A 52,875-nucleotide genomic window follows, 5' to 3' on the forward strand; every position below is an offset into this window, starting at 1 on the left:
TTGTGACCTTCATTTAAGTGGTCCTTGTTTCATGTAAAAGTGTCTCAAAAAATATTCAAGAACTGAATGAAACATAACAAATAGAAAACAAAAATGTAGTAGAGTAGAAGTATAAATTAGCATAAAATAGAAATACTCAAGTTAAGTACAAGTAGCTCAAAACAGTATTTTTACACTTAATACTTGAGTAAATGTACTTAGTTACTTTCCACAGCTGCCTGTGAATGCTAGTATTTAGGCGCATGCCCAGTGATAATACTGTTGTTCTACCCTGAACTGTAGGCAGCAGTCTCACTACAGAAATCATAACTACCATCATGATGCGTGTTTTTAAACACATGGTGTACATTATTCTGCATCATCTGTTCTTGAGTCGTTTTTCAAAGCGCTACACCAAACAGACCAGACCATCATCAAAATGACACTGAAACTGGCCCTTTTATTCAAGCAACAACAGATTCACAGCGCGAGAGACTCAGTGTTACGCCTAAATATGTGACACACGGCTGAGATACAACAGCAGTCCTTTAAGGTTTACACAGATAGATCTAAAAGTCCCAATACATGACCAGCCTGAAGAACGCCAGATCGTTTAGTAGTTTACACAGAGCTTTGTTGTGTACAGACTCCTGTCCCTACAATTAATTTTCATGAACCAAACATAATAAATGAAATATTTCAAACTTTAATCCCACTTCAAAATATGGGTATTTTAGTTGCATTTATGTGGATTAGTGCCAAACATGCCCTGCAGAAATTTGCACACAAAACTCTTGATTGGAAATATAAACATACTGTTGAGCCTGTCTGAGACACAAACTTACAAAGCTTGTTCTTTAAGGTTTGGGCCCAGTTGCGTAAACCACCTTAAGTTTCAAACTTAAGCTTTTCCCTCATGCAAAACACTTCCCTAAGCTCACGGGTCCATTCACTTCCCTCACCATGGTTATCTTCACTCACATCATCATTGTCAGCATTATCATCAGTGTTCACTATGTTTCTCCAAAATGGACAACAAAGAGAATACAAAAAAGAAAAAAAAGAAAGCCAAACTGGAACAGAAGATGAGAAAGTTGTTCTCCTCGAAGAATGTGGAAAAAGCAAGCTCAAACAAGTGATCCAAAGTAAATAACTAATAACAATGATAACTAATAATCCTGAAAAATGTCTCTTAGTCGCTCTTCCTCCTCCTCCTCGGTCACACCATAAATTCAGCCATTGTCTTATGTTCCACAAATTATTTCACTTTGAAGAGGCTGTTATGGGACCCATAAACGTTTCTGAGGGAAGGACGCGGAAGGACCTGGGAATGCAAACACTTAAGAGATCAAAGGGGTTTCCCTTACAACTTCCCAAGGAAATCCTTATAATGATTTTATGCAACTCAGTTTTTTCTAAGGCATCCTTTTGAGGGCAACCTTAGCGGTGGTTTAGTGTTTTTATGCAAACACTAAACCACAATTTCCTGTACAATTTCCAACTTTTTAACGTAATGAATTTATTACATCCACAACATGAAAGTGAAGTTTTCATGAACATAACGTGATATTCAATAGCTGAAAAAGTTTCCTACTCCCCTTTCTGCTTCCTCTGTTTGCAATGCAAGTTTTCCGTTATGCGAATGACACTTCATATGTCCAAATTTGACACAGATTGTGTCTCTTAGAGTGTCCGTAGTTAGTAGCCAGAGGTCAAAATTTAAAACATTTTCATTGGTTGAAACACAAAAAAAAAACCCCAATCTATCACAGGATGTGTGTATGCCAAATATAAATGATAGAAAGCGAGTGATAACGGCAGAAAATGCTGTCAGTGTATAAACTCCAGAGTTGCAAAATGAGGAGTGACAAACATTTTCACGCACTTTTACTAAACAATGACAATTCAAAATACAACAAGCTGTTGTAGGTCCAGGTCTGACACACCATCCCATAGATTCAACACCATTCAACAGAATAACAGCCCCCACGCACTGGTTCAAATGAAAACTCACAACTATGGTAGTGTTAGTTTGGCACAAGATCCAACAAGTGCTGATAAGACTTCTTGTCTATATCCTAAATTCTCCAAAAGTGGGCAACTGAGGAGAGATCCAGGCCATTTCGAGAAAGGTATTCTAAGTGTGTTTTATTACATTCTAGTAATAATTCTCCCTGCTCAAAAGAACAGGGGAAAAGATTTGTATTTATCTATCACACATAAGATGCCATTTAAAGAAATCAGGTGGAAGTATGACATAGATAGGAAATATTTTTTTCTGTATCTTCAATTTAGGAATTTTATTAAGAGTAAGCCAAAATAATGTATTAATTCCCAAATGTAAAAAAAGAAGTTCCCCAGAGAACTCTGATTATGAACTAAAAAAAGGGAAGTCTTAGAAACGGATATAACTATGGAGAAAATCAGACTTATTGAATGGTATCGGCAACGTGAACCAAAGGCTTCCTATTTGAATAGAAGCAAGCCAGCTAGTCTGTGCTAAGTGTCTTGTGGTGGAGAAACATCATATGAAATGTCCCAGCAGCATGGTTACTTACAGCAATGTTTGCATTTCTCTAGTCTCACGGTGGAATGTGACCACGTTAAAATGAACACTACTTAAATAAATACAGCTTAACAAAGTAAACACTGATGGTGGGTTTTTTTTGTTTTTTTTCTCCAAATAAATTAAAACAATAAAACAATAGCATTGGCCAATGCAGAACAGTACGCAGAAAAAAAGTATACCTTGTTGTAAAAATAAATACAAGTTCATTTCGTATCATCCACCATGTAAACACACTATCAGCTGAAATGATGAAGATTTTACATGTATGTTTGGACACATGACCTGAGACGTCTGGTGCCTGGTAACAGAGTGCTGCAGGACTGAGCCCGAAAGCCCGAGAATGAGTTTATTCCATTTTTTTTATACTTCCTGTTCCCTCGCCTGGAGGTCAATGGGTTTTTTGAATGGGTTTTTGGTTCGATGCCTGAAATAAGATCTGTGGTTAACACAAGCTTAAGAGATTTAAAGTTAAATTTCTTTAAAAAAAACAACAACAAGTGGCTAAATGAGACTACAGAGGTCGTCGCGGACATTAAACACGGAAAGTCATCTACTCACTAGTCCGCCTTTACAGCCTCGTTGTGTTTATACTCTATATCTATCTGTCTATATATCTATATCTATCTATATTCTCTTCAAAGTGAAGCTCAGTGGTGGTGATGCTGCTTTTTGCTTCTGGCGATTCCATTTACGCTTCAAAACTCATAAAAGTGGTGTTCATTAGTGAAGATTATCTCGCCGAACAAAACGTGCAAGAATCATAAACTTTTGTTTTGCCAAAGAGTTTATTTTCTGCAATAATCCAAAATCCCCTGGAAGAATCCCATTGGCTTGTTGTCGAGGGAACCAAGGCGATGCTAACTTCAGGGTTTACCTACAAAAACACGTCACCCCTGCAGGACTCTATTCAGTCTTGGTTATAAGCCCCCTGTAGACAGCCTATCAGTGGACTTACTGTATGGTAGTTGACAGTAAATGTTATCTTACAGACCTGTAATTAGTCCCATTTTAGCGAACAGAAAACTATTTTGGTGACAACGACGTCATTAACACTGAGAATAATAATGAACAATGGTTTGACCTGTGGTTTTGGTTCAGAGATGCACACTTGGAATGTTAATAAAACAAATAAAATGTCTGTATGCACAAATAAGTGTGTGTGTGTACTTCAGACACATCATTCTTCAAATCTGTCACTGGCTCTGGCCCGCATGAGGTTCTTATTCACAGGTGACCCAGCGTGATTGTGAGGGATGCTTTTTCGTGCAATGTTATTCATCTTTTCACATGACTGGCTTACTATAGTATACCCTATAAAAGGTCTTCATGGGTCCACTTAGTTCCTAGTAGCCGGAGACAAGTTCCACAGGTCTCAGGTCTGCGTGTCAACTTGTCTTTCTCTAGTCCAGTCTGTTGCAAATCAAAATGTATTTATGCACGCCGGGTTCGGGCAGCTTTTTCCACTGTTCCTCCTGATCAGATCCTACATTTTGGACCCACGAAGACCTGTATTGCCCGGGCCACGATCATATGCATTTCCACGGCCGCCTCAAAGCAGGGGACCGCTGCTTGGGACCATGGCCGAATCACACGACGATCTCATGCTTCTCATGAACAGCTTTCAGCAGGCATACAATTGGAAGGATAATATTGTGAAGCGGTGCAAACTCTACTAACACTAATAAAAAAATCACACTGATAAGATGTGGACATTTCTTTAGTGCTTTTGTGTTGGCAGGTCACTTTTAAATACCCTTTTGTGAGCGTGGGATGAAAGAGGAAGCAGCCATTGAGCTGGTTAAGATGAAGACGTGCAAGAAGCAGGCACATGGTGTAGTTTGGGGCGAACGTCAAATCTACAACATATCACTAAAGTAGACAACCTGCTACTTCCTACTAACCTACCAACCCTGCTGTACGGAAATTTGGCGTTAGTTCACACTGTGACAATATTATACAATGTCTTAACATGCTTTTTGAAGTGATGTGGGAAAAGACAGACATGATCTGACGAGCTCGGTGTAGGAGTCCAGGAAGCACAGCACAGAAGCAATGGCCGCAAGGCTTCATTCTTACCAACACACACCTCCTGCCACAAGCCCTGTGGCCACTTAATAACATTGTTATTCTCCATCATCAGTGTTTGTGGGGTTTGTTGATGACCTTGTCAATCCATCGCAGGAACCTGCTGACACGTGTATAGACCCCAGGGAAAGAGGGGTTACCACAGCCGTGACCCCAGGAGATGACTCCCGTCAGCATCCAACGGCCCCCCTCCCCCTGGCAAACCAGTGGACCCCCACTATCCCCCTGGCAACTGTCCACGCGGCGGCGCTCCGACAGGCTCCCAGCACACAGCATGCGGCTGGTGAAGCGATCGCCGTATCGCTTCTTACACTTCCAGGCTGGGAGAAGGGGGACCCAGGCCTGGAGCAGAGTCCGGGAGTACTCCGAGTCTGACAAACAGGAAGCAGACAGGGGGGAAAAAAAAGAATTCTCATTTGCTCTCATTTACATTCAATTTCATTTTTCCAGTGGAAATACAAATGTTCTCATAATGATCAAGCAATATACATTATTATTAATCAAATATGTGGGGACCATGGGAAGTAGTGCAGTGAGTATCGGCCGTAACCACACATCAGCAGTCAAGGTACAGTAACACATGCCCTTGGACATGTACTCCAGGTATTTGTATACTACTAAAGTACTACTACTTCCTAGCATATTCATATCTACTCCTTATGGTTGATATTACCCCTACACATATGTACATTGCCATGCACTGCTTTTTGCATCTCTGATTGGATGCTGAACTGCATTTCGCTGTTTCAGTACAATGACAATAAAGTCTAAAACTGTTGTTAAAGGGCCAGATCACCAGCATCTATCCCTTACATTGTCACTGGTAAAAAAAAAAAAATACAAAAAATTAATTCCAACAGCTGCAAGGTTATTATTTACATGTTGTATCTTCTTTATTTAACATGTAGAAATAGAACTGTACAAATAAGACGTTGTTAGTAAATGCAGTGACTACATGCAGTGTCTCAAAAGTCCTGTCCCTGACTTTGACACCACAATCTTATGTTTAGGCCAGTGAGTCAAGGTTAGGGAAAGATGGCGGTTTGGTTGAAAATCCAATCCATTTGTTTTGAGTTGCCTAAAACGTATTTGCTGTTAGCTAATTAGTAGTATATAAGTAATAATTTCTCGGTGACAAGGTTGCTAAGAACCTGTTGTATCTCTGGACGGAACGGAAATGAAGCTGTTCATCTGACTCTGGGCTTGACAGCAAACTGGCATACATACCAAAAAGATGTCACGCCACTTTATAATGAAAGACAAACCGATGGAAAATGAAGTTCCCATGTTTCCCTTAGAGGACAATGCTCAACATGCGATGGTCTGAGCAGTGTAGCTACCTGTGATGCCCCAGCCGGTGATCACACAGGCAGCAGGCCTCTTCTCCCACTTGTTACCTGGCTCTGGCAGACACACCGCACCAGTATGAGGGTTGAATGCCACGCAGTTGCCCTCCGTGCCTTTGAGCCGCAGCAGGGCAATGTCGTGCTCCCAGCCCCGAGTGTGGTACTTTCTGTGGATGACGATGCGTTCAGGGGACAAGGTGCGTTCAAAGTCATCCTGCTCCTCAGTGTGGTAGTCACCCAGGCGCAACACGTAGCGGGTGGGGTCTCTGCCAAATCTGGAGGAGCAGAGAAAAAATTGGAAATGATGATCTTAATAAATGCAATCCACATTAGGTCAAGATGTAACAGTCAAAATGAAAAAGTGATAAAAAAAAATAATACAATACAAGAGAGAAGATTGGATTTCTAATTACATTTGAGTGACTCAGTTAAAAAACATGATTTTGACTTTTATACTGGGTCTTGTGTGTTCAAGTTTCAAAATAAAATGTACACAGTAAACAATGCCACGCAAGAAGTTTTATAGTTTACAGGGTGACCTGCAAAGATTTGTGTCCATTATTTGGTACCAATCAAAAACATAAATGTTATTTAAAAATTCTTAATTCTAAATTTGACAGATTTACTCAATAATGCGTAGCTGGAAAAGGACTATGTGACATCATTAAAAGAGACGTTTGAGCTGTACCACGTTTCTAATAACAACAGGTGACCATTAGAGGGAGCTGTCTCCTACCTTTTAAAGCAGTGGGCGGCGGTCACAACCCAGCAGGGGTTGATGAGCGATGCCCCACACAGGGGGTGATTGCCTTTAGACTGAGACCTGAGCCACAGAGACACCTGCCAGGGCCACTCACCCCTGAAATCACATACACACAAGGCAGAGTTAGGCTTTCAGGGGGGCTGCTGCTGGCTGGAAACAGCTTCACTGAGACACACACACACACACACACACACACACACACACACACACAGAGCTATACTGCAATTGTGATCAAAATGGGACAAAAATTGACATATTACATTGCTGAAATTACAGACATGTGCCCAACACCTGTATTGGTGTTCCATAGCTGACGAGTGGCTTAAAGAGACAGTGAATCAAACTCAGCTCTGACATTTGTAAGTGTGTGTGTGTGTGTGAATCTGCGTAAATTCCATTGGAGCCAGAGTGTTGTCTGCGTATGCTAACCTCAGTGACTTATCTCCTCCTATGATCCTGCGTCGACGACGCTGGTTATTGTGTCGCAGCCCACAGGTCTGCATTGCCATGGCACCGTCTCCCACAGGATCCAGGGTGTAATCACAGATGACGCCTGCATCCTCACTGTGGCGACAGTCATGGCCATCTTGACCCACAGCCGGACACTGGCCTAGGGATATCTCGGTGCCAGAGCATCGAACGTTGTCCAGATGGATGGGGCCTCGACCCTCACCAAAGTACGCCATGGATCGAGCTTTAGCCACACCACTGGGAGGACAGCACACAAAGACACACAGAATCATTATTATTTGTTCCTTTTTGCTCTATAAATACATATATTACATGTACGCATACATTATTTTTTTAAATTTCCAGTGCATGTATTTGTCCGCTGTCACTGCTGTTATTGTACAAACCCTCTTAATTCAACAATTCATACCTTCTCGTGTTTTAATTCATATATTTCTTCAAAACAAATTCTGGTGTTGAAACTGTGTGTATGACATTATCTGGCTCTAGTTTTTTTATTCTCCCAGAAACACATTTTATTATTTCAGAGGTCGAAACGAATTGCCCTTACAGGGGATAAATAAAGTTGTATTGAATTGAATTTGAATTGAATCAGCTTATTCATTGTCATTAGTACCTTAAGGTCAAGAAGCACCACATCCATTTCCAATTCTATGCAGATGACTCCTAGATCTATTTCCCTTTTGAATCCAATAGCACAATGCAATCGAGCAAACTACAATCCTACCTTACAGACATTAACTACTGGCTTTCACAAAACTTGAGTTTAACTCAGAAGCTATTAACACCTGGTCCAGAATGCCATAGCACAGCACTTCTCACAAGATCCGAAAAAAGAATACCTTTAACACCCATAACCCCATAATAATTACTTTTACGCCATGTATGGGGTTGGCCAATCTATATCTCCGACCTGCTAACCCTATACAAGCCTGAATGCAGCCTGAGATCCTCCAGTGGCGGTCTGTTAATAGTTCCTTGGTCCGGGCTAAAACCAGAGGAGGCCGGGCCTTTGGAGTCAGAACCCCTTGTCTCTGGAACGACCTGCGAAGGCGATCAGGCAGGCTCTTGCATTCATCTTGAATCTGTATTTATTGTTTTTACGTTTTTATTCTGCGTTTTAGTGCAATTATGTTTTAACCTCATTTGTTACTGGATTATTTTTAACCTTATTTCATTATTTGATTCCACTTGTATCTTCTCTTCCTTTTAACTATTTCGTAGGTAATATTTCCACATGATATTAATGACCCCTGAATATTTGTACATTATTACATTATTGTATAGTGCCACCATCAGGCAAAATGAATTAATACAAAATTTCAATCAATGCCGTAGTTGTCAGGATATTTCAGTCTGATATTTCTGAGCTTTTGTATAGCAGCAAAAATATCAGAGAAGGTGTAATCATACTAACGTGAATCCCAGCAGTCTGCAAACTACAGCTGCATTGACATCATTCCAGCCATCATCACACACGCTTCCCCACTGGCCATTAATGAAGACCTCCACTCTACCCTCCTTCCTGCTCTCTCCTGCAACCAAACGCACCAGAGGGCCTGCAAACAAACATTGCAGGAAAAAAAAAAAGTGCCATTAGTGCGTTGTTGATGATAGTTATTCATGCCCTGAGGTTTTCAGATGCTAGCTAGTTTTGACATATCCTGAGGTATGTTGGCCTTTACAAAGGTAATACACACAAATCTCATAAGAGGGAAAAGTAACCAGCTTCCTTCTTTCCTCCAAGTACACCAATGTGTGTACTTACCAATAGGAGGCAACAGGCCGGGTATCTCATTGGCATCACCTCCCTTCACACAGCGGACACCTACATCCTCACTGTGGGAGCAGTCATGTTGGCCCCACTCAGAGCGGGTGCAGGCCAGTAAACTGGCCTCTGTTCCCAGACACTGTACCTCGTCCAGCAGGATCAGCCCATGGCCTTCTTCAAACACCCCGTCAGGAGCCACCTCTGCTCGGCCGCTGCAGACAAGGCAAAACCACAGAACATCGATCTATCTATGGAGGTTGTCTATGTGGTGGTCGTTTTAATGGTGTACAGAACAACATCACCAAAACTCTGGCAAAACACTTCTGTGCAAATACCCGTGTTTACTAAATCTTTATTTAGGTTGCAGAAATTACTGATCTGGAACAGCAGAACATGCATTTCCCTATAAATTGCAGATTCTGTTTGACTTAATTTGTAATGTGATTTTCTCCAGAATTTGAAGGATGTAAATTGGGTTTTCTATGGACTTAAAGCCTAATGAATACTGGTGGTTCTCAGTGTTGTGGTTTATGGTGGAAAACACACAAAAAAAACCATTTATTACACAGGAATCATATAAGTAAAGTGTATGAGTATCTGATAAAGTGATTACGAGTGAGTTTTGTTCATTAATCAGTAATCAACATTTCTGTCTTATATTCATTTGATCAGAGATATACAACCATGTGCCACTGCAAGTTTTGTGTCAGCATGTTTTCATTCTTACCAACCTCTGAATGAAGGCACCCATCAGTAAATCAGCTGGTAATAAGACGTGCAATCATCAAACCTGTCAGATTTGTTGATTGTGATGCTGGACACATCGGCCTTTAGTAATGTGCTCGTGCTGAGGCAATTCTCCAAACGTCATTGACTTAATGGGCAATTTGGAATTTGCTACTTTCATGCTACCCAGACAATCTCCTTCAATTTAGGTCATTAAATGAGTTTTCTTCAAACACCAGCCATAGGCAAAACTATCAGCTTTGTACGCAGTATAATATATAACAAAATGGTCAATTTGCTATGGACTGCTGTGGATATTCATGGTCATTCATGGGTTGCTTCTCATTTGGCTTAAATGTATCCTTCACTTGAGTCTTATCCCCACGTCTTAGTCCCTCCCATGTAAGATGGCAGGAAAAGATGGAAGTAAAAGATGCGAGGAGAAAGGAATCGAGGAATCGAGGAATCAAATTTTTTTAGAGAGATGACAAGTACTTTCCTCTGAATGGTTGAGTTTGTATTTGCACAGATGGTGTGTAATGCCAAATGGTCTTCACTTATATAACGCTTTTCAACCTTAGGAGCAACTTGGGGTTCAGTGTCTTGCTCAAGGACACTTCAATATGTGTGTGATGTGAATGTGAAATATCTCCTTATATATTTTACAGCAGGTGCTGCCAGTTTAAGGCTAGGAGAATCATTAAGGTTCCCAATCACCCGGAAAACGGCCTTTTCTCCATGGGGAGAAGGTACTTGGTACACCAAGCCAGCACTGAGTGACTCAGGAAGAGCTTCTACCCTCAGGCCACTAGGATCCTAAATGAAGGCACTGCCTACGACCAGTCATTGTACTTTTACGATTACATGTGACAAATAAACTTGATTGATTGATATAATTGATTGATTACATATGACATGACATAATCAATTTCCTGGTCACCCGAGGAGTGAGGAGTGAGGAGTGAGGAGACATGAAATAAGAAAAATGAGAAGCAACCAGGGTCCCCTGCGGATGAACCCTATTGACTGTAGTGATCCTGTGGCCTTTCATTCAACCACAGAGGAAGAACTGTTTTGAATTTAGTTAGCCAGCCCTCACCAATGATCATGGCCTCTGGGTAGTGGCCCAAAGTATGAGATCATTAATTCAAGCCGACAAAATTAGATTCTCTTGCAGGGTTTCTTCGGGTCAGGTGAGGAGCTCAGACATCATGAAGGACCTCAGAAGGAGTAGGTAGGTAGGAGGGAAGCAGGAAGGAGTAGAACCTTTGCGTTGAAAGGAGACAGGACCCATCTCTGATTCCAGGCACATCCCTGTGCAGACCCCAAACATGCTGGAGGGTTTATACTATAGTTTATACTATATCCCAGGGAATGCCTTGGGATCTTCCAGAATAAGTTGAGGACGTGGCTGAGGAGAAGGGCATCTGGACTACTTTGCCTAGCCAGCCGCCATCACGACCGGATCCCAGATACAAGGTAGAAAAATGGATAGATGGATATTGATAAGGCTCTAAGACTAGCCAAATTGTCAGTATGTCGGTCAATCTTTGTGGGGTTTAAAAAAAATACCTTGACCTTGATGAAACAAAATGACTAGGTCATTTTGTTTCATCAGAGAAAATAAGCTGTTTATCCTTTGAAAGAATGATAATCTGCAGACGTGATGGCACATGGTTGTTCCTCCCTACTAGAAACCACAGGGTAGCACTAGCTCCTAAGGCACAGAGGTGTTCCGTAGTGACTCAGATGTAGTGAAGCACTGACCTGAAGCCCAGCTGTCTACACACTACCTGGGCGTTAAGCTTGGTCCAGTTGTCGTCACACACAGTGCCCCATTCTCCCTGGTGGTAAATCTCCAGGCGTCCCTCCCAGTGGCTGTCTGCTCCCACCAGACGAACTGCACCATCTGCAACCACACAGGACAACACTTAGATCACATAGTCAGGGGAGTGGATGACAAATCTCATCTGTTTTAGTGTTGGTGTTAGTGGTCTCTTTTAGCTCACTTAAGATCACAATGATTTGTCTGGGTGTTGTGCATGAACGCGCTAAAAGAGCGACATTCACTGAACGTGCTCATATTTTTGGTGAACTGAAGGTATCCATTCGCAACTCCGGCAACTGGCCAGCATGGCTAGTGAAATTGGAAAATGCAGCTACCACAACTGTAGAAGCAAGTTCATATGAATAACTTTTATGAACAAATCAGTACAGATTCCAGTGGGGAAAAAAATTGTTCTCGCCGGGTCTGCAGAAATAAGTGCGAACGTCAGCCACATTGGCAACAAATCTGAAATGACACATCGAGCTGAAGCGTTCGACTCGTCTTGGGAAATATTTGTGAGTGAATGATGATCATCACAAGAAGGGTAAGACCTTGAACAGCCACAAAGTTCCTCCACCCAAGTCAAACTCACAGCATTTTGTAAAGGACCAGTGGCAGCGGTTACCTTCATTTCCCAAAAACAAGTAGATAGTAATTCATTCATTCATTTGGGAAGTGGGCAGTGGCAAAGATTAGGGGCTGGGGGTGGATGGGTAGGAGGAGGTTCGATTTTTTGTTAAGTTAGTTCAAAATGTGATGTGAATTGAACCCTCAAATAACATTTTTGAGCAAAACACAAGACTCAAAAGTCACTCAGCAGTGCAACCTGAGGAAGTTGATAAAGGCTCAACGTGAATGTTATCTGTTGCACGAAAGCAACAACCTGGAGACAACAATCCTGCTTTTTTTTTGGTTCTGGAAAGGGAAGCACAAAGTTGTTTTCTCCTCTACTTCACCATGTTAAAGAACTTGGAACAGATTGTAGGAAAAGCTGATCTTCACAGTCAACTTTACGATTGTCTTCGCTAGAACAAGCTGCTGGGACTTAAATGAGAAAAAGGGTGCGTAGAAAATTTCTCGGCAAAATGAACTCCTTGTGTGTGTAAATTAAATTATGTACTTTACACTAAACATGCTCGCAAGCTTCAGGAATCTACAGCAAGTCCAATTACCTTTGACTTTGAGATATCACAGTGATATCTGTTATTGGAGGATTCCTGCTTGTATAACCACAGTAAAAATATAGCTAATGATGTCTTTTTTTCTTTGGCACATCATATTGGTTTAACCAAAGAGCAGTTGCTTTCCAGAGTAATCATTACAGTGTTGTTGAGTAAATACGTGTTTCCTGCCTCGGCTCTGACCTGTGTATGGGTTGCAGGACACCCCTGCGTCTTCCATGTGGTCACAGTTGTGTTGCTCCCAGATGTTATGAGGACACTCCTCCAGATAGAGTTCATTGCCTGTACACTGAACCCCATCCAGCAAGATGGGACCAAAACCCTGGCCGAAGTGGGCCCATGTCCAGGCCTTGGCCACGCCCCTGTTGGTCAGGACACAACAAACACCACTTTTTATGTGTAGCACGAGGTCAATTACACCCAAACATTGTCCAAAAATGTTACATATTATTTGGGCATATGTGCACTCAGCATGCAATTGTGCAATACAAAAACATAACAAGTGTGTCTCAATGTATACATGTTAGGATGCCAAATATAGTTGTTTGAATGGAGTGATGAAGACAGCAGGAGAATATGTCTAGAGTTGCACTATTGTTTTGAACCTCTGGTCAAGGATTACATCTACTCCTCACTACCCAACACGATGGACCCACTACAGTTTGCCTACCATCTCAGCAGACCACCCTATCTCACCTGGACAAGAAAGGGAGCTATGTGAGATTGCTGTTCATTGACTACAGTTCAGCATTTGACACCATAGTTCCCTCCAGACTCGTTACACAGCCCACAGACCTGGGATTAAACACCTCGCTGTGCATGTGGATCCTTAACTTCCTGACGGGCAGACCTCAGATGGTGAGGGTGGGCGGACACACCTCTTTCACCCTCATCCTTCACACCTGAGCACCCCCCAGGGCTGCATTTTGAGCCCCCTGCTGTACTCCCTGTACACACACGACTGTGTAGCCACTTTCAACTCCAACACCATCATCAAGTTTGCTGACGACACAGCTGTGGTAGGCCTGATCACAGATAACAATGAAAAGGCCTACCTGAAGGAAGCAGAGGACCTGTCCCTCTTGTCAGGACAACTTGACAACCTACTCCTGACGTCAGCAAGACTAAGGAGCTGATAGTGGACGTCCCCCTTAATATCAACATACCTTGGTGTCCACATCACAGAGGGCCTTACCTGGGTGTGGCATACTGACTCGGTGCCGAGAAAGGCAAGACAGTGACTGTTTCACCTCAGATGCACCTCAAAATTACGGTTATCCCCTAAAATACTGAGGAATTTCTACGCCTGCACCATCGAGAACTGCCTGGTATGTAAACAGCACCGAACAGGACTGCAAGGCCCTGCAAAGAGTGGTTTGTTAAATGTACATTAGGTAGTTGTTGGTAGCACTGAAATCAATCAGCCTACTCTCCATTGTCATTCATCACTCCACATCCATGTATGCCCATTACTCTTTTGTTGTTGGTGTTATCAGCCGCGTTAAGGTCACCAATTATGAGGAGCAAGTCATGCTGGGGGACCTGGGAAACAGCAGATTGCAGTTGCTAATACCAGTCATCTTTCACTTCGGGGGCAGCTTCATTAGTTGGTGCTTGGCACTGCAGGATGGTGAGGTGCGTGCTCTTATTGGTCGAGGACTAAATAGGTTCCCATTCAATTATGGTGTCAACTTTCTGTTTGGATATTATCAAGGCAACCCCTGTAGGTGGAATCAAGTCCAGAGTAGATGGTAATGGATCTATCGTTATTAGCAATATGTCCAGAGCCAGTCCATCTGCACTCGCTGACCCCCAGGATGTCAGGATGGTACCTTTTCATCTCCTTGAGGATGTGAGCTGCTTTGGGTGACCCCCACATGGATCAGACATTCAATGTGCCAATTTTGATGTTACATTTTGGCCCGAGCAGACAGTTTCTCACACCCATGGCTTCTGAAAGGTTTTCACCAAGGGCGATCATTCTGCCTCCAGGGAAGCTTGACTCTGCTCCAGGCTTTTCAGTAGGTGTAGGTAAACCTTTCATCACAAAGATTTTTTTAACCCTTTTTTACATGGTTGGTGTGTTGGACAAACATCTAACCAAAGAAGGTAGTTTTGGGTTACTTTTTTTAAGGCCACTATCCATCTGCCTGTCCACCAAGGTTGAACCTACCACAAGTTTAGCTCTCCAGATGGCATAGCTTTCAGGGTCACTGTGACATGCAAAAACCTTCCTATCATAATAAGGAAGATACCCACAAGTATCTCTATTGTCTATCTCTACTCTATTGTTTTACTTGTGACATTTTGAAGGGAGGACCTTTACTTATAAGGAGTGCATCTACGTTGTGGTATTTCTAGTAAAGGAAAGGATCGACATTCTTCTTCTACCACTGAGATAGAGATAGTTAAGCTTATGTAACGTGTTGCAACATAGAGAAATTTCAGTGTTAGGTTCATCATTATCAATGATGCGTATCAAATATTAATTTATTCTTTCAACTGTAAACTGCTCTCAGAGTAGTTTTGTCATAATACATTGACACTGATACATGAAGTTAATGATTGTCTCTCGTGTCTGTAGGCATGTCTACATGCCTTGGTACCACGGCTGGGAATTTGATCTTGACACTTTTTGTGTAGCAGTAGCACGGCAAATTGTTCTTACCCCAGGCCCAACTGTCGGCACACCACCTCAGCATCAGTGTCATCCCACTGGTCATCGCAAATGGTTCCCCACCTGCCGTCACGGTACACCTCAACGCGGCCCTCAAAGTCCTCCAGGCCTCCCACCAACCTCAAAGGGATGCCAGTGCCTGAGAAACAAAAGGGAAAGCCATAACTGAGCCATTGATACAGATGTTACCAAAATATGGCGTTGTTTTTCGGAAAGATTTCAGACCCAAGTCTCTGCAGTGTTGGGCATGTGATCTTACCCCAGTGTATATGTTTGTGTACTGGGCTGCAGCAAAAGTTTTTGAATGTGCAACATAAATGTGAATCACTGGGCGCAAACAACTGTGGCCAAAGAAACCCAGTCACTTTTGGGCAGTTGTTGTTTACTTCTGGCTATAATCTGTTACTAAGTTATGAAGGAGTGCTGATATGTGTGGCGATTGAGGTCTTTAAACTATTCTGAAATAAACAACCAATGCTGACTAGACAAACTCCTAGCACTATGTATTGCCAGCAGTGTAATTATGTATCAGGTGACATGTATCCAGCATTATATGTGGATATAATGCACCCACAATACATTTGTTATTATCTATGAGTGAAGTATTTGTTTATATAATCTCAGGTGACACCCTGGTCTCACCTTCAGGTTCAGCACAAACCACCCCTGCTTCGTTGCCGTGGTAGCAGTCGCTGGTGACAAACTTTCTGCTCCGGCACTCCAATAGTGACTTCTCATTACCACGGCAACCCAGACGCTCATAGTGGAAGACGGAACCTGGGCCGAAGTAGGAGTGCTGCAGTGCTGTGCCAATCTCACTGCATGGGCAGCAGAGAGACAATGGAAATGTCAATGGAATACTTTCATGTATTTAAATTAAGCTAGTCATGCTAAGCTAAAGCACATCTGTCAGAGTAAGTGAGAAGCGTTCAGAATCCTTACTGCAGTGGGGAAAATCTGGGGTCAGAGATTTATGATACAGTGATTCAACTGATGGGAGGGGGATGCCAATAATCTTGGATGATTTATTGACCGTGCACTGCAGTTTTTGTGACATGTGTGACGGTCCATGCTGCTGTACCAAACTGTTATGGATGAGGTGAGTATGCTCTCAACAATGGCTGTGTAAAACTGAAGGAGGAGGCTTACTTTGAATTTCCATTTGAGTGTGTTGCTAAAGTGAGTGCCAAGAAATTTGAATGAGTCAGTGATGGTTATGGATTCTCCTCAGACGAGGGGGCTGCGCCTGAAGTCTATAATGAGCTCTCTCTCTGTTTTAGATGTGTTTTAGCTGGGGTCAGAGGGGGAGATGAAAGCCTGTTCATCTTAACCCTCTGTAGCCGCCATAGCCCCAACATGTAGTTACATTTCTGAGGAGGTGCAGGTAGCCTACGGCATGGCTACAGCTGCTTCATGTGTTGGCTCTTTAGCTACGTCATAACCCCCTCACTAAATAGCACTGACCAGTCATAAAGACTTTAGGTTCTATTCTGATTTTGGAATACAGTGTATACAAGGTATCGAAACAGATAAACAATATGGGACCTTTTAGACCAGGGGTGCCCAATACGTCGATCGCGATCTACCGGTTGATCGCAAAGGTAGTGTGGGTAGATCGCATGGCATTAAAAAAATAGACGTCAGCATATCATCCATCCTCACTATGAAATTTGTCACTTGATTGACATACAGGGCAGCCAGTCTGACATCTGATCTTTTCTGACACATGGGTCACCACGCATGCGCGTACAAGCGCGCCAAGTGCGGCAAAACTCTAGCAAGCTACCGAGTTTATTAAGTCCAAATACCGTTCCACCTTGACTGATGATCATTTGGAAGTGTGCTACTGTCCGGACTATGCATCCCTGGCTGATTCCATTCAGTGCAAGTCATTGTCAGTAAGGTAATGACAAAAAATGTACAGAGTTATATTGTGCAATATGGGTTCATGCAGTTATGCAAGGTACACCAACATATATTGTACATATAATAAATACTCAATATAATTATAAATAAATATATGTTTTGCATTTTTATAGTAGGTAGATCATTTTGACTTGGTCATTTTATAAGTAGCTCGCATGCTGAAAAAGTGTGTGCACCCCTGTTTTAGGCGATCTGTGCCCCTCTTCCTGATGAAAACAGATGCTATAGGAGGTGTTTTCTATGAATGCCCATGACTTCTACTATCAGTGCCTAAAGGAATCCTAAAGCACCTGGGCCCTTTCTTCCTAATTTGAGCCCTCTGCAACAAAGCAGTCTACCAAAAAAGCAGTGGTGGACAAAGTATTTGGATCATTTACCTACATAAAAGTAGCACAAAAAAAAAAAATTATACCCATCAAAAAAAAGTCATACTTACACTACCGGTCAAAAGTTTTAGAACACCCCAATTTTTCCAGTTTTTTTTATTGAAAATCATGCAGTTTAATGTCTCATTGTACTCTGAAATGAAAGCATAGAACAAATAAACAATTGAAATTAAAAAAGAAATAATGGAATCAATTTATAAACCAAAATGTATTCTAAACTTTTGACTCATCAAAGTAGCCACCTTTGAACACACTCGTGGCATTCTTTCTACAATGGAAATCAAATATTCTTCAGAAAGTTCTTCCCAACTCTGTTGCAGAAGTTCCCATAAATGTGTGCACTTGTAGGTTGCTTTGCTTTCACTCTTCTGTCCAGTTCATCCCAAACCAGCTCGATGGGGTTTAAGTCTGGAGACTGTGCTGGCCACTCCATGTTTTCAAGCTTACCATCTTGTTCTTTTTTCCTAAGATAGTTCTGGCATAGCTTGGACTTATGTTTTGGATCATTATCTTGCTGTAAGATGAACCCCTGACCAACTAGGCGCATACCAGAGTGTACTGCATGGCGCTGTACAAGTCACTGACCCTGGATCCAGCAAAACAGCCCCAGACCATCATGCTTCCTCCTCCATGTTTGACAGTTGATGTCACACACTGAGGAACCATCCTTTCGCCTACTCGACGGCGTACAAAAATCCTGCGTGATGAACCGAAGATTTCAAATTTTGATTCATCAGTCCATAACACCTTCTTCAAGTCTTCAGTAGTCCATTGGCGGTGTTTCATGGCCCAGGCAAGCCTCTTTTTCTCATTCTGACGTCTTAGCAATGGCTTTCTTGCTGCAACTCGACCTGTCAAACCTGCAACTCGAAGTCTTCTCTTCACAGTTGAAACTGAGACTTGCTTACTACAACCACTATTAAGCTGTGCTTGAAGCTGTTGTCCTGTGAGCCGCCAATCACGCAAGCTGTTGACTCTCAGAAACTTGTCATCTGATTCTGTTGTGGCTTTGGGTCTGCCAGATCTCTTCCCGTCAGAGTTTCCCCCAGTTTCTGAGTGCCTTTTGATGGTGAAGGAAACTGTCCTCACTGACACCTTGACTTTCTTCGCAATTTCTCTGTAGGAAAGACCTACATTTTTAAGTGTTATGATGGTCTGTCTCTCTTCCATTGTTAATTGCCCTTTCCTTGCCATTTTTATAGCAACACACTATTTTCTGCAGTACAATACTGTTCAAATAATGCTCACGAGGGTATGGTACCACAGTGTGTTCCAACACTACTTTTATACAGACAGAGGGGGTTGTAAGTAATCAAGAAAAGTTGGGACACCTGTAGGAATTGGTAGCACCAACTTTCGAGGCTTGATCAACCTCCATTGCTGCAAAACAGCTTTAAGTTGTTAACCCATTTCTTGTTCCCTGAAAAAGGCCTTTTTGTATAATTCTGAAATGTACATTATTTTTCAGTTTTGGGTAACCTTACCTTTTTTTTTTAACCTCTGGCAGTTCACCACTTACCTTTGTACCATTTCAAGCTATTCATTGGACTTGAACTGCTTGAATTTCAATAAAAAACTGGAAAAATTGGGGTGTTCTAAAACTTTTGACCGGTAGTGTAAGTAAAAATACGTAAGTATTAGCATCAAAATATAATAAGTATCTAAAGTTAAAGTATCTACTCATTATGCAGAGTAGTGAGCGGAATATATATATATCATAATTCTAGGCAGAGGCAGTGATTCAAACTAAAATTGCAACAAAATCTAAAAAAGTCCGATTAGGTTGTAGCTCTGTCAGCACTCATTGCTATTCACAGCCATGATTTCGATAAGACTGCCCTCACCCCAGTCCGAGTTGTCTGCATATGACACTGGCATCACGGTCGGTCCAGTGTGTGTCACATACTGCCCCCCATTGTCCATTCAGGTAGACCTCCAGACGCCCGCTGTTGCTTGATGACCCCCCCACCAATCTGGCTGCACCTGCAAATGACACAGGAAGAATTCCCACAGGTAAACCTTTTGCTATACATGGAAAAAAAAAAATACTGATACTGTTTACTTTTACTTTTTTCTTATGATACACATTGACTGGAATGGCAGCGGATTGTATCTGGCAGCTGTGGCATAACCAGAACACAATGTAGCCATGCCAAGAGGAAACTGGGCTATAGCTCACAAACTCTTTACTGTGTTTCAATACCACCACGGACTCTTCGCCCTGCACATCCCAAGCCCCACCTCCGCATCAGAGACAACACACCCGGCACCTGTGATAAATATTCGGCCAGCATGTCACGGAAACGGGCCCTACCACCAGACAGACCAGACAGATGTTAAATAATAGACACAATTTCCCTGGAACCCCCTGAAATACCAGAGGCCCTGAAAACCTGAAACCCTCAAAAACAGCCTTGTGTGAATTTAATTGACAATTTGTCTGGGCATCCGCGCCATTGAAGCACAATATCAAGTGACATGATAAGAGCCTTAGGGTGGGTCTTGCTGTATTACAAGATCCATCTTCAGGCCCTGTCTTGAAGATGTTCCCTTTGTTGAAATCAAATTGAAAGTTCTTAATTATTTGCTTATATGCTTCATATTCCTAATTTAAGGTGGGGCCAAGTAGTATTCCAACATTGACAAACTGGAACAGGGGGTAAATAGCTTATATGTTGTATATTAATAGGGGCCATCCAGCTGTCCATCCATTTGTCCATATATCCATCCACCCATCCATCCATCCATCCATCCATCCTCAGATACCTGGTGCCCTCCCTCAGCTCACCCTGATTGCAGTCGCAGTAGGCCCAGCTGATGGCACCGGAGCTCTGCCTGAAGAAGCACCAGGGGTTGGCCTCTCGGTCTGGGTTACGGCAGAAGCTATGTTCCCCCAAGCCTCGGCCCGGGTACTGCCGCATATAGTCTGGGAAGTCTGTCCACTTCAGGCAGGGGGAGCCTGAGTCTGTGTGGGACACTGAGCCATTATAGTAGCCCAGTTCTGTAAAGCCTTCTGAACAGGAGACCGGAGCTGTAGACACAGATCATCACTCAGTCAGTCACACAGTCTTTATTCACTAAATAACGTAACAATGAGCTTTAAGGTATAAGAATTATTACAAACCCAGAAAGGACCAAATGTAGTAAGATGCATGTTTCCTTGTTATTGATTTAGTCAAGTCTTCAATTTTCCAAATTTTTCTCAATGAAGAATTTTACACAAAGAACAGTGGGGCACAATGTTGGCAATATATATATATATATATATATATAGTCATGTAGATGCACATGCAGATAACAGCTCCGTATTAACTGTAGGGGCAATGTGCCATGTGCACACAGTAACTAGGGCTCATTATTTTCTTCTTCTTTTTTTTATCAAAACACAATCTGGAAGTTTATTTACAACACAAATTAATTTCAAACAAGTCTGTATAATATAAAAAAATCTGAGCGAAAACTGGATTTTAAATTGTAGCACATCACAGGCCTGCTGATGGGCCAATCATTACAACCTCAAGCAGTGAAGCCAATCATTGTTCAAATCCAAAGAACTTCTACCGGCGATCCCAAGCGGTCCAAAGATCCAAATATGTCTGGCTGAATTTTGGGGGAAAACATATGCAGCAAGCATGTAGAATATTTCCTTTTGATGGCCATGAAAAACATGAGGTCATGGTTTGAATAGTTCCCCTTAAACATTATATATCTTCAGTGATAAGCTGGAACAGAATATTTATTTGAGTTTGAGTTGAATAATATGATTGTAACACTTCTTGAAGGTAGACGAAAGGGGAAAACCTGTGGGTTACGGGGTTAAACCGCACTGCTATGTGTAAAAAAATGTTTTTTTGTATGTTCTTCTCATTTCATGTTCTTGATAGTGTAAAGGATGTCCTTAATTTAGCAATTTGCACTGAAATGTAATTCAAAATTCCACCCAAATCATACATCGTACTGTACTTTAGTACAATTCTGAGGTACTTGTATTTTACTTGAGTATTTCCATTTTGTGCTACTACATTCATCTGACACTGAAGCAAAAACCTGGATGTGGGAGTTTGGGGAGGCTATGGGGAAGGACTTGCGGTTGGCCTCAAGAAAGTTCTGGCAAGACAACTCAGGACGGGAAAGCAAGGCTTGGCTCAGTCTGTGTTCAGCAGGGGAGAAGAACTGCTGACCCTGACTGGGGACATTGTCGAGCGGTGGAAAGAGCACTTTGAGGAACTCCTGAACCGGAAGAAGCCTCACTCATATACCTGGCAGAGGTCACCGAGGTAGTCAAGAAGGTCCTCCGTGGCAAGGCGCCAGGTGTGGATGAGATTCGCCCTGAGATGCTGAAGGCTCAGGACATCATTGGGCTGTCTTGGCTGACATGTCTCTTAAGTGTTGTGTGGAGGTTGGGGACAGTGCCTGTGGAGTGGCAGACTGGGGTGGTGGTTCCCCTCCCATGGTTCTCTGGGAGGCTGCATTCCCGGCTGGGTCCCCTCGCACCCCGGGCCTTAAAACGTTCTCCTTCCAGTGGTCCAAAGCTCCTGAACAAGTGGTGTAAACATCAGCACTCCCCCCAGCGCTCCGAGCTCCGAGTCCAGGCAGTCAGCTAGCAATAGGACCACTAGTTGAACGGCTAACTGAGCTACTGGCAGCTACAGTTAGCAGCAGTTAGCGGTTACTCGGGTAATAAGCTGCCCCCTATTTGTTTGGAGTATGAATTCAACACATGGTGTTTTGTTTGGGGTTTAGTCAGAGAAGGGTTTCGTCACATTTCTTTTCCCAGTGTAGATTTGTGCTGTGCCTAGTTGGTTGAGTTTTGTTTAATTAAATTTGTTGATTTGGCATCACCTGTGGGTCCTGGAAAGAAGTGGACTGGTAGAGAGCAGGTAGTTAGTTTGCCGCCTCACCTGAGCTGATGAGCTGGCAAGCTTACAAAGCCGACCTCCATAGTCTGCTGGTTTGGTTGTTTCTTTTCTTTAAGCATGCAACACCTCCATACACTATTTTCCACTCACCGTGACACTCGCATACATGTTACACAAAACATATTATGAATAGGATTTCACTTAAGTAAAGGATACAAGTGCCGCTCTGCGGCACTGAAATGGTCAGAGGTGGTCTTCAAAATCTCCCTCACCAACAACATAGGGTTGATCATTGACAGTCCCCTGAATTAGCGAAGAGCTTACATGATCCTGTGCGATACACAAAATGCTCAGCTGTTCAAGTGATCACTGCTTTTTAACACTGTTTCTCCATTGGGATACATTAGGAATGCACATTAGCTGACTGCCAGTTTTCGCACTAGACGCAGCTTCAGAACTCTTCATCAGGTTACGGGATCCTGCGGTGATTGGTAAAAACAAGATCTACGAAGCTGGCGCACATGTCAAACATGAGCCATTCATCTGGTGGGCAGATGGTGGTTTAACAAGACAATGCTGCGGCTGAATGCAGGGAAGACACTTAAGAGCAACCAGAAGCACTGAAAAACTGTAAAACAGATCTATAAAACTACTTCCTGAGGAGACGCTATGTGACTGGTTCACACACACACACATACAGACACACACACACAACTGCAAGAACAACCCTGATTTACTCTGAATCCTACAGTCGGTTACTCAACATTGACACATGTAGATTCTTGCCAACACAGCTGCCAAGCATAGAATACTAAAACAGCCAACTCATCCATTTTCCAGTGGGAGTATGTGACAGGTATGAAGTCAGTGGGGCTTTGTTCCCATTAGTGGCGAAGCCTCATTGCCATAGGGCATGAAGCATGAAAATCAGGTAATCTACAAGGACTCCGTTGCTTTAACTGACTGTGAGCTACAGGCACAGGATGGATACACAGGCTGCTGCTGGCAGTGGAGGTAGAACAGCAAACCACACTGGTTTACTGGATCCAGACATGCCGTGACTGGAGGGTAGAGAGCAGGGAGCTGAGGGAGGCAGGGAGGGCTGGAGAGAACAACGGACGAGAATGCAAACTAGATCAGGCTGTAGGGTAAAGGATATTAGTAATCATGGCTTGACTGGTGGGAGGCTTGCCAAGGACATGAACAGTTTGTCCTGTATCGCCTAAAACCTCTCGACCTGTGGCTATTACATTCCCTAAAATGATTGAACCTCACCTTGGACTTTTTGAAGTCTAAGTTTTTTCACAGCATTCAAACACTGTGGGTGTTATTATTGGACACTACTGATGATCCATATCCATATGCTGCGCGAAGAGCATTTCAAGACCTGACACCGACTCTGGATTGGAATGAGATCTGGAGTCCGACTGAGCCACTCCTGGGCATCAACGCTGTAAAGTGGGCTTCTTGTGTTGCTAATAAAAACCAGGTCCATGTTAGGGGATGGAGTCTTTCTGCTGTTGTGCTTGGACTTCACTTATATAACACTTTTCAGCCTTCACAGCTTTACAGATGAGGCTCATTCACCCACCCGCACACTGCTGGTGAACGAGCTGCCATGAAAGGTGAGCAACTTGGGGTTCAGTGTCTTGCTCAAGGACACTTTGACATGTGGACGGGGAGCTCTAACCCCCAACCCGCTCTACCCTGCTGTACCACCCGTGCAACAGTGCTAACCACTGCCTACCATGCCGCCCACACAGTGTTTAGTGTGATGGCCAAACAGCTCAGATTTGAGTTTTGGACCATCACATCATCTCCCACTTCTGACAAACACGAGCCCAGATGTCATGCACCATTTGCCATTACAACAGCTGGACTATTGACAGATGTAACCAAGAAGCAAGACTCATAATTAGACTAATGGAGGACACCAACTGGAATATGACAGTGAGTAACAACAGGTAGGGATGAGATGTACAGCCCTTACATGTCTCGCTGATCTAAACACTGGGGTGTTTCTGCCAAGAAATGACTTCACACTAGTTATGAGGCCACACATTTCAGTAAGGTCCATGTAGCTGTGCACACACACCCCCCCACAAAAAAAAAACCAGACACACACATTAGTAAAGATTGTAAGATGACCCTTACCTTTACTCTGCACAATATTCAAGTACCCACCTTCATTGACCTGTGGAGGAAAAATACAACGTCACGGAACGAATATTGAGTTTGAAGTCATGATTCACCGGTAGAATGCAGAGGAGTTATCAAGCAACAAACACATGGCACTTATTATGCTGCCAGGCTATCACACACACACACACACACACACACACACAGGTTTTCATGCCACAGAGCCAACTTTCATCTCAGCCACTGAAGGCCCTGGAGGCCACACGACGAGAACGGACTATGCCAGCTTTTCCTAAGCTATAGTCATAGTTTGGGTTAGCAGTGCGTTGGGAGTTTGTCGCCACTGTATGATGACCACATGACCTCATAGACACTGCTGTGATTAGATTAAGGCAAGTATACGGTGTCCAAGGTGCCATGAAATGAATCTGTAGCCTTTAGTATCATGGAAATGTAGGCAAATTAAACCTGACAGTTTTCCTTAAACATACATTTAGGATTGAATTAACACCTGGAAGCTGTCCAGTAAAACCACAGTCTGATCTGGTGGCCACTGCTGCTTTTCCCCAACCCGATTGATCCTGCCAGTCGACGACCTTCCCGCCATAAACTCGCTCCTCTAGTCTTCTCTAAGCTGCCGCTGCCCCAGATTGGTAGTATGAACATGTTAAGTGCAGTAACAGTAAATAATTCTCCCTCCAGTGATTTTATTGTGGCCTTTCACATGCTGATATAGACAGATTGTTAGTCGGGACATCTGGAGCATAAGCAAACCAGAGCTTTTTTTTTGGTGGTGAACAGGTATTGTTTTTGCAGTTTCTTTCACATCATTTTATTGGGATGTGATCAGGGTTTGTGGGGTTTATGGGGGTTGTAAAATCAGGTAAAGTCCTTCTGAAAGACTTGGACAAGCCTCACCTGAAAGAGCTGTTCCAACTGAGGCCGTTTCAACGTTCACACTTATCTGCGGCGATGTGATACGAATAAAAAACGAGTGCAGACTTTGACCTGCTGATAATAGAAAGCAAACAGGCCAATCGCCAATCAAAGAATGAATGAGTAGACAGACTGTACTGTATTTGGCTTCTTTTTTTTTTTTTTGTTATGTTATGTTTTCTCTGTACATTGGCTCTGATCTGAAACAGCGACCGCGAGCTCGAAGTACTGATGATCTCAGCTTGGAATTGTTGGATGTGAGGCTGTTTAAATGCATACTGGGCGAACAGTACAGGAACTGCAGCGCTTCCAACGCTGTGGGACCATGTCTAAAAAGGGTACATGTTCACCCAGCACAGATGTGAACAACCTCAGACACCTTAAAGCATACTTGCAGACTAACCCTAACCCTTGAACACACCTGTAGTTTTCTTAACATACATGTCCTGCTGATGAGCTGCAGGTCATTTACATTCTCTTACTGATTACATTTTTCTTCAGGACTAGAAGAAGCCAGACCACCTGATGCAACGGCAGCTCAGTCAAATATCCATATCAAAAATAAAAATCTGTGAGCAAGTGAGCAAGGAGATGTGGAGAGAAGGGTAAGTGTGTCGCCTTCCCTGCTTACAGCTTTCTTTTTTTTACCCCCCCCCCCCCACGCTGAAAGCTGTTAGCACCCACCTCTGCTTTTCCACAAGGGATTAATCAACTTTACACTTCCTTTGTCCAGGTTGTTATATTCTATCCATTGGTCTTGGAGACAAAACAACTCATGAGACGCCGTGTCATGGTGAGGATCTGATCTATGAGGTCGTGTACACACGGTCATATTTGACATGTCTTACATCCTTCCTTGGAATGACCTAGAAATGAGCTGATATGTCAGTATGAATTCAGTGTAATTCATTCCAAGTAATAGCACAACCTGGAGCCTAAGACCTAACCTAGTCTCACAGTGAGCAGGTCAGCTGAAATGTCTACATGCACAGGCTAAAAAAAAAAATATATATATATATATATTTTTTTTTAATCTAATGTTCAATATACTGTGATGAAGGTGCACTGCTGGCTCGTTGCTGTTCTTCCAATGACTAACCCTAACTCGAAGTGGCTCAGATGATTGTCTCCTGCGTCCCTATCATTAGAAAGTTATTTTCAGGAAGCTTCCTAGAATAAACAAGCGACGAATCGTAAACGGCAGCTTGATGCATGGCTTGGGAGTGTTTTGTCAGCGGTCTGCCTACCTCTGCAGAGACAGCCAGGACCAGTAACAGGCAGCAGGGCAAGAACCCGGGCACGACTTTCCTCCGGTCCATCCTGCCGAAGGAACCATCTCCTCCACACCTTCACCAACTCAGGCCGACCTTCTGGTAATCTGTCCTCTCCCGAGCGATCAGGGACTGGCAGGGGGTGGGGGGACACTCAGACACCCGGCTGTGGTCCTCTGGACTCGGCTCCAGACATCCAACCCGCTCCGGAGCTAAAAATGACGCGCTGTTGGCGAGGAAACTCACTCACTCTCTCTCTCTCTCTCACACACACACACACACACACACACTCTCTCTCTCTCTCTCACACACACACACACACACACACACACACACACAAAGTGCGCCGCGGAGAGGCGTCGCTCCTACGTTTCAAGGCTGTTTCCCATTTAAATCAAAAGGTACTCACTTAGCCGACATGTCAGTGACTGACACTCGAGCCTGTGTAAATAAAGAACACGCTTCACTTTATGACAGTCCTCAGAGAGTCTCCGTCTATCCCGAGGCGTTAGATATGTAGGTGATACGACGCGGCCGGCCGAGTACAGGAAAGCCCTGAGGTCCTTGAAGACCACACGAGGAGCGGCAGAGCAGAGCTGGGGAAGTTTTGACTGAGGGGAAAAAAACAAAACAATGTCACAGCCCTTTTTGTGACATTATGTGAGATTATGCTCACTGGAACACATATTTCTGTCTCTTTTATCAAGACAGTGAACGTTACATTGCAAGCCTGATTACATCCAATACACTATTCAATTCAATTAAAAAAATATGCATTATGGAGACAGTGGCAAGGGGGAAAAACTTCCTTCAAGAGGCAGAGACCTCGTGCAGAACCAGACAAGTACAGTATCTTTTTTTTTCTGTTTGTCTAAAGGTTTTAGGATTTGGGTAAACCCTTTTCATGTATGCAACAACAAGGCCTTTCACTCTGGCACCATGGCACCAGCCTCAGGCAAAATACGGCATGGTTTTGTTCCACTAGCGGTTAGGATCTGAAAATAAGTTGTCTTGCAAATGAAATGACATTTTCTTTTTTTTACCACTAACTTTGAGCTGTGAATGTGAATGTGTGAGTGAATGGGTGAATGAGACCTGAACTGTGAAGCGCTTTCAAAATAGGAGTTTGACATCAAACACCGATGACAGCTTCACTCAAACTTCAGCCCTTTCGACTTGGTGTCCTCTCCAAGCCTAAAAGCTCTAAATGACGTCGTCCCGCAATACATTCTACCTTCATGGCAATGTTCCGTTTGTGGTGAAACTGTGTGACACATTGTATGCTTTCTGGAGAATGTAGTTTGTGGTGCCGTCGGACTGTCCTGCATTGTGCACACTGGATACAGTTTGTTTGGAGTGAAGAATAAATCAAGAAGAGCAAACAACCAGTACTTAAAAATACGGCAACTTAAATTACTTAAGAGTACGTAGTTACGTCTCACTGCTGCTAAAGGACATGCTGACCTTTAAATACCTGATGGGTATCTCATCAAGTCATAATTTGATACCCTAATACTTTGTCTGGAGAGGTTACGTACTGATAGTGACAATGCGACACCTGGGAAACAACATCCTGTCACTTTAACACCGACCAGCAAACTCAACAGATCAGACGGAGATAAGCAGGGCAGGGCCACGATTTCTCTCCAAATGAAAGGCTGGATTTCACGGGGCGACTTTCGAGGCACTGATTGTTTTCCTGGCATCCTCTCACAAACACGCATGTGATTACAAAGGCCGATCGTGATCGTATCATCAAAACTCTTCAATGTGGCTCTCGGGGCAGAGGCCTCTGATGCCCCCTCTACTCAGGAGACGGATGCCAAAGATAGTGCCGTTTTCACAGATGCCACTGAATGACCCTGTAATAGCTGAGGATTTTCCGTGACTAAATTCCAACAAGGCATCAACAGGGGGCCCAACGAAAACAAAAAGCCCCTCCAGGCCCTGAGATGGTTTTCAAAGGCAATCGCTGGTCATTTCGGAGGGTCTAGATAAACCCTTTTCACATACGCAACAACATGGTCTTTCCTCTGGCACCAACCCACTTCTACTTATTGACTTTTAGCTGTCGTTTACATAGACAATAATGAGAAATCAAAACATATTACATTTGGTATGACGGAGTGAGTACAAAGCCTGAGACATGTGCATGTAACAGTGAGTGATTGCTGCGGGCTGTGGAGGAGTTTCTTCTGCGGTCTTGATGTTTGGGAGGAAGTGATAAGCAGGGTGGGGAAACGGTTCTGTATAATGACGCACAGATAAACAGGGACGCTGCAAAAAAACAAAACAAAAAAAACAAACACATTCTGACAATGGCGGGGGTAAACATGGCACAAAACCCTTCCTGTCCCTCAGACAAAACATTAAACCAAATCCACACTTTAACAGGATCATTAACAAAATGTCAATATTTCTGCCAGAAATAAAGAAACTGCAAAAAAAACCTGGAGGGGAGGAGGGAGGTCATTAAAACAGGAATGATGCATCAGTGTAGAGTTCCGTATAGGGAAAATAAACTGATAGACGTAGGTAGAGCGGATTGTCCATTCATCGCAAGGTTGGAGGTGGAAGATCGTCAGAAACAAACATGGCTGCATTGGAGCTTGTCGAGTTGACAATCATGTGGCTGTCCCCCTGGTCTCTCATGGAATGGTCGTAGAGGTGAACTACGCACCGTCTTGGCCAGGCTGCTGGTTTCGCAGGCGTCCATGTTGAAATGTTGCGTCGCCTAGTTGCAAAAATTCACAGGGGGCACGACCATGCGCCGCGACAGCCTTCTACGTCACTTCGGACGTACGGACCCTCGCACCAGAGACACTACAGTGACCATAAATCAGTTTAAGGACTGAAAGTCAGACTATCTCGGCCTCTGTTGCTTTGACTTTTGACTATTCTTTTTTTAAAACGTGTCTCTTGTGAGTCCCCCAACATTATGGAAGTGCAATACACCAATCAGTGGAATACCCCTTTAAAGAGCATACCTTTTTTTTTTAAACAACAAAACATAGCCTACCTTTCACAAAAATATGATCAGACCGTCGTGCACTGTGCAGACTGTGACCCGGTGCCTGCAAGTATTCATACATCTAAAAACAGTACAACCTACCTGTACTAGAAAAGGGTTGGCAGGGACGTGTAATGAAGCAGTGACGTGTCCAGTGTTGGAATGCTGCAGTTTAGAGCGCGGTGAGGACAAATTAAGGGGCTGGATCCAGTCAGATGTATGTGGTTAACACAATGCTTCGTGTTAAATGCATGTCATGCATTAACCATTATATGTCCATGCATCTAACTGTATATTCAAACTGAATTTTCTTTTTTTTCTTAAAATGGTGCTCAATTCACAGAAAGAAAGAAAGGGTTGTGTCCCAATTCCATGCTACATACTAAATGTATTCAGTCTGCACTATAGAATTGTCAGAGAACAGTTGTTTTTTTTACTAAAACTACACAACAATGTGCTTTATTTTGTTTGAACATGAAATTATACAGTACGTATTAGTATAACTAGTAATGTCATCAACGATGATGATTCCAGTGAATACACATTGTTGAGCTGATCAATGACGGATTATCAATTATGTATTGGCTACACAGGTACACATGTACTTGGTTACTATGTAAAGATGGATTCTTATAGAGTATAGCGACACTAAATGTGCTGCTTTGGTTTTCTCCTGGCACATTTAGATGCGAAGCCTCTCTGTGAGCTGTGGGTGAGACTCGGCGCCCTCCAACACGTTGTTCAGAACGAGGCAGGAAGTGAAAGGCAGTGATGGACGAGATGGAGGAAAGCCCGCACTGTGCTGGTTGTTGTTGACTCATTGTGTCGCCCCAATTCAGTCTTAAATTATTGATAAAAATGTATTTTAATGTCACAATGACCTTTGACCACCAAATTCTAATCAGCTCCTCTTTGTGTCGAAGCCAATGTTTGCGCCGAATTTGAAGAAATTCCCTCGAGGCGTTGAGCTGAGATATCGCGTTCACGTGAATGGGGGACGGACGGGTGGACAACATAATGCCTCAGGTATGGAGGCATAAAAACTTAAAATCCATTCAGGAATATCCATATCAACCACACTGAGCTTTGCTTACTGGTAATCTATGTAACCCTATCGGTCTGATAAGATGTTGAAATAAAATCAGCCTGTTAACCACCAATCTGAGCTTCCACAGGAATGACGAGTGTTCCAGCGATAACGGGGCCAGGAGCCATGAAACCCAAGTGGAATAATTCCATTACGTCCACTAATAACGTCTCTGCACTGAATGAGACCACTCTGGTAAATTGGACTGAGATCAGATCCGATTCAGGACACGAGGAGAAAGTCGCATTATATTTCAAACCATAAAACGCGGTGTGTCGTGAATACAAAGGCTGTACACCACTACGTAACATTAGTCAGCAATATGAAATGACCCGACGCTGACATATTAAAAGGAGGAGTGCAGTGCGTTTGTGTTCAATCACCCTTTTTCAGTGCTCTGCTCTTTGTTTTATTTATTGAATAAACGTATATAGCATCCCATTGTTGAATCATACAGTAGTTGACAGGTCTGGACAACACCTTAACACGATGAAACCCAGTTCCAAGACTCAGTCCATTGGCCTCTTTTTAGCCTGCACATTTCAAGTCAAGTGTTTCCTAGATCTCAGTGCGCAGGTTGGGATATCTCTTCAGCAGGGCGGTGGCTTGTTTTGGGTGCAGACGTCTTCCCTGGATGCTGGATGTCTGTTCAGATTTATTCTTCATAGCAGCCTGCGAAGGAGGAAGATGATCTGTTTACCAGTGATTTTTAATGAGTAATGTGTTGTGCCACGGGGACACTTTTGCAGCCTTGTATGGTAAGAAACTCATGTATGGAGGCTGGCAAACTTGATATCTAGATGTGTCATGAGAATGACGAGGTGAGACGACATTCTCGGGGCGTCCTCACCTCGTTTCTCCGCGCTAAGCGCACAATTTGTCGAGATTTTAGACGGGTCTGCAGTGTGTACGCGACTCTTCACTTTGCTCTTGGATCAGTCTAATGAAAGTCAGAAAGTTTCGGGGGAAAAAAACAAACGCAGACTTGTTTTAGCCTAAAAAGTTAGCCACCATACCCCCAGGCTAACTCAGAACTAAGAGCCATGTTTCCATGGTAACAATCGGCGATACCTGCCGTCACCAAACGACAAAAATAAATAAATAAACAAAGAGGAAAACATAATTAGAGGTTTGTTAACAATTTTGTGGGGCGAGTAATGAGAATGTTGAAAGTGCACAGCGGTGAGGACGTCGGCAGCCCAGGGAAACTATCCTGAGCCTGACTGACGAGTTAGCAGAAGTACCGAGCCCCGCCACATTAATGCTCATTTCGCTCTAATCAAAAAGCTTAGCCATATGCAATGGCATAAAAAAAAAAAATACAGTGGAACACATTAAATCAAATCAATACAATCAATATTTGAAAAGGTTATCAGTGGAGGTTAACGGCCAAATGTCCTGTTTTCAGTCAGTCAAACAAAATGACTTAATGAACGCGGAAACAGTACCTTCAGCAGGTTCTTAAATGTTACAGTCCCTTTTAAAGCCATTTTATCCTCCGTTTTATCAGTGACTGCCTCTTCACTGGTTCTGGGCGATAACCGTTAGCCCGTCTGCACTCAATATATTTTCACATCGCAAATGAGGTCACCTCGCCCGACCTTCCTGCTTTTTCTATGTCGAAGACCGCATCCTTTATGGAAAACTGGACAAGTCCAGCTGCTAAAAGCACCCACACAGATGGAACCAATGTCCCAGTGATGCATAAATAATGGTACACCAAATGTGTGCTCTGTCGGAAAATATATTCTTCACAGATAATAATCCAAACAGTGATTGTTTTTTTTTTTGTTGTTGTGTTTTTCTTTCTTGCATTTATTCAATTACTGTATTTCAGAATTACAATTTTGATGTACTGGAAACATTGTACTTTATACTGCACTACATTCATCAGCTGCAGTGACTGGTTACTTTGGAGACTAATATTTCACACACACACACACACAACATATGATGATGTTAAAAAATGAGTTTTTGAACCAGCTGCCACATTAAAATGCAGCTTAGATGTTGATGTCTCAGTAATAATTATCAAATAAATAGAATACATATATATATAATAATGTGTAACACTGACTGGGCCCATTCTGCATGCAGCAGAATACATTTCCTTTTAATTTACTTTTACTTCTGATACAGTCAGGATCAATGCAGGACTTTTACCCGTAACGCTGTATTTTTTAAATCGTGGTATCGCTACTGTTAAGTAAATGATCGGAATAGTTGTTTTTCATGCTTTTTATAAATTCGCCTTGTGAAATGTAATTTTTTTGCGCTTTGTGGCCACCATAACTTTTCAGACTGACGGGTCTCAGGCAAAAGTGAAAAGGGGTTAAATTCAACCTTTTTTTCTCCTGGTCTTTATTAAGAAACGGTCGTTAAAAATAATCAACTATCAATATCTATATATACATATATAGTTTATATATTTTTGTCACTTCACGGGTGCACTGTCTATTCCGCCTATTTTAAATTGAACATACGCACACACATACGCACACACACGCACGCACGCACGCACACACACGCACGCACGCACGCACGCACGCACACACACACCACAAATCAGTTCAGGGGTCAGTTGTGTTGCAGAGTATGGGGACATACCTGAGCCTTCTCAACACAAGTGTAGAAGCCGTTCAGCTCATTAGAGCACAGGCCGTCCACAAAGTTGTTCTGCTTCCAACAGGCCATCAGGACGGACATCTCCGTGATACAGGTGGCCTCTGTGGAGAAAATGCTTCATGTTTACCCTTTAATACCAATGTGAATTATAACTTGTGCGTAACATACACGTTTTTTGACACTTAGATGTCATGTTTATATATGAATATGATTGTGAAATGTCAAGTATACCATTCACGTTATCTCTTAATAAATGTGAGACACATTTGGTCATTTATTCTGTAGAGAAAAAAAAGAGCCAGGTTTACTTGACTTTTGTCTGAGTAACTGGTTCGGATCCTGATGAGCACCTCAATAGAGTGGGGATACCTGGCACAACTTCACCTGCTTGCAATGTGCATGTAGAGGGGAGATCGTTTGAGGAGGTAACAACACTTCTTAACAAGTTAACTTCAACAGGGTCATCTGGAGCTCAACAATGGAGTGCTGCAGGAATGAGTCCTAAAACCTGTTTTTACACTTCCGGTTCCCTCGTCTGGAAGTCAGTGGGTTTTTTGAATGGGTTTTTGGTTAGATGCCTGAAATAAGGTCTGTGGTTAACACAAGCTTAAGAGATTTACATGTTTTGTTCTACGACATAAAATATGTAAGTAGATACCCCCACTCGTGAATTCTGAAGCTTTTACATGTCTTTAAAAAGGCGGTTGCTAACAAGCGGCTAAATGAGACTACAGCGGACGTTAAACGTCTTCATGCTGAACACGGAAAATCATCTACTCACTAGTCCGCCTTCACAGCCTCGTTGTGTTTATACTCTATATCTATCTGTCTATATATATCTATATTCTCTTAAAAGTGAAGCTTAGTGGTGGTGACGCTGAAGTAATGCTACCGTGGTGGAGTTCCTTTATAGCCGAACGTTTTTTACTTCTGGCGATTCCGTTTATGCTTCAAAACTCATAAAAGTGGTGTTCATTAGTGAAGATTATCTCACTGAACAAAACGTGTAAGTATCATGAACTTTTGTTTGCCACTGATTTTATTTTCTGCAATAATCCAAAATCCCATGGAAGAATCCCATTAGCTTGTTGTCAAAGGAACCAGGGCGACGCTAACTTCAGGGTTTGGCTACAAAAACACGTCATCCCTGCAGAACTCCACAAGCAACTGTATTATTTTATGTGGCTCTATTCATGTAGATTTAGAAGAATATAGATGAATGTGTGCGAATGCTTGGTACAATTGTATCTTGTTTAATACGAAATTGACCATAAATATAGGCCTGGAGTTTCTTTGAAAACTTTGAAATGGCAATTTACAGTTAGGAAAAATCCTTCAAGCACCAGCAACTCTTCTTCAAGAACCCCCCCCCCCCCCCCCCCCCCCCCCCCCCCCCCCCCCCCCCCCCCCCCCCCCCCGGCACATGGTTAATGGTCTATACAGCTCTACTTTCCACACAACCAGTCAGAGGAAATGAAAACCTGCAGGGGGAAGCTGAAACCAGAAAATGGGCAGATCCTGTTTATAACTGCCCAGCTCATACAAGCTTCTCTAATGGCTGTCTACATGAAATCATAATCAGCCCGTTTCCTTGTTTTTACTGCCATACAAACATAATAATGAGTTAACGTTTCCTTTAGCTGGGATGATGCAACACATTCAGGGAGCTTATATGTAGAATGGACGCTTTCTTTGGATCTTTGAAGGAATTACTTCACCTGGATTACCACCGTATCTTATTCTGTGTATGCCTACCACACCAGCGCAGCATGGCTGCTGTGAGATTATATTACATTTGTGAGCGAGGCATTTCTGTGTGTCCATAGCAAGCACCTCTCTCTGGTTCTGGTTTGGGTCTCAAATATGGATGTGCAAATTGGTCACACATTTAATGCTTGCTTTGATCGTCAACAAGAGTCAGCTGTCAAGTCTACTCTGCCTCCAGAGCACCGGCCACTAGGGCTGAACGATATGCAAAAAAAAAAAATTATATTGCAGTTTTGCAGATATTGCGATGTGAGTCACGATTTTAGTGGGAATGGTCATTTTAGCATTTAATTTTCACTGAAAAAAAAAAATAGAAAAAAGATGTGATTTTTGCTGGGGTCTGTACCAAACAAACATGTTCTCACACGTCTGGACAATATGATTTGTAGGCCGGGGGCATCTCTGTGGCATCACAATTGAGTGTTCAGCCCTCCCAGCCACAGTCAGTATCCACAGCGGATGTGAGAAGAATGTGAGTAAAGCTGCTGGGCCTGATAACATCCCTGGCCGTGTACTAAGAACATGTACCTACCAGTTAGTCGACGTCATCACTGACATTTCTAACATGTCACTGTCACAGGAGGACCTTTTAAGTAGCTGGGATTATGATAAAAGAATGGTAAATTAAAATGGTATTCATTTTCAATGACCTCTTCTCCCCTTGTCCTCCAGACTCCACATTTAGGCGACGAAATGACTCACTAGAAAGCAGGAAGCAGTCTGAAATAAACTGTTTTTTGGGGGGGGTGGGGGGGGGGGGGTGATCCCCAGATACCCTGGATAGGTTTGGTCTTGCCAGTTTAGGCTATGATGTCTGGAGGTTGACTGGAATGCTGATCTTATTCATCACTGACCATGATCACTGACTCTGTACATGCTTTAAAATTGCGAATTTGGCTGCTGAACATTTTAAACAAAATGAGGAGTGATGACCCCCGACCCCGACCCCTGCGGAGGGTAATGTGACAGAAGGCCTAACGTTAAAATGCATCGACTTCACAGATACTGAATCTCACTCTAAACTGAATTGACAAGTTGGCAGCTGGAGCTGAGTGTTTCTGGGGACTGGGCCTCACTGGTTACTGTACAAAAACACACAACTTTGATTCTGATTTTGGTGAAACTCCATCATTACTATTTACCCACTCTCTGCGATTTACGGAGTGGACAGAAAGCTTTATAAAGTAACTGCTGCTAACTGTAGCTGCCGTTAGCTCAGTTAGCTCTGAGCACCAGGGGGAGTGTTGGCGTTTACACCGCCAGCGCAGGAGCTTTGGACCGCCGGGAGGAGGAGGTTTTCAGGCCCGGGCCCCGAGAGTCAGATGGTTAGAGTCAGCTAACTAAGAGTATAGATACAGATACATATATCTATTAGCAGATGACCATCTGAGGAAATTCGTGTCATGTCTGACGTCAGACAGAAACGGAAGTAGAAACGGAGACGAAAACAGAGCGTTCTGAGCAGCAGGGGTCACTTTTACATACCTTCTCCTCATTATTTGGCAACTTTGGCAACGTTTAATAGGAATATCCAACATTGTAACACGATGTATATGACAGAAAATGAGGATAAACACAACAGGTCCTCTTTTTATATATATATATATATAGTGCGCACTATGCATTACGTATCCACTCTTTATCGTCTCCAGTCGCATGTTTTGTTGAGTCCACTGACCTTACGGAAGTCACCCTACCTAAGATGCTACATTCAGCAAACCTCGGAACCAGGAGAGCAAGCAGTCACACGGTCTTTAATCATACCTCCTTTCTTCAGTTTGCGGTTGGCTACAGCATCTCTCAAAGCCAGAGTCCTGTTGGGTTTGAGTACCGGCTTTCCGTTCTGTCTGCTGAGCAGCCTGCTGACCTTCTCCTGGAACTGGATGCCTCCCTGCGCCGCCATTTCACGTCCCAAGGTGCTCCTCGCTGACTCTGTCTCAGCACAGCGGAGAGCTGCCGCCGCTGCTTCGCTGGCTGATATATGGAAGTGTTTGTGAGAAAAGAGAGGGATAAAGCCAACAGTTTTCAGCTCAACGCCTCATTCCTTCACTGAGCCGATGAGTGCAACGCCATGTTTTGCCGTAAGGAGCGATTCAGTGTCGTAAAAACACACCACGCGTGTGTTGTATCCGTGTGCGCCACATTCACTTGCTGTCGAAATTCTCAGAACTAGTCAGTATGAGCAATCCGACGGTGGAAAATGACTCAATTACATGAAAAAAGTTTTTACACTGGCTGAGAGCTCATTGCACTGCATCAGACATGCATCAATTTGACAACAAACAGGCTTCAAATATATTTAAAAAAACAACAACACAATAATGGTTTTCCCTGTGTCAAGGCTACACAATTCTGTATTGGAATAAATTATTTTAAAAGGAAGAAACTGCACTTTCTGCCAATAAGTATTCATGAAAACTATTTTTTAAGAGTTCCAAGTACCTTGATTTGCCAAAATATGACATTAAGGGCTGGGAAATATAAATATAAGAGAGGCCTTAATGCCTTAATTATAATCCAAAGTATGCCATATTGATTGTTGACTCCTGTTGTTGCATGGTGTTAGTTTGTGCTATACTAGCTCACTGACAGGGATAAAGAGAGGTTGTGTCGAGCATTGGTTGTCAAAGTGGTAGGGGACCCCCCCAGGGGTCCTTGAGGGGGTTCCAGGGGATCTCCAACAAAAAGGGGAATCATTTATTGTCACAGAAATTCCGTCCATAATTAACACAATGACAGAATGGGGGACGCTGGGACAAAATCTTATCAAATGGGGGTCTGTGGTCTACTTTGTGTCAGTTTAGGGGTCCTTAACGAACCACTACTGGTGTAGACTTTCCAGTGGTAAAATGCCCTCTGCGCTGTGTTCTTCTGGCTCTTGGCCTATGGCTATGTGACATTCAGGGAGAATGCATGGGCAAGTCTTAACATCAGCCTGTTTTTCAGGGCATGTTCAGGTGTGGATGCAGCGTCAGCATGTATTATATGGAGGTCTCGAAAGTAAAGCTTATTTTAAAAATGATATCTGCAATCGTGTAAACTATAGGTCTTTTACTTTTTTTGATCGTTTGTGCTTTTGTTTACAGTTCCCTCCGCTTCTTTCTCACTGATCAGACTTTTGCCCTCACTGTCAGATTTGCAGTTACGCTCTCTTGTTGGTGCTGCCTGACATTTTGTTTGCAGCTCTGACACTAGTCTCGCATAGTCAGAGCTATCTCAACACTTGGCTCAACCCATAATCATTCTGGGATTGCGGAGAAAAGTGCTCTGCCTTGTTTGTATTTTTTTTTTTTGTCATTTTGGGTGACACTAAACCCAGGACGCAGCGACGGTGCCCTTGTAAAACAGTAACATGCAGATAGGAAGGGGAGGAGAATGCAGACTGAAATAGTCAGCCAATGGCAGACAGAGTTTTTGAGTGACAGCTCAGGTTTTTTCAGTGGCTTATGGGAGAGCCTGGCAGAAAGGCTAACTTCTTTCTGGCGGAAAGGCTGTACGAAGTCAAGTGATGTAATAGATCTGAAGCTAAATTTTGACTTTTTATTTTAACCCAAACCATGATCTTTTCCTAAACCCAAAGAAAAACCTTCCTAACACGAGGTTAACTTTGTTAAACGGTCACAGTTTGGTTAGGTTTAGGCACCAGAACTGAGTTTATGGCCTCAGTCTCTAGTTTCAAGTTTTCTTCAGTACAGCATGATGTTCATTTGGTAAATTATGGTCCCATTTAGAGTAAAATAGACAAAGCAGGGTCTGCTTTAGGGCATCATACCCTGTGACTGACAAGTCACTACCACGGCGACCTGCCAATCAGGATAGAGGCGTTCTGTCATTGTAATTGTTCCATTTTATTAAAAAAGTTTTCCCCTTATTGGAATCGAGGGTCTGAGGAGCGAGTGTGTACTGTACAGATTGTAAAGCCCCATTGAGGCTAATTGTGATTTGTGATACAGGGACATTGTACCACCCTGGTTTGGTGTGATAATAGCTTCAGGTGCCAGTCTCTTATCTTTTGTACTCATCACAAATCGCCTCCACGTCCTTCTCCTGCTCCGCCGTAAATGCCTAACTTATGCTTGTATATATGGCGACATTCGCTGCCCATCACTCTCTGCGAGGTTGCTGCCTGTGCCGCAGCTCATTTGGTCATTCTATCCTGATGCCGGTGCATAGTCTTCAAATTCTGCTCTAAAATTGTCCCAGTTACTTGCGAGATCGTCGGCCGTCTTCATCTCCTCAGGCGGTGGAAGGCTTGACGCCATGATGATGTTGTTTATGTTGGCCTAGTTAGCTTGCTGCTAATGTAGTGTTTCTTTTTTTTCTCATAACTTTTAGGCAGGCTAACGGGTAACTGGAAACAAGCAGGTAAGAATGTAAGCAGGTCCACATAAAACAAAATCTCAAAAGCAAAAATACCATAAAGGACACAGGAAACCAGGAAGTAGGAATGACCTGACGCTGGCGGATAAGGAGATTGAGAACAGGTGAGCAGATGATCGAGGAGGTACGGCGGAAAAGTCCGAGGGCATCTGGTGGACGGCTCGAGGACGGCAGGTCTGGGGAGTTGGAGGAAAGTACATGGTCTGGGAGAGGTGAGCGGGGGGGCTAAAGACAGGGACCGATAGAGAGGGTGCAGGAAGGGACTGAGAAGCAAATTGTGACATATTGTTAGTGGCATGCAATGGTTAAAATTTGTTATTTCAACCAAAATTATCATTCAATAATATTGCCTATTGTAGCTTTAAATGTCGACAATTTGGGAAGAAATTGTGACGATATTAAGTAACTAATGTCAGGACAAATGGGCTAAGCTAAGAGGTTGATTTCCACCACTCACAGGCTACACCCACCTGTCTTTGTGAAACACTGGGTGACACGCTGACATGCTCTTTTTTTTCTTTTTGTTTTTTGGAAGCCAGCTTTTTCCTCAGGACGCTGAGAGATGATGCTCCAGCAGCGCTCCTCAGTCTCTCCTCACTGCTAGCAAAGTACCATTTTACCATTGTTTTATTAGTACATTGTAAATAAAATATTCTATTAATGATGATAGGCTACAATTTTAATATTGAAATATAACCACCGATCCGTCAGAGGAGAATTCCCACTGAAATAGTCGGCCAATGGCAGACTTATACCGACAGCCTACATCCGGTGAGTCAGACTAGCCCGAAGCTGACAGACTTTTGAGATAACTTTCTTTTTTATTCAGTTCAACCGACGCCAACCTGATTCCATAGTTGGTATCATGTCAGATGAGGTCAGGTTCAGCTTTATAACAACACACCCCCACACGCTGACACCGCGTGACTCACGTTTCAAACTTTTTCCTGTTCGAACAGATATGTAACGTGGCAAAACTCACTTTCGTGTGAAGAAACACCTGGACTGATTAAATGTAAACTTAGTATTTGGATGAACACAAATCAGTGTCAAAAGGCCTCTGTTACGTCAGTGGTTCCTCCATTGGTGACCACTTAAAACCAACTGCTTTAGATGAGTTGCAGTTTAATGAATATACTATTGATATTTAAAATGCCTCTCTAAGAAAAGAAAAGAAGTCCCATACTCACACACACACACACACACACACACACACACACACACTTACTTAAATATAATCTCTCTGTGGGGAACATTTCTTCCCAGAGGTGAACACACGGGCACATTCTTGCCACTGTCTGCCTGGAAGCTGTGTGGTATTTTCTGTGTCTCTGCACGTTCTTCACCTGGAGGAAATGTGCTGCACTGTACACAACTGTCTCCGCGCCGAGAGAAATATGGGCTTGATTTTGTGCTGAGATCAGTTCATCCCCACCGATCTGACACCCTTCTGTCTCAGTCCTCACCCCAGGGCCCCAGCGCAAGCACACGCCTCGAATCGACCTCATTTCATTTGCGTACCATGAGGTGTGACGTGCGCGTGACAGCAAAGCTTCGATGTGTGTCAGAGCTTTTATTTTGACACAGGCTCAACGAACATTTAACCTTCAAGACCTCTGACACACACACAGACACACACACACACACAAAAGACAATAGAAGTACTCTCAAAGAATTTTTGTGAGGATTCAAGCGGACAGATAAATCACACTGACAGTGTTTGAGCATTCTTTTAAAAGCAGTTTAGCCTTTCCTGTTAACCCCCAGCGCTAAATACACAACATTTCCAAAGGTCTAACTTCAGCCCTGATGATTAGGGAAGCCACGTTATACGATGTCTGACCTTTCCCCCAAAAAGCATTAGACAGAAGTTCAGCGTTCCGCAGTTATGAACCGATCCAAAAACTAGTTGCTGATGAGTCAGGTTCCAACGCATTCAAGATATGTCCGTATAATTATAACATAGTTTTGATAATCTTCATGTAAACAGGGGAATATGATTGTACCTGCAAAATGTGGCTGCCAGTCACCGCACAGCTATTCTCCTTTTGCCACAGAGCACGAAATACAAGCAGGCAGACACAGCTCAGAGCTTGTTGTGGGATATCAACAGTGACACGGGGGGGGGGGGGGGGGGGGGCAGTAAATCATATCTGTCATTTCTTTTGTTACAGAGAGGAATGCTCTGGAGTCACCGGAAATGTATAGTGATGCACGTTATCACTGTTAACCTCATTCTCTATGGATATCTGTGATAAGCTCGAATGATAATATTGTCCATGTTGATGTACTGCGCTGTATCAGCTGGCCTCTGGCACTAATTATGAAGACAGGCTCCTCTGAGACTGTTAAATTGTCGATGCATTAACCTGTAAGCAGTTATGTTAATGTTGTAGCTGATCCAGGTGGTCCAACCAGTCTAACGTCAAACTTACTCGCGTTCTTTTAGATAGCCGCTCCTTAGATCAGGACCTGCTTGGCGCTGCGCAGACTGAGCTAAGGGGACTGAGGAATGCCTTTCAGCATCTTAGCTTCGCCTTGTTTGCGTTTCTGCCTCCCCAGCTGTAGCATGACCTTTGATCCCTTCTGTCTTGTTTGCCCTCAGTGCTGCAGAGTCTGACTCCGGCATGAAAGCCCTCTGCAGATCTACGTATTTACCAGTGCCAGTCGTTTGGGAGGCCAGGATGGGTCACTGCTGTTCTGTTAGCGCATCGCTCGAGCAGATGTGATAGCACGTCATAAAAAAGGAAGACTTTCTCATCATTGTCGGCGCGCCGGCCTATTGCAACTACGTCATCAGCAAACTCAACAATGGAGTCAGAGCTGTTCCTGACCACACAGTCATGCTGTACTGGGAGTGTGACACCCCCCTGTGTGTGAGTGTGCGCCAACAGATGAGCTCATGGTAATGCTAGCTAGCGTCAACATTAAAGCGTGCATCGAATGAGCTCAGGTTTTTCTGCCAGGGAGGCGTCCCCACTCACTCATGCGGCAGATGACGACCAAAGTGAGTTTCTGGGGAAGGCAGGATGGCCGGCATGAGATCACCAGATGTTCGAAGTTAAACAAGACTTTTAGTGTCCCTGGGATTGCACCATATGGTCCTTTTGTTATAAGCATGGTTGTTGAAAGTCTTCCATGTCTGCCATCACCCTGTTGAGCTCTGGGAGGAGCAACAGGCACACCTTTGCTCCGCCACCGTCCAGACCTGTGTCCCCTTGTGCTTGTTAGGTGCGTCTAAAAATGACTCATATGACGAATACATCCAGTTTTTAACTGGTGTATTGTTTGTGTTGTGAATATTAGTCTAACTTGTTCAGAGCCCCATGCGAATTTGAGTTAAGATGGTTAAGATGAGGAAATACATGGAACTGAGCTCTTATGCCTGAGATCTTTCTCGGTTTGTGTCATTAATACAGACCCACCACTTGATGAGGTTAAAGGGTAAGTTCATGTCAGAATAACTCTGCAAAAGGAGGAGAATACCATTCTTGTTGTCCTCTGATGAAGGCCTGTTGCCAATACGCGTCAGCATCAGAGATTAAGTGGTGGACTGAGGCCATAGCATTGAGAGTTTTTGGAGTGCTGCTATCCCAGTTCATAAGTATTTGTCATGGTTTGAAAGGCCTTTTTTGTCTACATTCACAATATCCACCACCCATACCACTTAACATTTTTTAAACAAGCCAAAACTGATGCTAGGGTGAGTCTCACCTGACGCATATGGGCACTGTATGGTTAAAATGTTTCGTGCATTAGAAGTGGGCTTGACACTTGGGGCTGAGCACGAATCTCCCATGAGGACTATGCTGCATTAAAGAGAGAGCTCCCTGCTGTGTATGAGTGTGTGTGTGTGTGTGTGTGTGTGTGTGTGTGTGTGTGTGTGCGTGTGTGTTTGTGAGTGTGTATGGTTGCCTGTCTTTTGAAACTGAATAATTAATGGTGGCACAGGGTCTGCGGAAAGCAACAGCTGGTATAGTGCGGACAAGGGAAGGAGGGATTTTCTGTGTGTGTGTGTGTGCGTGTGTGTGCGTGTGTGTGTGCGTGCATTGGGGGTTGGAGGGCATTCACCTCACCCTGCCCCCTTGTTGAGTGCTGGTCTACAACCATAGCTGTTAATAGCAGAGTGAATGAATGGAGCAGTGTGTAAAGTGCGTGTTAAGGCGACAACACATGATGAGCTGTGATGAGCAGCCTGAGCTGGGTGATCAGTTCAGGCCAACACTAATACACCCTGGCACGATCAGACAGCAGTAGACTGCATTATTACCTGTAACACCACACAGTCAAACAGGATACACATAGCTTTAGCTCAAAGAAAACTGAAATCAATGAAAATGTCAAAAAGAAAGCTAATATCTTAATAGTGAGTACGTTATGATAAGTAATAAAAATGTATGGTAAAATCGATATATAAATAAGACCCTAACTGTAACAAACTGGAAATTATAATAGAGTCCTGCAGGGATGACGTGTTTATGTAGGCAAACCCGGAAGTTAGCGTCGCCCTGGTTCCCTCCACTAAAAGCCAATGGGCTTTTTTTTCCATGGGATTTTGGATTATTGCAGAAAATAAACTCAGTGGCAAAACAAAAGTTTATGATACTTACAACTTGTTTTGGGACTCATTCTTGCAGCACCCTATTAATGAACAGGTCACGCTACGGACAGCTCCTGGTGCTGGACTGAGGTCTGATACACTTAAAGGGGAACAGTTGGGGAGTACTGCTGTATATACGGAAATGTGTTTTCTTTTTTTAAACTGTCCATAGCGAGTCCGACAATGTTACAGGAGTGCAGTACTAAATTGGTTCAAGCAATGTCTTGATTTGTCAAGTCTATGTTAGGGTCTCAAAAACTGATTTCACTTTTGACGGGAGTAGTCTCTTGAAGCTTGAAGCTGTGTTTCTCTCACTGGATTAGCGATTGTTGGTAATTACATAGGGATCTGCTGGCTCCCCAAAAATAGCTACCCCGACTGGAATATAGATGTCAGATCCCCCCCCCCCCCCCCGCTGATGAAGATCCTATGATTTGGTTGAAAGCTCTAGAAAAAAAAAGCTAGAAAGAAACTACTTTCAAGGTCAAAATGAACTTTGACACTCAATGGGATGCAGCTTCAGCGAACTGAATTGAGTTTTCAGTGAATAGAATGGAGCTGACCTCAATTGGAGAACAGATAAACAGCATGAGAAAGAAAGAGAAGAGGAGCCAGCGCTTTTTGGGGAAGTGATTTGGAGCCAAAGGGAGGTGAAGGACGGCGTGGTGGGAAAGCATCAAGCACCGTCTGTGGCTGTCAGACAGACTGAATTGATTATCCCGACAAGACCATTAGCTAATGAAGCGCGTGTCTGTCTGGAGAATGCCGGTGTTTTCCTCCTGAGAAATCACCATCCTCCCTTCTCCCACACACACACACACACACACACACTGCCTCACTGCTGCTTTTTACAGGGGCAACTACATTAACTATCCACATTCATGTGCAGATAGAAGCAGCCACGATGGAACACATTTGCTTCTCAGACAGATGGAGTGGCCTTGCATAAAATCAGAGACTTTCCCTCCAGCATCTGCCTTGATGTCCAGTTAATGAATGACAATGCTGGTTTTATAATCCAGTGCATTAGTGTGAATTGTGCTCTTGTAAGAGGAGCTGCCTGAATATTAATGACTTGCGCTACCTGTTTAGAAGAGTCCCTGCACGGGCAGTGCTCTTAGGCATTGAAGGAAACCACGTAGGCATTTGACATTTTGGAAAAGCCTCTGTGTTTAAAGAAATGTCTCATTTGTTTTCAATCCAAGAGTTAGAAGATCAATATCAGTCTTATGTGTGTTAAGTACAGAGCAGGGGGTCCTCGAATCTTGATCGTCCTGCCTGCTGTTTTTGCTTATGCAGATGACGTTAATATTTCTGTGTCCAGCCAGGGGGACGTTCAATGTTTGCAGGATACCCTGTCCCTGTACAAAAAGGCCTCATCTGCACAGGTGAACTGGGCGAAGAGTAAAGCCTTGTTGGTGGGACAGTGGAGGGATCAGGCAGTGCCCAGTCTGTCTGGAGGACTCGAGTTGGGGAAGGAGGGGCTGAAAGTGTTTTGAGCACGGAGGGCTTTCAAATCAAGAACTGGGAGGTAGTTGAGGAGAAAGTGTGCACTCGGTTGTCTAAATGGAAATGGTTGCTACCTTTCATATAAGGGAAGAGTTCTGGTTTCCAATAACGTGGTCACCTCGATTGTTTGGCACGGATTCACTGCTCTGACGTCACCAAGAGGCCTGATAGAGAACGTTCAGAGAGCCATGCAGGACTTTTTCTGGTCTGGCCAACACTGGGTCCGGGATGAAAGAGTCAAGGTAGAGTTTTTTGGAAACAAGTTTTCCCCAAAAGGCAGCTGGCGGTCCCTGTATAAGCTGCCCGATGAAAAGCAGGCCGCAGACCTTCAGTGGAGGGTCGTACACAGGGCCATAGCTACAAACAGATCACAGGGGGCATCTGGATCCAGAGCTGGGGGGAGGAGTGTATTTTCTGTTCTCAGACGCAGACTCTGGCACATCTATCTGTTCAGTGTCCTCGGCTGTCAGCACTGTTTGAGCTTTTAAAAAGGTGGTTTCATGGTTTCGGGGAGGACTTTTCTTTTGGTTTGTTTGTTTTTGGCCCGAAATACTGTGCTAAAAAGAAGAGTGTATACACATTAGGTAACTTTTTATCTGGTTGTGCCAAGTTGGCCATCTGGCTGACACGCAGGAACCGGGCTCAGAGTGCCAGCAGTGTGGAGCCGGTGCCGGTTCTGCTGGGAAGGCTCGACTGAGGATGGAATACGCTTATTATCAGGCTGTTTGGGCGGGGTAGGGGGGGAGAGCTGATTATAAATTTCTGATCGGAGAAACACGTTTCGGTGTTTGGTCTGTTGTATTTTAGGAATGTTTCTTTTGTTTTGCCCTCAAGTGATGACCTGACAGTGATCTGATATCGGATTTGAGTGTGTTAAGCTAGCGGCAGTCTGCGCCTTACTGTTTTCAAAGTCCGTGGTTTTAACAGGTCCAGTGAGCTCCTCCAGGACTAAAGTATAGGGAGGCTTCACCTCCAGGACACCGAGGATCAAGTTATGTTCGTCTTTTTCAACAGTAAACGTCGTAAAATCACATAGTCTAAATACGTTGTTTACTATTTTATATGGTGTTTTCTTTTGCGGAAATTTCAGAATCAGAATCAGAATCAGAAATACTTTATTGATACAGTTGCCGGCGCTCCATGAGAGTATGTACAAAAATAAGATATAGAAATAAGGAATAAAACATAAAAAATATACACATTTACAATATTTAAGTGAAAAATAAAAGTAAGTGTAAACAATGTGTATGTATGTCTATATATATATGTATTGCACAATTGCGTATGAATATACATGTATTGCACTGACATTTAAAGAATAAATAATGAGGTAGTATATGACAGGTGAAGTAGGTCCAGATTTTGATTGGTTTAAATAAACGGAGCGTTTTTTTCCCCCCTAGTTGCTAAAGTTGCAAAAAATGTAGTAGTCCAAAAACGCTTATTCTCTCTAACTAGACCCTCAGTGCCTTAGATTACTCGACCCAGAATGGGAAGTGTGTGTACAAAGTGTGTCAAAGGAGGCCATAGAGTCTACTTGAGCACAATTAGATTGTCTGCTATAATAATTTGGTTAGTCAGAGGGGAGCACACTCCCTTTAGTGTAGACAAAATGTCTCAACTGTGCATTAGGTCATCAGCCTGTGTTAAAACTGCTAAACTAGATGTTTGATATTCACGACATTATCCATCTCTACACGTTGCCACAGTCCACGTTTCACAAGCCAGCTGCACTGCTGCTGTTGTGCTGTTTCTTCCTTCACACCCATTAAAGATGTTTAGACATTATTGACTTTGTAATTCAGAATTGACGCCTGTGGATAGGTGGACAACTGCTACTGCTACAGGCTACTGTCTAGAGGGCAACACGCTACACATTCATATGTAGTTCCGGTTTTCGGACTCGTTCCTTCAGCACCTCACAACGACACAGATCAGTGCAACAGCTGCATCCAAACAGAGTGCCGTGAAACAATACACAGCTAAAGTACATTCATGCGGGTGGAACTGCTTACCTGACACGATCATTCGTTTGAACTTTGCCCTCCGCTGCATCCGCTCGTTTCTTGCTGCTGGCTTCCCCACCGTCCTTCTCAAGGGACTTGTTGCTTCTCTTATAATAATAATAATAATAATGATATAAATAAATAAATGTGAGACTGCACCCTCACACCTTTTATTATTCTTACTGGGTGTGTGAGATTTGGTGACCTCATGTAATTCCAGCATAGCTCCATAACTTCAGCCTGAGGAGAGATCTAATTATTAACAATAAGCGTTGTCCAATACTGTGCTGCAAATAATTGGATTGGTTTTTGATATGGGATATTTATTTTAATTTTTTTTTTCCTGTACTAATAATGAAAGAATAATCTTTAATTAATCATCTTTAGTACTGAGTACTGTAAATAGGTTTTCTGGCTAAACAGCTAATCTTGGGCCTGATCACCTTTAAATAACCTTATGAACTAAAGTCAGGGTCCACTAAATTAACTAACTAACCAATGCCCTAATCACATTTCCTCACATTCTCACTGCTCTCAGTCACACGACCATCAAGCTCTAGAACAGTGATATAACTTCCCCCAGGGGTTCCCGACCTCTTTCCTTAATGGACTCCCTTTCTATCGCTGAGTAAACTGACGACCCCCAACTAAGTGACATTTTTTTTATGGATATTTCACATTACATTCAATGCAACAACAACAGTACAGAACAACTTATTAACTGCACAATTAACCCGCATAGTGAACGCGATAACTGCAGGAAGTTTGTGTAAACCGAGGGATTTGGATGAATTTCGAGCAGATTATTTCCTGTGAGTTTTCCTGTTATTTTTGGAATCTTTAATACAATTCTCTGCATTATGTTTTTGTTTTTGTTTTTCACACAAACTTAATAGTTTTGGTTTTTTTTGACAAATCCAGACATTGTTCTATAAGCTCTTTGGTTGTTTTAACTACGTGCTTTTCTAATGCAGGACGAGGCTGCAGCAGAAAAGGCTCCATGAATATGAAGCTCGTGTTTGGGTCTTCACCGTGCCCTTATCCTGTTTATGTCTTCAATAATAATCCAAAGCAAAATATTATGCAAAAATGAGTGCTTGGCGCCCCCTACAGTTTTTGGAGTGCAGTTCATCCTCATGGATAGCCGAACTGGTGCATTTGTTGATAACAAGCTGAAGGATTTGGATTTGGTGGCCTGATGATCAAAAACCAGGAAGTTGGCTAACACAGCCAAACATCAAGCAAGTGCAACAATATAAGAAATAACAAGCCATCTAATATTACTTACTAGTCCAGCAGCAAGAAGGCCACTCGGCATCTGTCTGCAGCCTTGTATCTCATGAAGCTAACGACTTAAAGCCAGTCCCAGATTTGCTCTTACTCTTAACTCTTGTATTAAAAATAACAATTTAATTTAGTTTTGTTCACAGAAATAAATGAAATTCTGAGATATAGGCCAACTGTATATAGTTTAAAAAAAAAAGAACGTCTTGTTGCCTTTTGTTATATATATTTGCCTTAATCAGCTCTTTCCACGTTAAGCCTTTTAGGATGTCCACTTCACAGCATTTTCAAAAAGATCTAATAGAGCTCCTTTAGGTGACCTGTTGATGCACGCACCTGAAGTTTTAAAACGAGCTGCAGGGTTACGTCATGCCTTGGTATCTCCTACTGTTCTCAGGATGATGAAACTGCATGTAAGCCCAGTGCCAGGGTGGTGTGTGTGTGTGTGTGTGTGTGTGTGTGGGGGGGGGTTAACAGTCCTGTTGACTGCCCTCCATGAGCAGATAAAGGTACAAGCACTCCCCCTACTGTATAGAGAGCAGAAACAGCAAAAATAAAAACCCTGACCCTCTCTTTTAGCTTTCCCAGCCGTGGTCTTTGCCTCAACGTCACTGTTGTCTTTGTGAATTAATTTAGTTACTGTTTTATTTCATAGTTTTCCCACAACTGCTGTGATGTTCTGTGGGTCCATAGTGCAACCTCTCAGTAAACGACCTCAGCCATTCACTAATTTTAGAAGCAAATGGTCATAGTTTTCATACTAACAAGATTATGTAAAGCATTTTTGTAAGTACTGAATTCTGCATAAAAATGGGTTCATTCACCTTTTTAACACATTTGTTTAAAAAGAGAAGGGGAAGGATGGGGAGGAAGACTGTAGAAAAACCAGTGATGTTACCTTTAGGATTGCGAAGCAGCTGGCTGTGAAGGCTGGGGGCCTTTCAACGAAGCATGTACCTGTCTTTAAAGCTACACTAATCAATATTTTTTATATTAACAGTGGATCAAATGTGTCATGCAAACCATGCCAATCGAGAAACATCGCCAACTGTGATGTTTTCTTCAGCTCTACTGAGCTTTTCGGCCTTTCAGCTCATTTCTTTTTTTAGTTTTGAGAAATCAAGGTCATATGACCAACCAGGGAAGCCTGAGACACTGCCTGCCCAATGCGCATACTGAGATCTGCTCACAATCCAGGGTCAATGGCAGAGTCGCAGATTCGAGATAAGGCACGCGATGAGAGGCCGTTATCAGACAACTTATCCAGATACAGACTGCATGTTAACACACAGATGGAGATGTGGTCAGTATGTAGACTTCCTCTGCCCCCAAGGCGACAAAAAAAAATGCATTTAAGCATTACAGTTTTTGCAATGTATTTACCAAGTGTGCCAAACTGAATACACGTTCTCTGTTTTACACAGTTTGTAATTTTATAACACACTTCTAACCAAACTGTAAACATTGGTTTCTACATTGCTACACTATTTTTGCCAATTGCCTTTCCACGCTGACGCATGTCGATAATGAGTTCACTTACAAACAAGAGCTTGAGCGCTATAAATAGGCCGGCGGCAGCCGAAATTGGACGGAGAGATTTAGCCTAATTTTTTTTTCTGTTCTTTAAATGAACATTTTGAGAAAGGAACCCAACTTTCCCCTTACTTGTGTTGATTTGTGTGTTATGTTCGGACTACATACGTCCATGTGTTACACACACTCGGACAACTGTGTGTACGTGTGCTTACTGCATGCACGGCGAAAAAGGAAAAGCGAGTGTGTTCAGTGTGTAGTCTGTGCTAATTCAAATGATGGTTTTGACGTTTTTTTTAAAGAGTTTGAAGAGTTTTGCAAGAATTGTTTGCTTTTGCAAGAGATGTTTTGCTGGTTTGGTGTAAGGTTTTGTGGTTATTGTATAGAGTTTTGCAAAAATAACCTATAGTTTCAAAGATAGTGCCTGTAATATATACAACTGTAATATCTTTGAAATTAAACTGTGTTGAAAAAGTGCTGTGGTGGTTACCATGGATGACGCTTCCTGTTAAGACCAACAGAAAAATGCTTGACTTTGTATACTGAGATAGAATGTGGCACTTCCTGAATTACAGTTTTACTGTACATCATTTTGATGCCGTTTTCAAAGCGGTTTTGATTGCAAAGTGAGATGTTTATTTCCAAGTGCTGTGTCTTATTTGGCTTGTGTGTAAAGTTTTGACACATTGAGCCAAATTCCCTGTAAAAAAAAAAACCCACAACATACATAACATAATATCTAAGGTGCCAGTGATATTTTGGCACCACTGAGTGGCCACTAGTGGTAATGCATCTGAAGACATTCTACTTGGCTTTAGTATTCAGACATGGTGGTGGTGCTTTGTTTCAAATGGTATTGTGATCTGTATCATATACAGTACTTGTACTTAGTACTTTAACAGCTGGCTACAAAGAGTTGGTCCTCACAAAAATAGCTACTCCAGTTGCCCTCCCCTCCCCTACCCACACAGATACACAAGCACAGCTTTTCCCAAACATAATGCTGTTCTCCAGCCCAACCATTCATTTACTGGCTTTTGTTCATCGTGACATTTTCCAGTCACAACCCCCGGCAGGGAGAAGTGTGTGTGCTGCTGTCACGACTCCCTGCTTTGTATCTCAGCTTCAGCTTCTCTGTCCCTGTAGCTGATAATCAACTGCTGAGCTTTGAATAGATTTAGAGCGTATTAGGGAGGAGGGAGTGAAGGCAGTGAGAGAGGCAGTGAGTGAGAAAGAGAGAGTAGTGAAGGGGGGAGGATGGAGAATTTCAATCGGAAGGGGATGAGAGGTAACTAGAGACAGGAGGTAAGAATGCTACAGATGGAAACAGAGCGGTAAATAAACTCTTGTACAGTAGCCCATTAAAATATTTATATCTATAATCATTTTCATTGAATTAGCGGAAAGCCTGGGGGCAGGGCAGAGGCTGAGCAGGAAACCTCAGGCAGACGGCCTGGGGTCAAGACAAACGTGTGGTGCAGGCCTGGAGGGTGATTGGGAGGCAGGGCCAAAGAGCGGGGCAGCTCTGGACTTCAGCCTGGATGCTGGCGACGCAGATGGAGCCACTCAGAAGGATGGGCAGGAGGACAACCTGGAGGCCGGAACCGCTGTGTAGGCCGGGACTGCTGTGGAGAGCCAGGCGACGAAGGCTGGAGGTCATAAAAGGCAGCTGGCACCAGAAGATTCAGCTGCAACTGGATAAGCATCTGGGGTGCAAGACCAGAGACAGGTGGGCAGAACTGGAAGCTGGCAGCTGGAGTGCAGGACAAGGGGCCGGCGACAGGGTTGCAGGACTGGAGGCTGGTGAAGGCTGGGAGACAGGGAGGTGAGCCGGTGAAGCCAGGGAAAGGAGGAGGCTGCTGAAGCACAGCCACAGGAGACTGCTGCAGCACAGGAACCGGTGACTGCTGCAGCACAGGAACCGGTGACTGCTGCAATACAGGAACTGGTGACTGCTGTGGCTCAGGCTCGGCAGATTGCTGCAGCAAAGCAACAGGAGACTGCCGCAGCTCAGGAGGAACAGGGGACTTCTGTAGTTTGGAAGCAGGAGAAAGCTGGACCGCTGACTGGGAACCAGGAGCAGGTGTCAGCCGGACCACTGACCGGGAACAAGGAGCAGGTGACGGCCCGGCCGCCGACTGGGAACCAGACAGGACTGGGC

At 43.3% G+C, this 52,875-nt stretch overlaps 2 protein-coding genes across 2 annotated transcripts; both read right to left on the reverse strand.

Moving 5' to 3' along the window:
- Window positions 1–3,314: 3,314 nt before the first annotated feature.
- On the reverse strand, window positions 3,315–27,030 carry LOC139293987 (neurotrypsin). Its single transcript, XM_070915719.1, has 14 exons — window positions 26,890–27,030; window positions 24,722–24,761; window positions 20,497–20,739; window positions 19,553–19,691; window positions 16,039–16,214; window positions 15,388–15,535; window positions 12,903–13,081; window positions 11,478–11,619; window positions 8,982–9,196; window positions 8,631–8,772; window positions 7,172–7,450; window positions 6,716–6,838; window positions 5,974–6,254; window positions 3,315–5,004 (listed from the first exon to the last, which is right to left on the reverse strand). Exons 1-14 carry the CDS (start codon window positions 26,959–26,961, stop codon window positions 4,685–4,687), a joined length of 2,499 nt encoding a protein of 832 aa, XP_070771820.1. The 5' UTR covers window positions 26,962–27,030; the 3' UTR covers window positions 3,315–4,684.
- Window positions 27,031–31,371: 4,341 nt separating this feature from the next.
- On the reverse strand, window positions 31,372–37,477 carry chchd1 (coiled-coil-helix-coiled-coil-helix domain containing 1). Its single transcript, XM_070916267.1, has 3 exons — window positions 37,167–37,477; window positions 33,618–33,736; window positions 31,372–31,682 (listed from the first exon to the last, which is right to left on the reverse strand). Exons 1-3 carry the CDS (start codon window positions 37,303–37,305, stop codon window positions 31,569–31,571), a joined length of 372 nt encoding a protein of 123 aa, XP_070772368.1. The 5' UTR covers window positions 37,306–37,477; the 3' UTR covers window positions 31,372–31,568.
- Window positions 37,478–52,875: the final 15,398 nt, after the last annotated feature.

This window comes from Enoplosus armatus, chromosome 12 (genome assembly GCF_043641665.1).
Source record: "Enoplosus armatus isolate fEnoArm2 chromosome 12, fEnoArm2.hap1, whole genome shotgun sequence".
Classification (NCBI taxonomy): domain Eukaryota; kingdom Metazoa; phylum Chordata; class Actinopteri; order Centrarchiformes; family Enoplosidae; genus Enoplosus; species Enoplosus armatus.

Coding starts and splice junctions, on each gene's coding strand:
- LOC139293987 (XM_070915719.1), bottom strand. CDS start 26,961: ATGGACCGGAGGAAAGTCGTGCCCGGGTTCTTGCCCTGCTGCCTGTTA. Junction 24,762..26,889: donor TCCTGGCTGTCTCTGCAGAG/GTAGGCAGACCG, acceptor TTTCCTCCACAG/GTCAATGAAGGTGGGTACTT. Junction 9,197..11,477: donor TGTAGACAGCTGGGCTTCAG/GTCAGTGCTTCA, acceptor CCTTGTCTGCAG/CGGCCGAGCAGAGGTGGCTC.
- chchd1 (XM_070916267.1), bottom strand. CDS start 37,305: ATGGCGGCGCAGGGAGGCATCCAGTTCCAGGAGAAGGTCAGCAGGCTG. Junction 33,737..37,166: donor CCGCAAACTGAAGAAAGGAG/GTATGATTAAAG, acceptor TTTTCTCCACAG/AGGCCACCTGTATCACGGAG. Junction 31,683..33,617: donor CTTGTGTTGAGAAGGCTCAG/GTATGTCCCCAT, acceptor CCTCCTTCGCAG/GCTGCTATGAAGAATAAATC.